At 40.3% G+C, this 72,089-nt stretch overlaps 1 protein-coding gene across 1 annotated transcript; it reads left to right on the plus strand.

Moving 5' to 3' along the window:
- Nucleotides 1-1,984: 1,984 nt before the first annotated feature.
- Nucleotides 1,985-30,641, plus strand: LOC148041956 (paired amphipathic helix Sin3-like protein). The gene is made up of 7 exons (XM_087699531.1): nucleotides 1,985-2,454; nucleotides 2,652-2,744; nucleotides 2,904-3,025; nucleotides 26,878-26,941; nucleotides 27,430-27,584; nucleotides 27,689-27,746; nucleotides 30,303-30,641. Exons 1-7 carry the CDS (start codon nucleotides 2,044-2,046, stop codon nucleotides 30,639-30,641), a joined length of 1,242 nt encoding a protein of 413 aa, XP_087555657.1. The 5' UTR covers nucleotides 1,985-2,043.
- The last annotated feature ends 41,448 nt before the right edge of the window (nucleotides 30,642-72,089 follow it).

A 72,089-nucleotide genomic window follows, 5' to 3' on the forward strand; every position in this document is an offset into this window, starting at 1 on the left:
CATTACACATAACTACTAAAGTTTGTAGGACAAATCCAACTCAATAAGATTTTGAAAGAAAATATCTAACAAGTGCTATTATATGGTGTTATTATTGTATTCAAGATATGGATTGGCTTTTGAAAAGAGATCAGATTTTACACAACAAATAGGAGACCAACTTTTATTATCTCAAAAGTAATATTGAAAAAAACACAAGTATCACCTTTGAAGGCCTAACACAAGTTAAGTGTTAAAAGCATGTATCTTATTATGCAATTAAATACCTCTTAAAATGGACCTAAGATTGGGTTACTTTGATATGAGCATGAACGAGTAAGTTGTTCCTAATACAATACTTAGCACTTGCTATGGTCATTATGAGTTTTAGGTCATGACATATGGTTTAACCAACATCCTAGCAATGTTAATAAATTAATGTATGATATATATATCATGACTACTTGGTGGACTTGATACTAACTTTATTCTCAAGCAGTTCATTGTACATATTCTACCCATCACATGCATTCAAGGTCTAGTTTTGAAAACTCCCTATCTATAAATCTTTTATGAATAGAAGACACCCTCTTTCTATTCAATATGTGCATAGAAATTCCTTCTTTTGAACCCATGTGATGGACTTATGTATTTTTCATGGGACCACTTGATGTATTCTTTGATAATGTCCTTAAGAATCACAAGGTCTATTTGAAGGTTACATTTTAAAGTCTTTGCCAAAAATAGTTCTATAGTAGAAAAAGTAAGTGCATTTGTTAAATGAATTTAAAACTTAGGCTATATGATTTCTATTAAAGAAAACTTTGTTTCTCTCTAAAGGCCAAAAATACTCTACATTGGTTGATCTTCAAGAGAGTTGAGGATGTCTATGGATTTCTAGTACTAGCAAGATGTCATTGAATTCTTAGCAAGGAGTACTCTCTCATAATAGTGCCTTTAATCAATTTTTAGAAGAAGCAAGCCTAGCTTATATGGACACTAAAATTCTCTGATTTCACCCAAAGTATTTGATGTGGTAAAAAAATGTGTTTTTTACACGAATTAAATACTTAGGTTATATCATTTCTGTTAAAAAAACTTTGTTTCTCTATAAAGGCCAAAATTACTTTACCTTGGTTTATCTTCAAGAGAGTTGAGGATGCCTATGGATTTCTAGCACTAGCAAGATGTCATTGAATTCTTAGCAAGGAGTACTCTCTCATAATAGTGCCTCTGATCAATTTTTAGAAGAAGCAAGCCTAGCTTATATGGACACTAAAATTCTCTGATTTCACCCAAAGTATTTGATGTGGAAAAAAAACGTGTTTTTTACATGAATTAAATACTTAGATTATATAATTTCTGTTAAAAAAACCTTGTTTCTCTATAAAGGCCAAAAATACTCTACATTGGTTTATCTCCAAGAGATTTCTAGCACTAGTAGGATGCCATTGAATTCTTAGATTACTCTCTTATGATACGGAGCTAAACCAATAGTTTGAAGAAGCAAACCTAGCTTATATAGATCATAGAGCTTTAACAGACCGAAGGAATGTTAGCATTATTGTGACATTAAAATTCTCTGACTTCACCCAAGAATTTGATGTGGTTACGGATATAAGCGGTCTTTCCTTTTGAGGAGTCTTAACTGCAAGACGGAAGAACTATGGGTGACACTTCCTAAGAGTTGAAGCCATACGAAGCTAATTATGCCACACACAACCTAGTTATGGCAAACAGGCCACATTACGCGAGTGATCTGGACATCGTGTGTTCCTTCGTTCGCCTAAATTATTTTGCTAACGCCGCCTTGGCCTAGATGACTCCGGAATGTGAAACGATGTTCCCAACGTGTTGTGAACGCGAGCTCGGGTATGATGGACAACGAGGATAAGCAGCAGATAAGGCTCGTGATGGGCAATCGGCTCTATTGTAGATTAAAAACAGGTTGCTGTCCAGGTGAAGTGGCTCAAAAGAGAGAGAGAGAGAGAGAGAGAGAGAGAGGAAGAAGAAGAAGTTAGTCTTCTCATTTTGCAATACTCTCTAACTTACCTGTCTTAGCCTATGGCGATATCGATGAGTGGCTGCAGGCTGCCGATTAACGCTCCATGTATTGCCGGACTGGCATGCGCTTATGTTGCGATTGTGATACTTATATCAAGCTGTGACTTTATTGAGGGTGTAAGCACCACCGGCACAGTACAGATAGAGATCAAAGGGCTGAGCAAGGAGGAAGCGCAGGGCGTCATGAGTGACAACACAGACATGGCTATCATGGCAGCATCTCTGTTGGGAGCCAGTACTACTAGTGTTAGCAATTCGAGTTCGTCCGACAAGAGCCGCGCAGTGTCCGCGTGGGGTAGCACCACTGCGGCCTCTGTTTCCTCTCTGTGCAACCAACTCCTCGAGACCGGCCTCTTCACTTTCAACGCCACCATCACCTTCAATGGCAAATCCAAGTCCACAGGCATGGAGGTATTATTATTTACTTGCCTGTTTATTGTTATCACTATCAGCAGTACGTACCACTACATCCCGCCACAGGTTATGTGCCTGCATTGATGATATCCAATGATCCATACTCATCTGTGTTATAGGTTCTACAAACTGTGTCAGTCGTCATTCTAACCTGCTGGCAAGCACAGTTGATATTCATATTGGATTGCCTGCAGATCGCAAGCATGGGTGGTTGCTTCGCTGCAGGACCGGCCTCTGTGGATGGCGTCCAGGCCACTTTGCAGGATAACGACGCACGCCGCATTGCCGTAAGTGTTCCTCGTCCACTGCTCGTAATTCATCATCAGACTCATTAATTGACATTCCAATGTCAATGGTCATCTCTTTCAATCGGTTTACCCGCTCCAATGTCATTAATTGCTCCACCGATAATCCAGTTGCCTGGCTAATTACCTGTGACTGTACAGCTTATTTGCCCTACTGAAAGCTCCGACACGCAAGGCTGTGACCTATTCTCTGTGGGCGATTACACGAGCAATCGTACCTCTCAAAGGCCCGCAGCAGCCTCTACACTCAGCTTGCTATCACGGTAATGCTAATGCTATCATTTACATGGCATATCCCATGCACGTATGCACGTGTGCATATACATACGTGCGGGATGCATGCAAGCATGCATACGTGCCAGATACCTTAAAGTATTACACTTGTGGACGTTCCTTACGTTTAGTGCGTTTCGAAGATTGTGTATGGATATTGGACGGACAATCCTTGAAAACCATCATGAGCCCATAAAACTAATAAATTTCTTAACCTTGGATGTTCCTGTGCAGGAAATACATGCGTGATTAGATCTACGCATTTGCTTAGATCTACTAGTGATGATACTTTATAACTTGTTGATGAAAACAATAAACTCGGAGAGATGATGCCACATTTGGATCTCTTACAACCAATCATTGGGAGTGTACTTCACATTGTTGCCTATGATTGGAACATTATTAATCCATATTCAGACTTTGATATTGGTTCGGACTAAACTATGTCTAAGTAATATAAATAGTGACATTATACAATTAAATTTGTGCATATAAGTGTTGTGACATAATTTCTTCTAAACTTTGGACAAGAGATAGGATCATGGTTACTAAATTGGAAATGCAAGATTTCCATCATGTAAGTGCATCACCATAAATGAAGGCTATGCCATCGAACACTCTCATAAATGTGAGGGCCCACTATTGATATGTACATCAAAAGAGGAGCATCGGTATGAGCATTGAGAAAAGTATTGAAATATTTGTCGATATGCCACTTATGGATACATGGGTGTTCACCTTAACCACCCCAGTCGTAGTTCAAAGAAGCATCTAAATCTCGAGATAATGGTCCCCCCTTAAGGTAAAATATGAAAAGGCTCCAAGCCCTACTTGAATAGAAAAAGATACACTTTATTGAATGCTAAAGTTTGGTGCCTAAGTTATGTATAAACATGCTCATTTATGAGTTTGCAAATTGAATTCCATGCCTGGCAATGCATATGCAAGTAAAAAATTCAACAACCTATTAATAGAGAAAGACATCAAAGCAATCTCTAACATCATTAAGGCTCAACTTTAAACCTATCTCTATGCGAATAGCAATATGTTTGTCATCTTCGAGACTAAATCTCTACAATAATAACTTAAAATACTTTGGCGGACTTGTTACATTGCTTGAACTAAATACCCAACACTACAATGATTTAAGCTTATAGCGACGGTGGGTAGCGGCGTCACTATTTGCGTCACTATTTGCATCGCTATAGCGACGCTCCACATGGAAAAAAAACAGGCCGAAACCGAGTGCGGCTTTATTTCGCATTTTTGCGTTTTGTGTTTTCAGAGCGAGAGCGAGGGAGAGAGCGACCGTCGTGAGAGAAGGAGAGGAAGAAGACTTGCCCCCGCCGCCGCCGCCACTGCCGTTGTTTGCGAAGGAGAGGAGGAGCCTTCATCATGAAGAGGAGTCGCCCCACAGTCGCCATATCTCATCGGTGAGTCTCCCTCTCTCCTTCTTTTGCTTGTTTAAGGTTTAAATCACTTTTTCTTTTGCTTGTTTAGGAGAAGAAATGAGAGAGAAAGAGAGGGAGAGGGAGAGAGAGAGAGAGAGAGAGAGAGAGAGAGAGAGAGAGAGAGAGAGAGAGAAAGAGAAAGAGAAAGAGAAAGAGAGGGAGAGGGAGAGGGAGGGGGAGGGGGAGGAAATGAGAGAGGGAGAGAAAGAGAAAGAGAGGGAGAGGGAGAGGGAGAGGGAGGGAGAGTGCATTCTCTCTCTCTCTCTCCCTCTTCCTTTTGCTTTTGGAGTGTTAGGATATATTGTGAGAGGGAGAGGAAATGAGAGAGAAAGAGAGGGAGAAGAAGAGAAAGGGGGAGGAAATGAGAGAGGGAGAGAAAGAGAAAGAGATGTATACTCAAATGGATAGCTTTATGGAGATGTATGTCTACTCAAATGGATAGCTTTTGTCTACTCAAGATGTAGTCCACCTGTGTGTGTATATATTGGAACGATAACATATCCATGATTATGGTAATGGTATGCACTTTGCTTTTTTTATGGGTACCATTACATCGACTCCTTAAGAGGGCTAAAAATTGGTCACACACTTGATAAAGTCTAATTAGGAGATTTAAGATGTACGATAATAGACTTATCGATAATGGTATGCAATGTGCTTTACCATGGGCCACGTACATTGGTGACTCTTTAAGATGGCTTAAAATTGGTCATATCCTTCATAATGTCCAAGTAGGGGATCTAATTGTGATATGCATAATTCCTTGTTTTGGTATTAACTTTATAGCCATAACAAATTAGTAATCATGCCAACTAGTCAACGGAAGGACTAAAAGAAAATGATCCCCTAGCTAATGGTCATTATGGTACTTCATCAAAATGAACCCAAAAGTATTTCCATAGAAGAAGAATCCCTTAAATTGAGCATAGGATATTTTCTTCAAATGTTATGACTATGAGTATAAGTGATTGGAACAAATTTTATAACTATGGTACACACACACACACACACACCCACACAGGCACAAACATTTTTACTATTTGATATTGACTTTGATATGGTAACCTTGTATTACATTGTTGCATTTGATGTCTTCCAATCATTACAATAAAAGTTGATAAATTTCATAGATGACATTAATTTTTATACATGGACCTAGGATAAAAAAACCACATTACTAAGATGCTTTTTGTTGAGACTGATTTATTATTAGACTAAGAGATCCTCAATGATACTCATAAGCTTTGTTGACTAGGATTAGTTATACTCAAAGCCCTCTAGTGCAGTTGTATAAGTAATCCTAGTAGAGCCCCTCTAAAATACTCAAAGTACATAACTTAGAGACCGTAGCTAGGTATATAAGGTATAATGGCCATACAAGAAGACACCTCAATAATTGACTGATCACCACTAAATCCCAAAGAAGAATCGTGTTCCATCCCCTTCAACTCTGTATTCACCTCGTAAAGAACTTCATTAATCATAGCATCCTTGTCACCAATCTTTTTGTTGCAATGATGAAGTAACATATTCATCACTTTTCCTTTTAGCATCTAAGGCATTATCCAATCTTTTAGTCAAGTCCAAACATTTAGTCTTCAACTCATGAACCTTATGAACCAATGCTTTTTTTTTCTACAAAAATGAATAATTATCTACCGGGACAAACAGATCCTTGAGCATGGTATATGGCCGAGATATAACATCAATAAATCTCTCAACTACTATGTCCCATGCATTTTTTACATCAATCAGTAAATCATTTCTTATATCTTGAAGTTTAGATTTCAACACCATGGATACATCAATATCAACCTCAATGTTTTTCAAAATTTTCTTCTCAACCTCTTGTAGAGGCTAAAACCTCTCAAGTAAAAGCTTATGGTCAACTTGCAACTTGACATACATCTCCATAAAGCTATCCATTTGAGCCTTGTTTTCCCAAATTGTATTACAAGTCATTAAATTGTTTGTTGTAACGTAGACAAGATGGAAAACAAAGAAGGTTTTGTTGTTCAAGATCGCGAGGCATATCTTAATCAGCGTGTCCCATGTCCTTGCTCTCAATGCAAGTTGGCAATTAGACGAAAACACCGATTGTCTACAGAACACGTACGACAATTTGGCGAGTTTCAATATGAGATCATTGATCAGGCGATTGCGGATTTTCAGCAAATGGTAATTTGAAGTTAATATCAATCACGCATTGTACTCGCAAGCTAATTGAATACCATATACAATAAGATTGGGTCTTGCTAGCAAATTTTCTATCCAGGGAGGTGATGTCTCGTCCCAAGGGGGAGTGCACCCTTTGTGGCCAATTAGAAGAGTTCGTGGGCCTGCGATAGATGGAGTGCAGGAGCCAATCCACCACTCGCAAGGCCAATCTATACCATCAATGGCAGAGGAGACAGACAATCTTCCAGACATACCTACAATCTTGGAGCCTGAGATGGAGGCAATGATCGATGCATTGATTCTCATGGATGTCGAGACTTCGGATCCGCTTAGAGAGGAAGCATCCATACCATTATATGATGAGTGCCAAGTATCTCGATTGAAGACACTGCTTGCACTCTTAAGTGTGCAAGCAAAATACGGGTGGAGCGATACGAGAGTGACCGAGTTGTTCAGGTACCTTGCACATAGACTTCATTGATTTTTTTTTTTTGACACTATTATTACAAACATTTGTGCTTTTTCAAGATATTTTATGATTTTTTTCAGGTTATTGAAATATCATATATTACCACCTACAAATACCATGCCTGAGTCTCATGATGATGCACGACATGTTTTACGGAAGCTTGGCATGGACTACAATAACATCCATGCATGTATCAACGATTGCATACTGTTTCGAGGAGAATATGAGACTATGGAGACATGTCCAAAGTGTGATGCTCATAGGTATCGACAGGACTTGCAAGGGCAAACCATCCCTCAAAAAGTTCTCAGACACTTTCCACTCATCCCCAACCTAAACCACATGTTTCGTACGTCCAGCATGGCGAGCTTGATAACGTGGCATGCATAGAATAGATCCATGGATGGAGTTCAATGAATATCAGCAGATTCCCGCGCATGGAGCCACATTGACTCTACTTCCCAGGCTTTGCACGAGAGCCAAGGAATCTTCGGCTTGGTCTCGCAATGGATGGCGTGAACCCATTCAGTCTGTACTCAACTTCTTATAGTGTGTGGTCTATAGTCCTTGTCAACTACAACATCCCTCCATGGCTTTCTACGAAGAAATGACATCTCATCCTTAGCTTGCTCGTCCCAGGCCGCTGCAAGGTAAAAAATATGGACGTGTATGTTCGTCCATTAGTCGATGAGCTTAAGATTTTGTGGGAGGAGGGGGTCACTGTGCAAGATATGAGCATGCACGACGATCGGCGGTCAGCCAATATTCGAGCCATTCTCATGTGGACGATGCATGACTTTTGGGGATTGGGAGAGTGCTCACGTGAGTAGGCCTCCGTTCTCGCTGATAATATCTATATTTTATCTCATTCAATCAAGTATTCACTAGGTCGTGGTGTTGGAACAGGTCTGGTTACCTCAGGTTATCATGCATATCCATTGTGCACGCCACAGTTAGACTCCCAAAGGTCACGAACCATGAAGAAGATGGTATATCAAGGACATGCTGCTTTCTTGCCAGAGGATCATGAACTCAGGGAAGGTTTCCTTGGACGATCTCCAACATGTATGAACGCCACAAGCTGGTATGAGCTGAAAATGGTCCACGCTAAAAATGGGCCATTTACAAGTTGTCGACTTTTGTGCAATGGATCTCACAGAAAGAGATTAAGACGTCCTCTATTGAATCCGTGAGACGGGGAGCAGTGGAGACGGTCTATCTCTTTGAGAAATACCTGCCCACCAGCATGCTTACGATACAAATTCACCTTCTTGTGCATCTTGTGAACGAAGTGGAGATTGCTGGACCTGTCCATATGCGATGGATGTTCTTCCTGGAGCGCTTCATGAAAACCCTGAAAGGCTTTGTGTGACAACGAGCTCGGCCAGAAGGTAGCATGGCTGAAGGTTGGTTGGTGTCTGAGGCGCTAGTGCATATTTCACAATGGCTACCAACGCTGGAACCAGACAATGAAATGCTATGGTCCTCGCTGAAGGACGATGATAGAATGACTGGAGATGCGGTGGTTAGAAATGGGGTAGAAAAAAGAATGGATACCTCAATGGAAGAGAAGGTGAATCGCTTTTGTATGTTGCACCATGCCTCCATGGAGATATGGCTCGCCAAGTACCAGATTGCAAGGCAAGATCGAGAGGAAGCGCGAGCTGAATTCCGACGTAGTACGCATCATCGACCGATTCGATATCCCGAAGGCATGGAGGAGATGCCACGGTTTATGTCAACGCGATGGTTGCATGGAGCCTTGACCGCAGCATCTAGTGGTTCAAAGTAGTACTTGGAGGAGCTGGAGCAACAACTCGATGAGGTCCATCTGGATTTCTTGAAATAGATTCCGAAAAAAAATGGACGGATTTGCGCGACACCTTTGTGTTGTTGGCCCATTGTGAACATGTGCATGGAGTCATTTGCTTGCTAATTGTATTATGACATGGTTTATGTCACAATGGTTTGAACTCTCTTGTATGTGTTTGTGAACAGGTAATCTTCTATCCAAACCCTCGACAACCTCGATGGTGGTATGTTATACCTTCAACTCCCCGAAGTGTGAGAGTATATGATCAAAGCGATGTTCCGAGCATAGATGAAGATAATATGCAAATAGAGGGGTTGATATTGCAAGGGGTGGAGGCCATCGAAAGCTTGGAGCCAGCATCGGTTAACAATGATAGAAATACAGGAGTCCAAGAATTTTTTGAGAACGAGGCAGACTCATTCTTTTGTGGTGACATGTCTATCGACCTTCCAGTGTATGCGGAGTTGTATCAGGAGATTAACATGGGACTATAGGGTACTTTATACTTGGAGCATCCACTTAATCAATTCGTTGACCAATCTCTTATAAAGGTACATAAGATATGCATTTTAAGTGAGATTTTTTTAAAATGATTATATTACTGTGATTGATTATTCTAACATCATTTTTCGTCTATGAAGGTGACATTTTCAAGATGAGTCGAGGGATGAGCGATGATGAGTTACAGGACATCTTCGCACGCATGTCTCCAGACCAGATTGCCAGATTCAGAGAGATGGCAGACCAGGAGCTGTCTCATTCTTTGTTAGGGCGCTATACTAGTTCTGCTTCAGCGCGATCAGATGCTTCAACTTCGAGCAGATGATCTCGACGCTCATGACTTGGGCCAGAGGGAGGGAGTGCATCGGGATCAGGGGGATGCTGCTATGGAGACATGGATGTGGTGTCTCCATCTCATCGTTCAGTTGGAGCTGCGTCACCTCCAGGATTTGTCACACTTGTGGGGACATCTACTCCAGTTACTCCGGCTTTTGCGCAGCCGTCAGCAAGTGGCACCCCTTTGGGTGCCACTCCAAGAGAGATTAACCCCTTCGGTACACCGGATGCAGAGGGGTCTCCTGGATATGCCCAGGAGCGTGGATGTAGATGTGAGAGGACCCATCTTAGGCAGACTCCTAGGGGTTATGGATATCTGGTCGATAGTAGGTCAGGAGCCATCATCATGAATGATGAGGGGAGGAGGGTGATGGCTCGTATGAGAGAGTTGTGCCAACAAGTTTTTCAGCACAACGTCTTGGATCATTGGAAGAACATACCGGAGGGGTGCAAGGACTACATAGTAGCATCCTTGCACGAGGAGTTTCCGGTGCCAGCCGTAGTAGATAGATTCTCTACAGGCTGGATGATGGATTGAATGCATGCATACATGTTACATAGACGATTCGACACATGCAAGGCAATGAAGAGTGGGGCTACAAAGCCTGAGTGGTTAGATGCACACGACTGGCGCCGACTGAGGGAGGAGGCTACAGATTCTCTATAGCGTTGGAGTCAGTAGCGCGAGGCGGCGAGGGCACGACTCGAGGCCGTGGTGGTCCATCATCTTAGGAGTGGCGGCCACAGGACATATTTGGAGGACTTTGTTTTTCTTTTGTTTGGCTTGTTTGTTTTTTTGAAATATTCTTTGTACTGTCAATCATATTTCTAACAGTTAGCATTTTGTTTTCTTTGCAGCACTCAATTACAAATCGTGATCCGACTGGCCTTGAGACTCGATATGCAGAGAGGTACGGTCTCATTGCATTGATCAACCGATTGTATAGACGCGGCGGCCCTGTAAGTTGCTCATCTTTCTTGTCTGTAGTTACCATGAGATATTTGAATGCATTATTGTATGGTGGATTGATCTGTTGTTTCTTTTTCTATAGAGTCCGTTCAATGCTCCTTTGCGGCAGAATGAGCTTTCAGGGGATGAGGATTTGTAGCTCGCCCTTGGATCCCTGGAGCTCACACACCTTTATTTTTGAGTCCCCTGATCTATGTAGACATTTTCTATGTATTAGTGATATCATGTCATGATTGTACCAATTGCTTTTTATGCGATAATGTATTTATTTCATGTATCAATTTTATGATTTCAGTATACATTCTTTTTGTTTGCAAGCGCTTTGTACACAGTAGTGCAGAAACTATTTTGTATGGCTCTCATAAAACACAGTGCTATATGTGCTGCCCTACCACAAAAAATTTTTAATCCCTGTTATTGTCGCTATTAGCATTGCAAATTTTACTGCTCGAGTCGCTATTGTCATCGCTATGGGCGTCGCAAAACATCGATATTAGCATCGCTATCGGCGTCGCAAATGCGACGCTGATACCGATGCCAATACCGACGTTTCTTTGGCGTCGTTAATAACAACACTTTTTGCGACGACGGGAGTAAATTTTGTTGTTTGTATTTTCGTCGCTTGAAATATCGGTATAAGGCCTATATCTTGTAATGCAACTAGTGATCAATATACCCAAATATAACATGTCCAAATTGGAATTCAAGCCAACCTTGAAATCCATGATATGTGTCTTGTTAGAACCAATTATTAGAAGCACATTAATTAATTATTCTCCCCTTTGATATATAAGATGATTTTACTTGGACTTTTATAAAAATCATATGTAGTTAATTATCCAAAAATTTCCTCATATCAAGCCAGAGGTCATCACCTTAAACATGTCATCACCTTTGGACTACATCCCCTCCAGAATTTTCACTCCTCAGTTGAGACTTCTGCCTCTTCGCGAGACGCTGCGGTCAAAGCTCCATTCAACCTTCACGTTGACATAAACCGCGGCATCTCCTCCATGCCCTTGGGATATTGAATTGGTCGATGGCGCGTACTATGTCCAAATTTAGATCGCGGTTCCTCTCGATCTTGCCTAGCTTGCTGGTACCTAGTGAGCCACGTCTCTATAGAGGCATGGTGCAACATACAAAAGCAATTCACTTTCTCCTCCATTGTAGCATCTATTTTTTTTTCTACCCCATTTCCAACCACCACATCTCCGGTCAGTCTATCATCATCCTTTAGCGACCATAGCATACTGTTGTCTGGATCCACCGTTGGTAGCCATTGTGAAATATGCACTTATAGCGCCTCAGACACCAACCAACCTTGAGCCATGCTACCTTCTGGCCGAGCTCATTGTCGCACAAATCCTTTCAGGGTTTTCATGAAGCGCTCCAAGAAGAACATCCATCATGCATAGACATGTCCAACAATCTCCACTTCATCTACAAGATGCATAAGAAGGTGGATTTGTATCGTGAGCATGCTGGTAGGCAGGTATTTCTCAAAGAGACAGACCGTCTCCACTACTCCCCGCCCCGCGGATTCAATAGAGGACATCTTAATCTCCTTTTGTGAGATCTATTGCACTAAGGTCGACAACCTGTAAATGGCCCCACATATTTCTAGAGTAAGGCATCTTGCGATCACAATCGGTAGTACAAATTGCCACAAATAAGAAAGCATTATGAACAATGACTACACTCCAAAAGGCAAAATGCACAGGCCACTTACAATCCATTTATAGTACAAACCTGATATATCTTATGCCAATCATGGGATTTTAGCCTTGATAATTGATCTCGTCTTTAGAAAACCCAGACCTGAGAGGACGCATCATACCCATCGAAGTGCGGATAGACTTGACTATTTGCTTCACAATGCGCTCTTCTTTAGTGGACAAAACCCAAGGAGCACGAGGTAGCTACATGCGACCATCAGCACTTGACTGCGGCCAAAGCACCTCCATCTTACCTACCTCCTTCAAATCCATTCGTGCCCCTATAGTGTCTCTCTTTCCTGTGATGTGGTCCCATAGCAAGCTACCCATGTTCTTGAAAATATGCATGGGATCCAACAAGTGGTTGATCTCTAAGTGGGTCCAATATGGAAACTCGTAGAAAACTAAGAACTGTCGCATTCCGTTTGGATGTGACTCCACTTGGACCATTTTTAGCTTGTACCAGCTTTGGCCATTCATATGTGTTAGAGGTCGTCCAAGAAAACCTTTCCTAAGTTCATGACTCTCTGGCAAGAAAGCGACGTGTCCTTTTTATACCATCTTCTTCATGGTTCAAGATTTTCCGGAGTTTAACTATGGCCCGCACAATGGACATGCATGATAACCTGAGGTAACTAGACCTGTCCCAACACCTCTATCCAGTGAATACAAACTTGAACGAGCTATGATAGATATGACCAACGATAACAAAAGCCTATTTACATGAGCATTTTTCGAATCCCGAAAAGTCATGCATGGTCCACATGAGAATGGCTCGAATATTGGCAGGCTGTCGACCATGGCGCTTACTCATATCTTGCACGGTGACCCCATCCTCCCATAAAATCTTAAGCTTATCGACTAAGGGACGAAGATACACGTCCATATTTTTTACTTTGTAGCGGTCGGGGCCGAGTAAGCTAAGGATGAGATGTCCTTTCTTCGTAGAAAGCCATGGAGGGATATTGTAGTTGACAAAGACTATAGGCCACACACTGTAAGAAGTTGAGCACAAACCGAATGAACACAATATTAGTGAGTTTGGGAATTTCCAATTCCCATTTTTTGAATACTAAAAAGGTGGCACCCGGATAACATGCCCATAAGTTTCTCAAAACCATATGATGTGACCTATCATTGGAAAGCGCTTGAAAAATGGAATCTATTGAGCTATAGAGAGCTCCATTTGGAGTTATAGTGTTCAAGTTATGAAAAATCCAAAGATTTGACCACTGTCCCAAACTTATGGGAAATTTCCATATTCCCCAATATGGTGTTAATGGGTTCATGTCATCCATTGCAAGACTGAGCCAAAGATTCGTTGGCTCTCGGGCAAAACCTGGGAAGGTAGAGTCAATGTGGATCCATGTGCGTGAATCCACTCATATTCGGTGAACTCCATTTGTGAACCTATTCTGCGCATGCCATGTTGTTAAGCTCGCCATGCCGGACGTACAAAACATGTGGTTCATGCGGGGGATAAGTGGAAAGTGTCTAAGAACTTTTTGAGGGATGGTTTGCTCTCGCAAGTCCTGTCCATACCTGTGAGAACCACACTTTGGACATGTCTCCATAGTCTCCTATTCTCCTCAAAACAATATGCAATCGTTGATACATGCATGGATGCTATTGTAGTCCATGCCAAGCTTTCGTAAAACATGTCGTGCATCATCATGAGATTCAGGTATGGTATTTGTAAGTGGTAATATATGATACTTCAGTAATTAAAAAAAATCATAAAACACCTTAAAAAAGCACAAATGTTTTTAATGATAGTGCCGAAAAGAAATCAACGAAGCGTATGTACAAGGTACTTGAACAACTCGGTCACACTCGCATCGCTTCACCCGTATTTTTCTTACACACTAATTAGAAGTACAAGCAGTGTCTTCAGCCGAGATACTTGGCATCCATCATATAATGGTATGGATGCTTCCTCTCTAAGCGGATCAGAAGTCTCGACATCCATGGGAATCAATGCATCGATCATTGCCTCCATCTGAGGCTCCAAGATTGTAGGTAAGTCTCGAAGGCTGTATGTCTTATCTGGTATTGATGGTATAGATTGCATCAAACCTTCCAAGTGGTAGATTGGCTCAGATACTCCATCCATTGCACACCCACGAACTCTTCTAATTGGCCGCAAAGGGTGCACTCCTTCTTGGGATGAGACGTCACCTCCCTGGATAGAAAATTTGCCAGCCACACCTAATCTTTTTGTATATGGTATTCAATTAGCTTGCGTTAACAATGAATGATTGATATTAACTTTTCTTAGCATTTACTAAAAATCCAAGATCACCTGATCAATGATCTTAGATTGAAACTGGTCGAAGAGTCGTACATGTTGTATAGACAATCGACTCTTTCGTCTAATTGCCAGCTTACATTGAGAGCAAGTATATGGGACACGCTGATAAAGATACGCCTCGCGATCTTGAGCATCAAGACCTTCATTGTTTTCCATTTTGTTTATGTTACAACAAACAATTTGTTTTTGTTATCGTTCTTTTTTTCTTTCTTAAATTGTTTGAGAAGGGATTTTTCTCTTATAACTCATAAAAAATTAACATATGTAAAGTCTCCATCCACCCACCTACTAATTAACGTATGTCGGAGTGTTTCCCGTCTCGTGGTGTTGCACCGGACCTTACTAGACCTCGCCACCACTCTCTCTTTGTTTTTGATCCATTCATTATCTCCTCTCCTTCCATCTCTCTCTCTTTTTCTCTTTCTTTATTATGTTGTATGCAGCAAGAAGGAACAATGCACCCACTGTAAAGGCTCGAAGAAGGGTTTAGCGACTCCTCTTCGGGACGGCGGCTCCTGTTCACCCTCCGTATGCTTCCTCCTCTTTTTTGCGAACGGCAGCAGCGGTGGTGAGAAGCTTTCCTTCTCCCTCTTTCTCTCTTTCAGTCTCCCTCTCCCTCTCAAATGTAAGATGTTCGCTCTCTCTTTCGCTCTTTCTTTCAGTCTCTCTTTCGTGTATGGGCGCAAAATAACATGCTCGAGTTTTGGCCCACGTTTTTTTCGTCTGAGTTTCGTTGCTATTTGTGTCACTATTAGCATCGCATTTGCGACGCAAATAGCGACGCCGATATTTTGCGTCGCAAAGCGCCGTTGCTATACCTCCATATCCTTATAATGTCTCTCTTTTTGTGTTGTGCAAACAACTCTCTCTCTCTCTCTCTCTCATGTGTGCAATTAGTCCGCATTGATAGATAATGAATTGTAAGAGGCCAGTGGACCTAAGTGTGATGTCCTTGTTCTATTGGCATGAAACACATTTGGTCATACAATCCTTGATATCCCTCCATAAGCCTTTCTAATGAAAGCTCTTGCCAATCATGTCATATGTTTTGAAAACACCGAAGGGACCAAGTAAGGCCATGCTTGAGCTGATACTGGAAGTTTTGAGCCATTACCCCATGTTGTAATTTCTAGAAGATGTGGCTGAATTCATCATCCAACAAATAAGCTTCTTGAAGATTTTCAATCTAGTCATTATGAAACTTTCAAATGAAGGACACTATAACAAAAAGGCTCCATAGACGCCCTTGTAGATGCAATATTTGAATTGTGTTTAAAAATGTCAAGCGCGTTTATTACTACGTCTACTGGCGCATCTAAAATTTCGTGTCTACAAGCGCGCTTATAATGAAAACTACACGCGCACATAGACATGCCTATTGACGTGCCTATTGACACGCTCTGTAAATATATAATCATATTTATAAAAAAGTACATATATTCATACTCTGCGTCTATACATGTGTGTAACTGCGTATCTAAAAAGGCATGTACTCTACAATTTTTTGACGATAATAGACACACATTTTTTGTGAAATTTAGACATGCGGATAGACGCACAAAACGGAGGTATGAAAAAAAATACCAGAGAGCATGTGGTGCTCTCTGGTTTTTTTCCTCCCATCAATATCAAATTGTATGCTTAGGAAAAACAGAGAAAGATTATTATACTGAAGGCAAAACAATGTGGAGAGTCAAAGTCCATATATTGATAATAACACATGATGAGCGTACTGTGCAAAAATATTTGTACATATTTCGAAGATTTTTGTATTGAAAACAAAACAATGTATGTAGAATACGAAATTTCATATATATAGATGAAGCGTTTTTACATGACGAGTTCTAGTGCTTGTGACCTCAAGCCTGGTCATGGTCGTAAGTACTAGCTGAAAGTAATACATATAAAAAATGAAAACTACAAGCCAAGGGGAGACATGCATGTATGGGGCTCCTCTATATCTCCTCAGAAGAGGCATCATCGTTACTACCACCACCGCTACCGGTGCCGGTGCATGTATGGGGCTCCTCTATATCTCCTCAGAAGAGGCATCATCGTTACTACCACCACCGCTACCGGTGCCGGTGCTGCCACTGCTATTGCTAGTCCCCCCTTGTCTATCCTCAACTGCATCAGGGTTTGCCTACACAAAGGATTAAGGTATATAAATACCATTACAAACAATAAATTAGAGTTACCTATACTTTTTATGTAAAAAATAAAACGTACATCTTCTGGCTATGGAATCCTCATGGCACGATTATATTGCTTCTCCGTGATCAGTCCCTCCTCGTAGAAATGCTGCCAAGTGGATGCCCGGTTATGACCTCGATGGTAGCCTACCTCTCTAGGAGTAGGCATTCGAACAATGATATGATACTACAAAACAATTTTAACATACAACGTATTATAATACACTACATAATAAATTGAAATAAATTACAAAATTTAATTTAGAAAAATAAATCCAATAATACTTACAAACTTAGCCTCCCATTACTCCCTGCCATCCGATCCATAATGCGATGATTTCATGGTTGCCATTTGGATACGTCGTGCCTCTGCATGCTGGCGACTTGTCCTTTTCTCAATTGCTTTCTTCTTGGCCTCTTTCCACTCCCTGCGGTGGCAATTGGGTGGTTGGCCATATCTAGGGCGTCCGTACTCTTGTCTGCGCAGTCACTCCTTAGCGCGCGTCATAAGCTGAGACCTCTTCTTATGAAGCGTGTCTCTCACCTTTGACCATCCCCAATCATCTGAGAATCGTCAAGTCTCGGGATTAGGGTACCTTCTATGTACTGCCCATAGCACCTCTTGCCACAAACCATTTTTTTGGTTCTTGAAGGGAATCATACAATCTTTGTATGTGGCATACACAACACTCCTCAAGTACGCTATCACTTCCCTCCCTTGAGGGTTATGCAAGATACCACCAACATCTGTGACATAGTAGTACATTTGTGGAGGCTCACCTCCCTCATTTTCCAGTGAGGGTGATCAAGAGCCACCTCCCAGGGAACCCCCACAAAGCCCTCGACCTCCTTGTCCTCTCGCACGACTCTCCCTCCTCCCTCGACTGGCACTATCCTCTATCTCACTTGATGCACATGCTTCTGTAGATGCACGTGCTTCGGCCAATCCATGTACTTCAGCTGATTCCTGTGCATCAGCTGATCTGTGTGTATGCATAGTATGTGGAGTACGTGTTAGTAGAGATGTACCAAGGTTGGTGTTTGTGCGGCAGTGCTAGGCAAAGATGTGATAGGTGTCCCAGACATGACACTAAAAACCTCCTTTACAGTGGGAGGGCGACCAAGATAACTTGTCATCTTCCCCATGAATTGCTTCTTGTTGGAAAAACCTCCAAAAAAACTACTAACACCTCTAGAAAACTCCGCTAAGGTGTTGTTCATGCGTTCCAACTCAGAATCAGTGCTCGAAGATTTAAGATTCCATATTTACACAAGCAAAAATCCATTACTACCCTATGCAGATAAAACATATTACATGCTACGTCTATACACACTTCTATCAGCATCTATACATGCGTCTATACCCATGTCTAAACATGCCTCTAGATTGTCATCTAGACGCGCCTACAGACGCACAAAGTCGGACCATATTTTGCAAATTGTTATAAAAAACGCGCAAAAACCCTCCATAGATGACAGTATAAAGCATGTAAAGAGAGAGAGAGAAAGAGAGACAAACAGACAAAGAGAAAGCAAACAAGATTGAGAGAGAGAAGAAGAACTCACCTTCTTTGCTTGTTCCGATGGATGGCAGCTAGGTTGCAAGCTCATTGTCCTCCTTCTCCCTTCCCTTGGTAGATTACTTGATTCTTCTTCTCTTCCTTACTGTTTGGCTCCTGTTATTTACTCTCTGTCTCTTCCTTCCTCTTGTCCTCTTTTTACTCTTATTTCCTTCCCTCATTGTCTTCATGAAGTGATAGATAGACATGATTAGTGATGTCGAGCTCGAACTGCAGAAAACACACAAAAAACGTAGGAAAACAGTGGTTTGAAAAGAAAGCCACAAATTTTTTTAATTTTTTTAAATATTCACGTGGCACATCTATAAGCGCGTGTAATTGGTTGTCTTTATGCGCAAATAAAACATATTACACGCGCTAATAGATGCCAAGTACAATTAAACTTATTAAATGCTAGCTTATGGTTGTTTTTGGATCAACATGACTTTCCTAGTCTTTCAATATCAAAATGTTTGTCTCCATGTTGTAAGTATCAAAATATTTAGGGAATATGACATATATACCAAATGAAATCATATATGTCCTTATAATTCAGGTGTATTTATGTCATCATCTTCTACTAGTATGGGACATGCTGAGTCAACAAATAGTACATCCTCCAGTGAGGACGAGACATTGCGTCTTCACAATCGAGACACTTGGCTACGACAGAAAATCAAATGTATGTGTGATCATTGTCAAGGATTTTTTTTTTCGAGCACGTCGAATCACAATGTCACACCTCAGCATGTACAAAGAGTGAGACCAAGAAAAAGACCCATTAATTTTTACTGCTTTATTTGCACAAATATTATTAATTGGTCTATGTTGCATCTTCACCATTAAACAAAACCTCCTTTTTTTAATTGAGTAGGATGTGGTACCACATCCTCAAATGGTCCCTCCAGGGCATCGAGAGGCTATGAAGCGTCAACGTGAGGAGGTAGAGTCCTCAAGAAGAGTAGAGACTGATGATGACGATAGCAGCCCTCTTCAAATTCCCTATCAAGTTTTGGAGGAAGAGATTTTGGACAACATGGTGCACGATTTATTTTTCCATGAGGTTCGGGGGGAGGGCACCACTAGAGAGACAGATGACCTGCTATACATAGCATCGAAAACTCCATTGTACGAAGGTTGCACATACTCCGTTCTACGTGCATCTCTCGAGATACTGAACTTACAAACCATTTATGGATGGAGTAATGCTAGCTTGGATACATTATTGAAGTATGTATCATTTGATATTAATTCATAAATGCTTCTAGACAATATTCATGGTTTGTTAACTCTGTTTGCACAATATGTAGGTTACTGTCACAAATGCTTTCAAATGGAAATAAATTACCAACTAGAAGGGAGCAAGCAAGGTGTTTTTTGACATCTCTTAGAGGTCTGGATTACGCTAAAATCCATGCATGTGTCAATGATTACATCTTGTTTCGTGGGGATCATGCATTTGCACGACAATGTTCTATTTGTGGTGAACCAAGTTTCAAACAAGAGATGAAATCAATGGATGTGCCTCGTAAGGTTTTGCAACATTTTTCTATTATTCCACGTATTCAATTTATGTTTAAGTGTGAATCTATTGCGAGACTCATGTCATGGCATGCTAGTCACCATTCAAGTGATGAAAAGTGGAGAATTCCTTCAGACACACCAGCTTGGCAACACATAGACAATTTGTGGCCTACTTTCAAAGAAGAGCCTAGAAATTTGAGATTTGGTCTAGGATTAGATGGAATAAATCTATTTAGTATCAAAAGCACCTCATATAGTGTATGGCTAGTGGTATTGGTGAACTATAATATCCCTCTGTCCATGACAATAATAAAAGGACATGTAATGTTGTCCCTTTTGATTCCTAAAAAACACAAAGTAAAAAACATGGATGTTTACTTTAAAGTCTTTGATCGAGGAGCTAGAAATGCTATGGAGAGGTATTAATGTGCAAGATGTGAGTGCATCATTGTGCTCTAGATATTTCACTTTAAAGAGCATGTTGTTGTGGACCATGCATGACTTTCCAGGTTATGAAGAGTGTTCAGATAGTTGCGTACTCTATTTTATTCATTAGGCTATGGTATTCTATTGAATAATGGAAGATGAATGGATTATCTTTTACTATCATCAAAGAGAACAAAGAGATAGACAACAAGGAATGTTCCCAGTGTGGGGAAAGTGGACACCTAATGATGGATTTCCCTCGCCTATAAAACTCAAAATACATTATAAGGCAACCATATAAAGATAAGCTTACGTTAGAAGAATAGATCAAAGAAAATATAAATTCACACATCCATTCAAAATAATAGAGCTAACTAGAAGATTCACTCATTTAGATACCAACAACTTGCCTAGGTAAGTCCTCAAAGTTTTGATTGACTATGGAAGCAATTATTCTTTTCTATCTCAAAAATAGTAAACAAGTTGCATGTAAATACTAGAATGAGAAGGAAAATGATTGTTGAGTTGAGTAGTGGAAAGGGAGTCACAATGTAATGAATGAAGCTGAGAGACAAGAGGAGAATGAGTAGAAGAGAGAGAAAGAGAGGAAGAAGGAGAAAAACCTAAAAAAGGAGAGAGAAAGATAGAAAAAAGGGGAGGCTAAAGGAAGCCATGGAAGTTGAAAGGAAGGTGAAGAAACAGTTTATAATTATACTCAGATGCCCTAAATTGGATCTCTTATGCCTTATATACCCCAGTCAATGTGACTAGATATCTAACTCCTAGTTTATGTGTATCCTACTCGCTACATTCTGTCCCTGTCTGAGAGTTTCTCTCCCCAAAACCCCGAGGAGGTCAGTCATATATATATATATGTATCATGTGGCCTCAACATAAGGGATTTTAGAAATATGATTTTTACATATTTTTACATATAGATGGGTTACATATAAAGGGGTTACTTATAGATTGAAGAGAAAAGGGTTACATTTTATTAAGGCAAAATTCACAGATAAGGATGTTTATAAGTAGACCTTGAATGCACATGATATAGAAGGTATACATATAGAGAATTACTCGGGTCAAAAACAAAAGATAACTCGAGGGACATGATAGAGTGGCTAAGGAGTGGGAATGTAGAGTACTACTTTGATCCACATTACAAATCGAAGGGTGGGTGAAGACTATGGACAGCATGCTACCCTCTACATGTGTGCTGTGATAAATCTGCCATAACTTTTGATAGGTTACTTCAAATGGGACATGCCACATGTCAAAACACATCTTATGATGCGTTGTCGTGATGTTGCACGACCACCTTTGGGAACCTGAGGGCGGAGTTTTCCACTAGGAATTTGAACTCATTAGTCAACGTCATTATACTTTTTTTTTCATTGTGTGTGTCTTTTTGTTTGCTGTTCAGTTTGAACTATGAACGGAATGCGATTTAGAGAACAATACTTTTGCTGATTGGTCTTGGATTTTGAGAATCACAAACAGAGTTTCGAGATAGATTATGCAATGATTATTATGAGGCCTACATGAATTGGTTAGTAGCAGTGTGTTGAGAGTTTGGCATGCTTCGTCAAAGTTGACATGTGATGTTATTGAGATGAACACAACATTGATAACATTGTATCTAGAATGGCTATACATGCAATAAATTTAGCCAAGTTATATTTATCAGAAAGTCATGGGTTTGTTGATAATGTGAAGTTTGAGGATGATTGTCATTGGAACTCAATCATATGTCCTTCTTACTTGGGATAAGCTTATCTTTAAGCTAGTTAAGCAGCTCCAAACTATAACATCTAATGAGATGGCAAAAAAGCTACTTGCACTATATGCTTATGAAAATTTACGTCCTCTTGGAAGTTTTATAGATGTGGTATATCATGCAAATGCATGTGTGATACTGCATGAGGAGAACATCTACAGATTTGAGCATAGGTCAAATTCCAATCAGCTTTCTATCCAGTTTATGGAAGGCGGTTCTGAAAAACTGGAAGTAGTTGCAGATGCTATGGATTCAAAGTTTTCAAAGTATCTCAATGAGTTTCGACTACCTATTTTAGACTTACGAGAGCGACATCCTGTCTTCTTCTTGTCAAGGAATAAAGATCATTTTGATGAAGATAATCAACATGCAATAATGCTCAAAATTATGAAAAATTTATGTATTGCCAATGGGCTTGAGTACAAGATTTCTTGCAATAATTCAAAGGTCTCCTTCCCCATGGGCACCCTCACAGAAACCTCCATGGCCGTAGCCATGGCCACCGTCAGAGGCATCAGCATCATTCACTACAGCATGCCTGCCCTTGATCAAGCCTCCTTTGTCCGTCACGCTAAGAGCCTTAGAGTAGGGTTTGTCTAGAAACCTCCCTGCCTTGCCCCATATTATGCGGTCAAAGATGTCAATGCGCCAAAGAAGAACATAGGCTTCTCATCTGTTCTTGCCACAAAGGACGGAACCCTGGCATCGCGACTTGTTGGCATCAAGTTCTATGAGGTTGAGAAAACTATACAAGGAGATGTAAGCTAGGTTTTATGAGGGGGGTCATCAAGTTCTATGAGGGTGGCTTGAGTTTGAGCTTTTTGGTCCTCGCCCTCCTCAAAGATATCTCCATTAAGTCACATGGGGGTGGCTTGAGTTCAAGCTTTGAGCTCCTCGCCCTCCTTGAGGATCTCGAGCTCTTCGCCCTCTTCGAAGTTATCGCCATCAAATTTTATGAGAGTGGCTCTTGAGATTGATTAGCTTTGAGCTCATCGTCCTCTTCGAAGATCTCTTCATCAAATCCTTACATTCCACCTTCTCTTCTCTCTCAAAATGAGACTACGACCTTGACTTTTGATTGGCCATCAATCATTTGCTTGCTTAAAAGAGACATGGAAAATTTCTCTACAACGACCTTATTGTCTTTGCTACTCGGCATCATATCAATGAACAATTTTTTGTCACAAATTTCATCTCAAGCTCTTCATATGCCTTTTGATCATATCCTTTAACTTCCCTTGATCAAGAGGCTTTTCAACATGTATCTTGTCTATACCCTTAATCAATGAGTATGTTTTCACATTTTCCTTCTATCTAAACTTCTTCTTTTGGGTAACTATATTGAGTTGAGTACTCTTCATCATTTTTTGCTCCCATCTCACAAAGCATCCCTGTAGCAAGCAAATTTCAAGAACTCCCGCATGTATTTCATGCGACATCTGGTGAACCCTACGTGAAAGCGTCGCTTCTGATCATCAAGATGGGAGACTCTTTGAATAATCCATCTTCTTCATTGACTACTTCTTCCTTTTCGAGTGATGAGATGAAGAAATTATTACAAACTCTTTCTTCAACCATTATGATGCAAAATCACTAGATGTAGTTATCCATGCAGCAACAACATTAGTTATATCAACAGCAATTGGATCAAATATAGGTATTGCATCAAGAACATGAGTATATGCATGGTGTGACCAAAGCGATCAAGGCTATCGTTAGTCAATGAAAATTATGTGATGACTAGAATGTTTCAGCCTACATTAAAGCCTTTGAAAGCCATATGCGCTTCTTCGAAGTTTTGACCAATTGGAGTATTTATTTGTTATGGCTTGTCATGTGTACTTTGTAGGTTAGAGTGACAGATTTCTTTGTGACTCTAGCTGGGATGCTTTCAAGAAAGCACTCAAAAATGAATATTTTCTAAAAGATTATATTATTGCTATGTGAAAGAAATTTAGAAACTGGGCTTATCAGCCCAACAAAGGACTTATTGCTTCTGAGTTGCGGGAATTTGAAGAGTGATACAACCAGTTGGATGCAGTAGAGAAAAGAGCTCTAAACTCAAAGAAAGTGGAGTTATTCTTGTACGTGGATGATTGTGCACTTTAGGATGAGTTGGGAGAGTTTTTTGAAGACCATACGTAGCTATGGGATTGAAGAGGGATTGGCAAGATGTTGTTGATGCAATTTCTACATTGACAGAGAGGTGGAGATGGAAGGCTTGCTTGCAGAATGGGATGTAATCACCATCAATGATGTTTTCTCCTACCTCCATCTCTCCTACTTCTCATGTTGCACCATCCACTACTTCTCCTATTTCTCATCCTCTGTCTATGCCTATGCCTATTTCTGTTGTGATTGTCAGACCATCTACAAAACCGATTGTTGAAGATATGGTGGAGGAGATATCAAAAAACTTAAAAGACCTACAAATCAAGATGACTAGAATGGAGTAGCAGTCACTTGGTCCAGCTTCAATTTTAGCCCCAACTTCTTCTACTTCTAAAAATTCCTCCAAGAATGATTGTGTCCATTGTTGCATGTGGTGTGATAGTCCAGATCATGAGTGGAAGGACTGCCAAGATTTTGAAGAGGCAAGAAGACTAAAGTTGGTAATCTAGAAAGACAAGTTGATATGTTTTGGAGATATAGAACACTCAATCAAACCAAATTTTGGTAAGGATGGTATGAAAAAATTGTTGGAGGAGTCTCTTTTACACTTTTCTTATGTGATATGAGAGGTGGCAAGAGAAGCTGCTACCTATGGTCTTCAGTTGGAAAAATTGTCGAAGGACAAATCTCCTTTATGGTCCTATGCACTGCACGTAGAGAAAAATGGGAAATCTTCATAATTTAAACATTCACCCACCATAGGTGATGTGATCAGAAAAGAGACTAGATGGGATGATCAGCATGAAGGATTTGAAGTGCTTGTTGAGGAGAAGTGAAAAAGAGATCATGATCAGCATGAAGGTTCGAAGAGGGTGACTAGGAGGAGTAATCCATTTTCTTAGCCTTCTTCTACAGGACCAAAGCAGAGTATGGCTGATGTTCAAAAGGCAAAAGTACAGGAAGATTAAAAACCCCCAAAGACAAAGGTTCTGAAGTAGAAAAAGCAACCTGGATTCAAGCTACTTTTTGACATTGAGATGACTACGGACTTGAAAAAGGTCCGTGAGAATTGGATTCTTAATTGCAAAATTGAATTCACTCTTGGATAAGTCTTGGGAATCACCAAAAGGGGATTTCATGATGTTATCCTCGATATCATTAAAAGAAAATGACATATTATTGAAGAATTGACACATGATATGATCCATTGAGAGGCTTTAGCACTTGTTGAGGCTATTCTCTATGGCTTGTAGATTGAGAAAATTGATTCTGATGAGGAGATTACTAAGGAGTCTATAGATGGAACTTTATGTACGTAGTCCAAGAAGACTCTTTAGCCTTTACTTCAGCCCACATAGTATGCTAACAGTGATGATTTGTCTAGATTGATGCCTCATAGCCATTTTTCTCATAGTCACTAGGCTTGTGCAACTATAGAGACTGTAGTCAAGCTTGGTGAGACAAAGCTCCCTTTGTGTTGCTCTTTGGATCATGGCTTTGAGATTAATGTCATAGTGTTTGGATTGTATGATAGTGGTTGATGACCAGTTGATGTGGATCATGGTTGGTGCATGTGTGCGGCCAACAATACTGTAGGAGATTTGTATGTTGCTTGTTATATTGAAGATGTGGATGAGACCTATCATTTCTTTGTGTAGAACTCTTGTTCGTATCCTATTATTTTGGAGCAACCATTTATTACTGACTCTAGGATGGAGACTAAGGTTTTGGATGATGGGTCTGTCTATGCACAGATCCGAAGCAAGGATGGAAAGAGGGTTTTTTAGTTCATGACAGTTTGTATAAACCATCAATAGAATAAGGATTCTTTGAGGGATTCCCTCTTCTAGCAGGAGAGCCGGATTTTTGTTAGGTACCACTGTCTTGCGAGACAATGGTGGTACGAGACAGGGAAAGCTCTCACCTCTTGACAGTAGCAGTTTTTCCTCAGGTGTTTATGGTGTGACTATTGAAAGTCCTTTGTGTTTTCAACATATTTCGGACATGCCTAGAGTTGCCAGGCAGCCTTTGAAGAGAAAAGAGAAAGAATTGAAGTTTGCAAGTGTTTTAGAGGATGAAGATAGGGTAGATGTTCTCTATGATGGGATGTCATGCTCGGATACTATGGAGGAGCTTTCACCATTGCTAAAAACTAAAAATCTAGAATTGTCATATATCTTACAGGTCCATTCTCTGGAGATGTATTGCGAAATTGATGATTTCATGTTTCAAGAAAATTTTGGTGCTAAGAATTCATAGTAAAAAGTACTCTAAAAAAGAGTTGGGTGCTATTTATATATATAAAAATTTCTATTTAGCAGGGTATTTACAACGAGGGATGAAATTTGCATGTTGTAGCAAAGAAGCTAGAGTACAGACAAAATATAAGATAGTTGACAAGAAGGTTAGACCAGTTGCATGACCGCTACCTTTGGATAGTGATGAGATGATTAGAAGAGTAGCTATGCAGCCTCCTTTACAAGATCCTGTATGTGTTGGACACAGGTTTTCAACCGAGACACTAAAAGAGATAAAGATTGGGACTAAAGATTTTTTGCTTCTAGCAGAGGTGAGATGTTTTGAAGGGTGACATGGGAGAGCTTTTACTTATTTTTGCGTGAATTTGGATGTGTTGATCTTAGGGTTGTGATGCCTATGGTTATTTTTACCATTCTGCATGTCTCTTGGAATCTACGCCCTATTCCTGTGCCAAGGGCTCACTTGCCTAAATTGGTGGAGCATTTGAATGAGCGGATCAAGATGGAAATTCTAGAACCATCTTGAGCTTCATATTCTAATTGATGGTTCATAGTTCCCAAGAAGAATGGGACAATTAGATTCATATATGACTTACATCCGGTGAATAAGGTCACTATATGGGATGTTGGTGCACGACCTGTTGTGGATGAGTTTGCAGAGGCTTTTTCTAGACATGCTATCTATTCACTTGGCGATCTTTATTCTGACTATTACCAATTCCAACTTGCCCTTGAGAGCAGAGATTTGACTACAATGAAGACACATTTAGGCCTTGTATGGATGTGTACACTTCCATAGGGAGCTACTAATTTGGCTGTTCATAATGATGAATGGGATGAGCCCGTCTTACAAGATTTTATTTTAGATCTTACTATGCCTTTTGTTGATGATCATCCTATTAAGGGTTGTTTGGAGAAAGAGACAAATGAGACTTTAGATGATCATGGATGCAAGTACTTTGTGGCCACGCATATCAGAGATGTTGAGAAGATTCTTTGTAGGCTAGAGGAAGTGAATTTGACTTTATTGTGGCTGACGTCTATTTCTGGTGCCACAGAGGTTTTGATTGTTGGACAATGTGTGGTTATTCTGGGAAGAGACCTTCTCCTGTGAAGGTTGATGCCATAGAGAAGATTGCAAAGACTTGCTCTTCTACTTCGAAGGAGTCCTTCTCCCATGAAGGCTGATGCCATAGAGAAGATTGCAGAGACTTACTCTTCTACTTCAAAGGTTCGTATGTTTCTTGGAGCTTGTGCATTTTATCTTATTTGGATTTGTCATTTTTCTTATATTGTAGATGATCTCTACTAGCTCTTAAGAAAAGAGCATCATTTTTCTTGAAATATAAGACACACTAGAGTTATGCACAAGCTCAAGAAATTGTTAAGAGCTGCTTTAACTCTTCGGAAAGTAGATTATGAGTGTTTATACTACTCCTATCCGCATTGGATGGGCTGTTGACTAAGATGATGCAAATGGGAATAGGTATGCTATTCAGTTTGGGGCGAAAGTCCTAAACAAATAGTAGCGTAGATATCCACAGATTAAGAGGAAGCCATTGGGAGTTGTCATGGCGCTCAAGAATGATAAAGTGTACTTCATTGGTGATGTTGTGATGGTCGAGACTGATTGTTTGCCTCTTCTAGGTATGATCACAAGTTGTTTAACTCTAGACATTGCCATGCTTAGGTGGATTGGGTACATAAAATCCATGAATCGTGAGTTCAGGCACATAGCAGGTACAGTCAACCTAGTAGCCAATATGCTTTCATGAGAAAGGTATGATTATATGGATTTATCTTGGATTGATGAAGTTGATGATGGGGCTAATGTTTTAGCCATGCATGCTAATCATGCTTGTCATATATTTGCTTTGGAGAGCTTTGATGATTCTTTGTATATAGGAGAGTATTTGCTGATTGGTTGTTTTCTGAGTACCATGTCTAGACAAGATGGAAGGACTGATGCGAACTTCATCTGAAGAAAAGCTTATTGTTTCTTCTTGCGGAATAGGCTGCTTTGGAAGCATCCACATAAGCGAGGAGGATAGCCATTGAGAGTTGTATGTGACAGAGCTTCACATGTGCAAATAATGAAAGAGTTTCATGAAAGTCTTTGGGCAGGACATAGAGCTATTTGGGTGACCTATGAGAAGATTAGTGAGCATTACTAGTGGAAAGGCATGTATAGAGATATCTCACTGTTTGTTGAGACATGCACTAATTGTCAATTGTTTTCTTTAGTGAGGCATAAGGATGAGCTTCACCCTACTTACCTACTATGTATTCACTACAAAGGGTTCTTGATTTGATTACTATGCATGTTGGATTGTGGCAAATGCATTATATTGTTTTGGCATGAGAGTATCTCACAAATCAAGTGGAAGGAAGAGCATGGAGGACAAAGACTACTTTAGTAGTCTGTATGTCTCTTTTGGAGGATATTATATGTAGCATTGGGAAAATTACAACAGATAGAGGTGAGTTGGATGCTCATGAGGCTAGGGAGTTTTTCTCTCACCTTGGCATTAAACGTGCTTTAACTTTAGCATATAATCCAAAAGGTAACGAGAAGAGTGAAAGAGGCCATCCGCCAATTGTGAAAGCCTTGGCCAAAGAATGCAATGGATAGGTCCAGAAGTAGCCTAGGTTGTTGCTTTACTCCTTCTGGACTAATCGCACTACCCATAGTGTGACTACAAGATATATGCCAGCTGAGTTTATGTATGGGCAGAAACCAGTGATGTCTACGGAGAATTGCACACTCACTTGGAGTGTTTTATTGTGGTAGAAAAATAAGATGACTAGAGAGGATCTTCTGGCTCTTTGTATTTGTCATTTGGAGAGGAGATCTGAAGATATTGAGAGAGCTATTCTGAAACTCAAAGAGGCTATAATTTGTAGTAAAGACCAATTTGATAGTAGACATAGATTGAGACCTAGAGAGATTAAGGAGGGAGAGTGGGTATTGGTCTATGACAACAGTCTAGACAACCAGAACAATGCTATCCGCAAGGTTTCAAGATGATGGTTTGGGCCTTATTTGATGCAACATGTCCATGACAATGCTACGTATTCCTTACCAAACCTTGATGGTATGACATTGCAGATTTCAATTGCAGGATGAGAGATGGATTTGCGGCAGGAGATGATGTAGAAGATGAGGAGATTGTGTTGACCATCGATCTTCGTGGTAATGAGGATGGGTAGCTATGACCCATTCGGAGGATGTGCAGGTTTAGAGAGGGTAGATGTTGTGATGATGCCCCTCCACCTCTATGAACCTAAGGGCAGAGTTTTTCGCTTGGAATTTGAACTCATTAGTCAACACCATTAGAAATTATTTTTTGTTGTATGTCTCTTTTTGTTTTTCATTCAGTTTGAACTGTGAATGGAATTTGATTTAGAGAACAATACTTTTACTAATTGGTCTTAGATTCTGAGAATCACAAACAAAGTTTCGAGATATATTATGCGATGATTATTATGAGGCCTACATGAATTGATTAATGGAAGTGTGTTGAAAGCTTGGTATGCTTCGTCAAAGTTGACATCTCATGTCATCAGGATGAACACAACATTGATAACATTGTATCTAGAATGGCTATACATGCAATAAATTTAGTCAAGTTATATTTATGATAAAGTCATGGGTTTGCTAATAATGCAAAGTTTGAGGATGATTCTCAAGCAATCATTGGAACTCAATCATATGTCCTTCTTACTTTGGATAAGCTTATCTTTAAGCTAGTTAAGAAGCTCCAAGCTGTAGCATGTGATGAGATGGCAAATAAGCTGCTTGCACTATATACTTATGAAAATTTATGTCCTCCTAGAAGTTTTATAGAAGTGGTATATCATGCAAATGCATGTGTGATACTATATGAGGAGAACATCTACAAATTTGAGCAGAGTTCAAATCCCAATAAGCTTTCTATTCAGCTTATGGAAGGTGGTTCTGAAAGTTTGGAAGTAGCTGCAAAGTCACCAACTCTCTTGAAGATTTGGTAGGGGATATAGAAATGGTGGGCCAGCTTTTTATTGTTGTCTTCCTTGAGAGTGCACTACAACAAAAAGACTCCATAGACGCGCTTCTAGACGAAATATTTAAACTGTGTTTAAAAATGTCGGGTGGGTTTATTACCCCGTCTACTGGCACGTCTAAAATTTCGCGTCGACAAGCGCACTTATAGGGAAAACCACACGCGCATATAGACGCGCCTATTGATGCACTCCGTAAACATATAATCATATTTATAAAAAAGTAGATATATTCATATTCTGCATCTATACACGCATGTAACTGCATGTCTAAAAAGGTGCTCTGCAATTTTTTGACGATAATAGACGCGCATTTTTCCTGCAATTTAGACGTGCCGATGGATGCGCAAAACAGAGGTATGAAAAAAAAAACCAGAGAGCATGTGGCTTGCACATACTCTCTGGTTTCCCCCCCCCCCCCCCCCATCAACATCAAATTGTATGCCTAGGGAAAACAGAGAAAGATTATTATACTGAAAGCAAAACAATGTGGAGAGCCAAAGTCTATATATTGATAATAACACATGATGAGCGTACTGTGCTGAAATATTCGTACATATTTCGAAGATTTTTGTATTGAAAACAAAACAATGTATGTAGAACACGAAATTTCATATATATAGATGAAACGTTTTTACATGACGAGTTCTAGTGCTTGTGATCTCAAGCATGGTCATGGTCGCAAGCACTAGCTGAAAGTAATACATATAAAAAATGAAAACTACAAGCCAAGGGGAGGCATGCATGCATGGGGCTCCTCTACAACTCCTTAGAAGAGGCATCATCGTCGCTACCACCACCACTACCGATGTTGCCGCTGCTACTCCTAGTCCCCCCTTCGCTATTCTCAACTGCATCAGGGTTCGCCTATACAAAGGATTAAGGTATATAAATACCATTACAAACTATAAATTAGAGCTACCTATACTTTTCATGTAAAAAATAAAACATACCTCTTCTGGTTGTGGAATCCTCATGGCACGATTATATTGGTCCTCCATGATGAGTCCCTTCTCTAGAAATGCTGCCAAGTGGATGCCCGGTTATGACCTCGATGGTAGCCTACCTCTCTAGGAGAAGGAATCCTACCAACGATATGATACTATAAAACAATTTTAACATACAACGTATTAGAACACACTACATAATGAATTGAAAAAAATTACAAAATTTAATTTTTTAAAAATCAAATAATACTTATAAACTCAACCTCCCATGACTCCCTGCCACCTGATTCATATTGCGACAATCCCATGGCTGCCATCTGGATACGTCGCGCCTTTGCATGCTGGAGACTTGTCCTTTTCTCAGCTGCTCTCTTCTTGGCCTCTTTCCACTCCTTGCGGTGGCAATTGGATGGTTGGTCATATCCAGGGCACCCCTGGTCTTGTCTCCGCAGTGACCCCTAGGCGTGCGTAGGTGAGACCTCTTGTTATGAAGCGTGTCTCTCACATTTGACCGTCCCCAATCATCTAAGAATCGTGAACTCTCGGGATTAGGGTACCTTCTATGTACTCTCTGCAGCACCTCTTGCCACAAACCATTTTTTTGGTGCTTGAAGGGAATCATACAATCTTTGTATGTGGCATGCACAACACTCCTCAAGTAGGCTATCACTTTCCTCCCCTCAGGGTTATGCAAGATAACACCAACATCTGTGACAGAGTAGTACATTTGTGGAGGCTCACCTCTCTCATTTCCGGATGAGGGTGATCGAGAGCCACCTCCTAGGCAACCCCCACAAAGCCCTCGACCTCCTCGTCCTCCCCACACGACTCTCCCTCCTTCCTCGACACACACTACCCTCTACCTCACTTGATGCACGTGCTTCTGCAGATGCACGTGCTTCGACCGATCCATGTACTTCAATTGATCCCTATGCATCAACTGATCTGTGTGTATGCATAGTGTGTGGAGTACCTGTTAGTAGAGGTGTACCAAGGTTTGGTGTTTGTGTGGCAGTACTAGGCAAAGATGTGATAGGTGTCCCAGACATGATACTAAAAACCTCCTCTGTAGTGGGAGGGCAACCAAGATAACTGGTCATCTCCCCCATGAATTGCTCTTTGTTCAGAAAACCTCCAAAAAAACTTTTAACACCTCAAGGAAACTCTGCTAAGGTATTGTTCATGTGTTTCAACTCAGGATTAGTGCTGGAAGATCCATGATTCCACATCTACACAAGCAAATATCCATTAATACCCTGTGCAAATAAAATATATTACATGCTATGTCTATACCTGCATCTATATCCACATCTGTCAACGCATCTATACCTGCATCTATACATGTGTCCACACTGTCATCTAGACGTGCTGACAAATGCGAAGTCAGACCATACTTTGGAAACTGTTATAAAAAACACGCAAAAAAAACTCCATAGATGACCATCTAAAGCATGTAGAGAGAGAGAGAGAGAGAGAGAGACAAAGAGACAAAGAGAAAGCAAACAAGATTGAGAGAGAGAATAAGAACTCACCTTCTTTGTTTGTTCCGACGGGCGGTGGCTAGGTTGCACGCTCCTTGTCCTCCTTTTCCCTTCCCTTGGTAGGTTGCTTGATTCTTCTTCTCTTCTTTGCTGTTTGGCTCTTGTTATTTACTCTTTGGCTCTTCCTTCCTCCTGTCCTCTTTTTACTCTTATTTCCTTCCCTCATTGTCTTCACGAAGTGATAGATAGACATGATTAGTGATGTCGAGCTCGAACTACAAAAAAACGCGCAAAAAATGCAGGAAAGTACTGGTTTGAAAAGAAAGCCATAAATTTTTTAAAATTTTTTAATATTTATGTGGCGCATCTGTAAGCGCGTATAATTGTGCGTGTATATACACAGATAAGACATATTACACACGCTGATATGCGCAACTACAATTAAACAGATTAAATGCTAGCTTATGGTTGTTTTTGGATCAACATGACTTTCCTAGTCTTTTAATATCAAAATGTTTGCCTCCATGTTGTAAGTATCAAAATATTTAGGGAATATAACATATATACCAAGTGAAATCATATATGTCCTTATGATTAAGGTGTAATTATGTCGTCATCTTCTACTAGTATGGGACATGCTGAGTCAACAAACAGTACATCCTCCAGTGAGGATGAGACATTGTGTCTTCACAATCGAGACTCTTGGCTATGACGGAAAATCAAATGTATGTGTGATCATTGTCGTTGATGTTTTTTTCGAGCACATCGAATCACAATGTCACACCTCAGCATGTACGGAGAGTGGGACCAAGAAAAAGACCCAATATTTTTTATTGCTTTATTTGCACAAATATTATTGGTCTACGTTGCGTCTTCACCATTAAACAAAACCTCATTTTTTAAATTGAGCACGATGCGGTGCCACATCCTCAAATGGTCCCTCCAAGGCGTCGAGAGGCTATGAAGCGTCGACGTGAGGAGGCAGAGTCCTCAAGAAGAGTAGAGACTGATGACGACGATAGAAGCCCTCTTCAAATGCCCCATCAAGTTTTGGAGGAAGAGATTTTGGACAACATGGTGCATGATTTATTTTCCCATGAGGTTCGGGGGGAGGGCACCACTAGAGAGACAGATGACCCACTACACATAGCATCGAAAACTCCATTGTACAAAGATTGCACATACTCCGTTTTACGTGCATCTCTTGAGACACTTGGACACATGCCAATAATCATCATCCACTCGGTATGAGTCGGTAACTAGTTTACTTCTTTTCTTTGTCTTTAAAGTACACTCCATTATGAGAACGAGAAATAATATATTGTTTGTGCCTTAGATTCTCTATATTTTTTTGTCTCCCATATTGTACTGAACTCAAGATCAATCACTTGTCGGACCCCATGCATATATTCAAGAATGTTGCCTCTACATTATTGGATCAATTAATCGAGGGTCGTGATTCTGTCAATGTAAGGGAGGATTTAGGTAGCATTGGACATATGAGACAAGCTTGGCCACTCATCGGACCCAGAGGAAAGATCGACTTACCGCGTGCACCTTGGATGTTGTCGAAGACCGAAGAAAAGATGGTGAAGTAGCAGATATGTAGCTTTCAAACTCTCACAAGATATATGAGATGCCTCAAGGGAGACTTCATAAAGAAAAAGAAAATAGGTCTGGAGAAACTATCTGGTTTGAAGTCTCACGATTGGCAAAAAATAATTCAGGTAAGGATTTTCATAGCAATAAACATATTAATTAGTGGAGTAACTATGTAGACTAATTAACAATGTATGAATATTTACATACAGTTCATCCTTCCTACTAGCATATCCCATTGTATTTCAAAAGATGTGCATGATATCATTTACAAGATAGGTAAGCTCGTGAGGTATGTATACATTATACTTATTTTTTAGTTTACATATTACGTACATCACGTAGTAAACCCGCTTGAATTTATGGACAAAACTAATCATCGTTCTCAATTGCATGTTGGTAGATTTGTGTGTTTGAAGGAATTCAATCCAAATACATTGCAAGAGGCTCGAGTATTGTCCATTGAGGTGGTTTGTTTGGTGGAGGAAACTTTTCCTCGCTCCATTTTGACTACTCAAGTACACTTACTCGTACATCTAATTGATGAGATCGCAATTTTTGGGGTAGTTTATGCAAGGTGGATGTTTTTTCTAGAGCGCTTTATGAAAACCCTAAAAGATTTTGCAAGGCAAAATGTACGGCCCGAGGGAAGCATGGCTGAGGGTTGGTTAGTGCAATCATCCCTTGTATAAATCTCTGAATATCTTACTAAAGTGGACCCCTCTTTACCACAACTATGGAAAGATAATGAAGATTTGAGGATGACCTCTATAATACCTCAAGGAAAATGAAGGAGCAAAGTGCTAATGAAAGAGGAACTTTGTAAGTTAAATGTATTTTGTGTCCTTAACAGCGAAGTAATGAGCAAATGGGTGACACTATATAAAGAAGCAAGAGCAAGCAAAAGGCAAGCATTTCGTGCTAGACATGGACATAATGTCCCATATCCAGAACATTTAAGTGTGCTTCCACATCATATTGATATAGATTGGCTACATGAAAAAATGGAGAAGATGGAAAAAGAGGAGGCGGTGGATATATCGCAAGAGGAGTGGGAATACGCACGAGGTTGCTTATCAAAGGTGAGACATACTTATAATTAAATTATCTTTAGTTATATATGATATAATAATTTTACATGTTTCATCTTTAACTAAATCATTAATATGATCTCAACAATGTACTACTAGTGCACATTGTTCAATGCTATTTGGTATGAAGGCAAATATTTTCAAACTCAACGTATAGATGATAAGAGAAATACCCAGGATTGTGATATCCTTGCAAACTTCCAGGATACCAATGGCACCATGGAAGGTTATTGTGGCTTGATCCAAGATATTTTGAAGCTTAACTTTAGGCGATTTTTTATATATGTACTAGATGTGAAGTGGTTTAAAGAAGTAGTAACAACGGGTGAGCATTGCACAATTAGACGTCATCCAAGTGGTTTTGTAGTGATTGACTCTACAAAATTTCATCAAGGCAAGAATGACACATTCATACTACCTCAACAATGTGAGCAGGTATATTAGAAGCTATTTATTTTCATATATATTACTTCTTGATACATTCTCAAAATACAATAAATATCTAAGTTGCTTGCTTTTTTTAAAAAAAATGCAGGATGTGTATCACCCAATGGTAAACAATAACCGATGGTGGCACGTCATCCCCATATCTAATCGTTCAAAACCAATATATGGCAATGCTACCAACATAGAGATAGTTGATGACAATCCAACAATCAATGATGATGCACATGATGATGCCATGATCGATGATATACATGATGTAGTGCAAGATGATCCCTGCGAGGATGTTCAAGGAAGTGCAGAAGAGGATAACAATATGGTTGCAGATGATGATGAAGAAATTGAGCATAGCAATACATCTAACATTGGGATAGATTTATTTGTTTCATTGCCTATTGGTAACATAGACCTAGAGGTAGATAGTCTAGCAAGGGCCGATCTCATTGAAGATGAGATTGATCATTTATTGTAGCATATATAATTAGCTTTGAATGATTGGATGTATATTTGTAATACTTAGAAAGAAGTAAAGTTGGTAATGTATTCAAAAAAATACTAGTTGTTAAGATGTTTGGTCATATTTAGGGACTTTATGAGAAATAAAAAATATGTGTGTTTATTTTCGCATCTATAAGCGCGTTTAAAAATGCGGGTATATAGACGTAGATACACTGATAAAGGTGCCCACTATTTTGTGTGTACAGTGCACGTCTATAGGGCCTTTCTCTTGTAGTGGTGGAGTAAGGGGACTTAAGCACTTTCAAGAGAATCAACTCTCCCGCTTGGAATTCCAAATACCCTTTTTCCTTATTGGGAAAAAAGGTTCATATGGTATTGTGTCTTTTGAAAACTCACTTTGTATTAGCGAAGTAGGTCCTAGCTCAACTTTACTCTACTGGTTGATCTTATCATCAAACAAGACTATAGGAAGGGGAACCTTATACTTGTATAATTCCTCATAAGGAGAAACCTCGATGTTAGAGTGGATGGAGTTGTTATATGAAAATTTAGCCAACTGCAACCACATATCCCTAATATCTTATACATCATCGAAAAAGTGTTGTAGATACATCTTAAGTCATTTATTTACCCTTTTGATTTGGCTATCTTTCTATGGGTGGTATAAAATGGATGAAGCAAACATGTGTCCATGGGTGTGAAAACTAACCATTAGACGTTGCTCATAAACTTGGCATCCCAATCATACATTATGACTTGTGGTAATCCATGGAACTTGAATACGTTGTCGTGATGTTATGAGGACATAGTGTGAAAAAGTATGGAATGCATCATCATTCGACTTCTTTATTGATCTAGAGAGTCAATGTGATCTGGCAGTGATTTTGGGACAGCCCTATATTATAGGTATGCTTATGGAAACAAAGGTGCTTGATGATGGTTCTGCTTATGCAAGAGTCAGAAGCAAGGATGGGAGAAAAGCAGTCCAATTTCTTACTGTTTGTGTTAATCATCCTAGAAATTGGGATACACTTCGAGAGTCTCCTTTGGTTCCAAATGCAAGGGAATTCAAAGACCTAGATTTTCAGTAAGCACACTGATGTAATGCGAGGCTACAGTAGTGCTGTTCAGAGGGTGTACTCGCCTCTTGATGGAATGAAGAATGTATTTACTAGTGGTCATTCTCATTTACACCAAACAAGTCGTGTTGGTTTAAGCCTATGGAAGCTATGTGTAGGGCTGAATGCATATCTATGAAATGGGCTATTAAGAAATTGAGAGCATTGGGACTGTTAGCTGAAAATGATGGCATTTCAGGCATCTTTTATGGGTTGAATATTACTGACACTATGGCTGAAATTTTAGTTACTATACATGCAGAAAATGAGGTTGAAAACAGAGTGTTGTGAGTATGTTCTTTGGATATGTATGATGTTATAGCATTGTTTTCTCAGCAGGAAGGATTACAATGGGCTAAAGCACTTGTGGAGACAAAGTATAAGACAGTTGACAAAAAGGTGAAACCAATTGCTTTTCCACTTCCACCAAAGAGTGAGGGTATGTACGAAAAAGCGTCAAGGCAGCCAAGCTTACGGATCCTAAAGATATAGGTCATCAGTTTACATCTGAAACATTACAAGAACTGAAATTTAGAGCAGAAGGGTTTCTTTTTCCTGTTGAGAGAGACTGTTTTATGTGGATGTTTGTAACGTGTCCCCTAGTATCATCCAGGACACGTCTTAGCAGTCCATCGGAAAGGATGTCTAGAAAGCTCCGCCCGGCACTCCCATGGAATGTTACGGGTTTTGCAATATAGTTATTCCCGCGTCTGCCACGTAGCGGAAGTATCCTGGCCGTTCCTACTTAGAATCGATCGGAATTAGGGTTTTCCTAATGGGTCATTGGCTAACAGCAACTAGCGTCAGACCCGAGCGAACTACTTTACGCAGAAACGCCAGGTCTGAAGCGGATTCACGCTGCACTTGGTTCAAGGAGAATGGGAGACAAGAGGGATGCAAAGCTCAACCTCTCTGCCATAAGGCATAGTCCCATTCCGTTCCCCTAAAACAGCGTAGATCGGGTAAGACGTAACTCGAGGTCATCGTTCTCGTTATTCCTTTTTGATGATGATGATCATTCCGCTGTTCTTCGTGATTTTTGAGAAAAGTTCTCGGCTAACCGGGACCACCCAACCATAGGACGGATCCATGGCCCATCCTCCGCACTTTCCTCGGTTTGTTTTAGTTATGTAATTATCTAACACATTAATTTGACATATAACAATCTGCTTCTTTAATTAACCTTGTTAAGCATTGGTTCCTTCACGTAATCTTATCACGTGACATAGAAAAACAACATCAAGCAAGCTCTTTTAACATTTCATCATTTTATCTTTGAAATACAAGGAGTTCCGCCCGTAGGATTTTCCATAATCTGCCCAAAGGCTAACAAGTAATCTCCAGGGATCACTATTCCAAGCTTTCGCCCATCAACTAGTATGCGGGCCTCGAGATCCAATCCCGAGTCACGTTAGCCTCTTGTGCATGACCCGGAAGGTGAGGGATTTACGGCCAGAGCCCCCCTGGCACCCAAGCGTCCTCCTGCTCCAAGTAGAACTCAACAGAGAGACCTCTCGCAGCAGGTTCGGTCCACATTCCCGGCGCGGTCAAACAACCCCCTTGGTTAGGGTCAGGCATGCAGTCGGGGGTAACTGAAGCTGCCTCTCCCTTCAGGCTTTTAACCTGAAGTATAGGTACTTATTTAATTTGTAATTCATAATTCAAACAGAGCCCTAAAATCTCTAGCAAGCACAAACATTTCCATTAACCAACCCAGTTGTATGGCAAACTGCTAAGGAAGTGTTCTTTCCTTTTTGAGTGTATCAGCAGTCGTTCTCAAGATGTCTTGTAACTTGGCAAGATCCCTTATATTCGGGTGTAGGGTATACCCAACTTGGTTAACCCTAAGGTACCTTAGATATGCTAGTTTCTATTTTACAACTTTCCTTATTGAGAAGGGTATCCAAAAACTACGTCTTTTTGCAAGATAACTTGCGTAAGGATCTGCCGTCCTTGAAGAGGGTTTTTCCCTTTTCTCCTTGTGAATTGATCACAAAATGATTTCATACATGTTGCGCAAGTCCGACGATGGAATAATCTGTTTAGATTCCTTAAGCTGACGTATGTCAGGCCTAGGGTTTCTTCATTTAAGAACCTTAGGGACGAACCCTAGTTTCTTATCTTTATGAATTTATTGTCCCTACGGTAAGGAAAGTAGTCCAGTGTTTAGGGTATGAATGTTTCTATGTTTAGATTGGTCTGGTTATCTTTTGGAAAGATTGGTTTGGTTAGCTTTTGGAAGGTAATCTTACTCATCTTGTCATGGTTTTACTATCTTTGTGACAATTAACTTTCCCAATCAATACAGTTTAATTTGGCATATAGCATAATGCCATGATGATACAAAGAACGACGATACTCCTTGGGACAAAGGCCTAGTTGAGAAATTGGTGTATACACACTTTATTAGTTCCAAGTCCTCAATTAGCAGGGGAAAAGTGTTAATAGAGTGTCATCCAGCAATTCCCCATTACATTTTCTTTCCAAATGAGTTCGTATATCTAATTTTTATACTTGTTAATTTCTAACATTTAACTTCCGTTTTCTTTAAAGATGAACTCATGCCAAATAACAACAGTTGCCTTGCTAAGAAGTGCAACTAGCAAAGATAACTCTCTAGTAATTTGAGCATCGAAAGAAACCTTTCATGAATTTAGCCATTTTGCCATGATTCGTTGCAAAGGAATAAAACTAATGGTGCAAGATATAATTTCTTCATTTTAGGACTATATTACTATAGTAAATGGATAGTTTTGCCTATTATTTTGTAATGCTTGATGCAATTTGAAGAAAGCTAATTTATATACATTGTCATTCATAAGCTAACTCCTTCGTTAAAAATAACTCGAACAAATATATTATATTTCCTTAACAATTTTTTTCTTTGCATGATTGACTTAAAATCGAATTAACACCAAGAAGAAAAACCTAGCTTTGAGGTGAGATATCCACATGGATACCGGGAGATGACCCTCCCGTAGCTACACCTCGGACTTTCTTTGGCGGCATCGTAGTTCGAATGTGAGATCGCCTTTTCCTTTTTCTTCTTGGAATTCCATCGTCTTCTCCTTCCTTATCTTTTACCTTTTTCCCACTATTCCTCCTTCACTCCCTCTTTTCACTCCCTCTACTTACCTCCCTATCTTTTATCTCACAGCTATTTCTTCCTTACGGGATACCATACGAGGCCATGATGTTGATTTGGATTTTTAGGACATGGGAGTGTGTGGACACCGTCTTGTTTGATAAGACTAAGAACACAAAGCTCAACTATGAGAGTGCTTGCACAAAAAGATTTAAAAAGTGAGTGAAGGAATTTATGCAAGAAAAATGGAACTCTGCAAGGTAGCCTAAGGACAATGTAGGCTTAATAGTTTAAAGAAAAATCCGGAGGGGGAAAGGGCAAGGGCTTAGGGGGGGGATTTAAAACCCCGGGAGGGGGGGAGAACAAGGGGCTTAGGGGGGAATTTTAAAACCCCGGGGGGGGGGGGGGAGAACAAGGGCTTAGGGGGGAGAAATTTTAAAACCCCGGGAGGGGGGGGGGGAAGAATAAGGGCTTAGGGGGAAGAAATTTTAAAACCCCGGGAGGGGGGGGAAGAATAAGGGCTTAGGGGGGGGAAATTTTAAAACCTCGGGGGGGGGGGGGGGGGGGGGGGGAGAACAAGGGCTTAGGGGGGGGGGGGAATTTTAAAACCCCGGGAGGGGGGGGGAAGAATAAGGGCTTAGGAAGCCCACCTTGGAACCTTCCAAGGGCTTTCTGGAAGGCCCACGTGGGGGAAAAAAAAGCTTCTGTCGGCATGCTGGGAGGCGGCTGCTGCACCACGGCTCCCCAAGAGGGACTGGCGGTTGTAGATGGCGATGTGGTGGAGACAGATGGCGACTCGTCTCCCTCCTCAACTCGGATTTATGGCGGCTCGGCCCAGCCTCCCTCAGTTTGGCATGCAGCACGGCAGCCTTCCCCCTCCTCATGCTTTATATAGTGGAGGGAGGGGGATTTTCTCCTCCTGCATGTCGACACGCATGTCCTCCCTCCCTCCACAGGCTCCACCAAGGAGCTTACAACTCCTTCTATTTCCCTCCCCCCTCTAGCTCGTCCGTCTGCTGGAGGGATAAGGGGGGGGGAATACAAAAATTTCAAAATGATTTATATTTTTCCCCACGCGGAATTTTACATTCTCTCCCCCTTGGAGGAATCGAGATGTCCTCATCTCGAGATAAACTGGGGATATTGATGGTTGAGAGTGCCTTCATCTATCCAAGTGGCATCTTCTTCGGGATAATCTTTCCACTGGACAAGGCATTCTTTCAAGGTTCTAGATCTTAACTGTCTTTCCCTAACATCTAAGATCCTTTCTGGCCTTAGTTCAAGGACTCCTTGACTAGGCATTACAATTTGTTGGTCATCAAGTACATGATTAGGATTGGGTACATATTTTTTTTAATAGGCTGATATGGAATACATTGTGAACCTTTAGGTTCTCAGGGAGTTGCAATCTATAAGCATTGGGTCCTAGGCATTTGAGGATTTTATACGGCCCACAATACCTTGGACTTAGCTTCTTGCATTCTCCTAGGGATAGAGAACTCTTTTTAGGGCGTACCCGAATGAAGACCATGTCTCCTTCATCGAAGACTCTTTCTTGACGTTTCAAATCTGCATATGCCTTTTGTCTATCCTTGGCTGCTTGTATGTCTTGTCTTATTGACCTTATTTGATGATCCATGTCCTCCAACATTTGTCTTGAAGCTTCAACTCTTAGGGTTGGATCAGAAAAGTTTAGGGGACTTCGACAATCATGACCATACAATGTCTGGAAAGGGGTCATTTAAATGCTCTGCTGGTAAGAAGCATTGTAGGCAAATTCAACTAATGGCAAGTATTGAATCCACCTTTTCGGCTCTCGACAGCAGTATGCCCTAAGCATATCCTCAATGATTTGATTCACTCGCTCTGTTTGTCCATCCGTTTGGGGATGGTAGGCGTTGCTAAAACAGAGTTGAGTCCCAATAGCTTCAAAGATAGCTCTCCAGAAGTGTGATGTGAAGAGAGAATCTCGATCACTAATGATTCTTTTAGGTAACCCATGTAGCTTGAATATCTCCTTGATAAACAATCTTGCAATGTCGGAGGCTTTATAGTTTGTCTTTAATGGAATCAGGTGTGCAACCTTGGTAAGCATGTCAACCACAACCATCATGGAATTGTATCCTCCTTGGACTTGGGGTAAGCCCACAACAAAATCCATACTGATGAATTTCCATTTCATTTGGGGAATGTCAAGCGGTTGCTGTTTCCCTGGCATCATGACATGTTCGGCCTTGATACATTGGCAAGACAAACATTCAGTGACATACTTGAGAACGTCACCTTTGAGCCTCTCCTAATGGTAGCTCTTCCTAACTGCATTAAGAGTTTTTTCATAGCCTGGATGTCCTGCGAAAGGGGAATCATGAGCTTCCCATAATATCTTCTGCTTAAGTGACTGGCTTGTTGGTATACACAGCCTTGTTCTGTAGTAGACAAGTCCATTATCAATGGAAAATTCCTGATACTTAGCTTGTAACTTCAGATTCTGCTCCTTGGTAGATATTTCTTTTATCATTGTTTGATAGGCCAAATCATGGCATGCTTCCTCTCTAGCTAGTTCCAGTATAGGTTTTCTTGGCATAGATACCTTTGTAGCCAGAGATCTGGCCGTTGATGGATTCTGCAAGATTAGGGAATTTAGGAATGCCTTGCGACTGAGTGCATCGGCAACTACATTCTCTTTCTCTGGTCGATACTTGATTTCAAAATCATATTCCTCCAATACTTCGATCCACCGACGTTGCCTCATGTTGAGCTCGTTCTGGGTAAAAATCCATTTGAGACTCTTATGATCGGTTACTAGAGTAAACTTGTTACCCAATAGGTAGTGTCTCCAAAGCTTTAGAGCATGGATGACAGCTAATAATTCCAGATCATGCGTGGCATAATTCTTTTCATGACTCTTCAATTTCCTTGAAGAGTATGCTACTGGATGACTTTCCTGCATAAGTACACACCCCAAGGCAAGAATGCTGACATCAGTTACTACCTCGAACTCTTTATTGAGGTCAGGAAGTTTTAGAATAGATGCTAATACCAAACTTTGCTTCAATTTGTCGAAGCTATTTTGTTCGGGAGTTGACCATATAATAGAAGTCTGCTTCTTTAGTAAGTCTGTAAGAGGTGCTGCAATCAAAGCATAGTTTTTGATAAAGACCCTATACCATCCTGTCAAGCCAAGAAAGCTACGTATTTCTTTGATGGATACTGGTATTGGCCATTCAAGCACATCTCTGACTTTGGCTGGGTCTACTGATATTCCCTCTGATGATACTATGAATCCTAGATACTCGATCTGACGCTTGAAGAATGCACACTTCTTCATTTTTGCATACAGCTTGTGAGACCTCATTGTCTCAAGGACAATCCGTAGTTGAGGTTCATGATCTTCTTCCTGTTTAGAATAGACTAAAGTGTCATCGAAGAAGACAAGCACGAAATCATCAAGATATGGTCTAAAAATATCCTACATTAATCTATTGAAGGTGGCAGGTGCATCTGTAAGCCCGAATGACATAACCAAGAACTCAAAGTGCCCATATCTTGTATTGAAGGCCGTTTTTGGAATATCTTCTTCCTTGATCCTTATTTGATAGTAACCTGACCTGAGATCAATCTTGGAGAAGATCTTTGCACCTTGAAGACGATCAAGAAGCTCATCTATTCTAGGAATAGGATACTTGTTCTTGACTGTTGATTGATTCAACCCTCGGTAATCAATACATAGTCGAAGTGTCCCATCTTTCTTTTTCTGGAATAGTACTGGAGCTCCCCATGGTGAGTTGCTAGGCCCGATGTAACCCTGATCCAACAGTTTCTTGAGTTGTTCCTTCAACTCAATTGCTTCAGGTATGGACATTCTATAAGGCCTCTTCGCAATTGGTGCAGCTCCATGCACTAGCCTAATTTCATGATCAACTTCTCTTGGAGGCGGAAGTTCAATCAATTCCTCAGGGAATACGTCAGCGTATTCCTTTAGCCAAGAAGGTCCTTCATGAGACTCTTGCTTTTGATCTAACTTGTTGAGTTTGATCAGGTAAACGGGTAATCCTTTTCTGACTCCTTTTATGATCCGCGATACTTTGGCTAATTGGATTCTTGGCACTCCTGCCTCACCTTGAGTTGTGACAAACTCCCTTTCAGAGTTTCGAAAGGAAACTTGACCCTTTCCACAGTGGATGTGGGCGTCATTAGGCTTAAGCCAATCCATCCCAAGTAGACACTCATGGATACCTAAATTCATGACTCTGAATTTGACTGAGGTTTTCTTTCCTCCCAGAAAGAATTCTTCCTTAGCAGTTTGCCTGGTACAAGTTACCTCACGACCGTTTGACAATTCCACAAGCAGGGTAGGTGCTTCTACTATGGCTATTCCTAATCTTTTTGCACATGCTGGTGAGATAAAGGAATGTGTACTACCACAATCAATCAAGGTTTTGAAACCTTTACCTTGATAGTCCGACGGTGTTTGAATCACCGAGAACTGGCGATTCGGCCCTTTCTTGTGTAAAGCGGCATGGACTGTCGCTCTTTCGAATTCTGCTTCCATAGTTGGATCTTCCTCTTCTTCTGCTTCGCATCTTTGCCTATTGGTAATGCAGGCAGTTCTTCCTCTTCCACGGGTGGCGGCTCCTTGACGGCGGCCTGCACCTTGGAAAGGCATTTGACGATGTCCCCCGCTGAACTTGGGACATTGCCTCTAGAAGTGACCGGGTTCATTGCAGTGGAAACATCGGAGGTTTCGGCCATTACTGTGAGTAGGAACAAAGTTGTTGACGTTATTTGTCCTTGCTTTCTTCCTTTGTCCCTGATTGTGACCTTGAACTCTCTTCACTTGAGGTCTGAATGCTCCTCTATTCGGGTCACTATAGGACCAAGTTTTGTTACCCCTTGGTCTAGCTTGCACCTCCTGAATTATAGGCGCCGCTCGAATGAGTGCATCCTGAAGATCTGATGGACGCATAGATTCGATACGCGTATTTACGGGTGGATTTAAGCCCGCACAAAATTTGGACACCTGCTGCGTCATGTCCATTTGTGGCGCATACTTTAAGAGTGAGACAAATTTAGAGTAGTATGCGTCAAGGGTGAGTCCTAGCTGTTTTAGCTCGTAGAACTCATTCATTTTCTGTGTATGATATGCAGGTGGCAAATATCTCCCCTGCACGGCTTTCTTTAACTTCTCCCAGGTAACAGACCCCTCTGAAGTCCCTTGATCCCTGCACCATTGTTTCCACCATAGTCTAGCTTCGCCGGTGAGTTTTAACTTGGCGAGCATGGCCTGATTGGTAGGTGCAGTACCAGCTGCTTCAAAGTAATCTTCCATAGATTCAATCCAAATTTCAGCATCAGACTGGACAAATCTACCTCTCCCGTCAAACTCGGGTGGCTTTATCTGCTTAAGGAGGAACTTCTTCTCCTGGGTCACAGTAGTACTTGATGTAGGGGGCGAATTTGGAACCTGTACCTGGGGTTGTGACTGGATAAAAGTTTTCTTAACGTGATTATATGATAATTGACGTTAGCTTATCTTTAGTTCAGCTATCTCGTAAATCATGAAGCTACTTAACTTTTTAACAACTCTGATGCACAGCCAGATATTGATAAAAGAAACCTTTATTTATATTTACATGGGCATAACCTTATACAATGTCTCGTGTGATGATAATTCAATCATTACATTCAGTTTGGGGAGAACAACGTTGTATTGCATTTGTCTACAGGAACTGTGTAATAGTAGGGTTTTGGGTTATGGATCTTTAGGAATCGATAATTCATTGGAAGTTCAGGATACCCTTTTCGTTGGAATCCATACTTCTCATGGTGGCCCAACACTTTAATCTTGTCGGCTGGGATTACACGGGTTACTTCCTCATATACATATGAGTTCATTTCAACCCTCCGACCTTGAATATGTAAAGTCGAATTTACGTGAGCTTCCACAAAAATGAACAGCTTCACGACTTTCAAGTCTTCCAACCACTTGATCCTCTTTAGGTTGGTCTGTAGATAAGCGAACCGGTGGGCAGCTATGTAGTAGATTCATGAAGACCCCGTCCATCTTCGTTCTATGTATAAAGGTGATGGATTATAAATCTGCTCCAGGATGTTCATCATCCCAATTCTTTGTCCATAAAGCGAAGAATGCATTGCAGTCATAAACATGACCCGAAACACCAAAAACTTGTTCCACGCTTCATAGTTCTGCAAGACAGCATTGAAGATGAGGAAATGTTTTGACAGCAATAATTTCTTTATTTCATTTTATTGAGATCTCATAAAAACAATTCCTTTGTTGGTCGGCTCTGATACCAACTGTAACGTGTCCCCTAGTATCATCCAGGACACGTCTTAGCAGTCCATCGGAAAGGATGTCTAGAAAGCTCCGCCCGGCACTCCCATGGAATGTTACGGGTTTTGCGATCTAGTTCTTCCCGCGTCTGCCACGTAGCGGAAGTATCCTGGCCATTCCATTTCCCTCCCCCCTCCAGCTCGTCCGTCGGCTGGAGGGATAAGGGGGGGGAATAAAAAAATTTCAAAAGTCCGATTTATATTTTTCCCCACGCGGAATTTTACAATGTTGGCTAAACATGGGAAGGCATTTGCATTTCAGCCAAGTGAAATAGGTTGTGTGGATCCAAATGTTGTCTCTCCTATGGTCATATTTACTATGCCACATGTACCTTGGAACTTGAGGCCTATTATAGTGCCTAAAGCTTACTTGCCAAAGCTGATGGATTTGCTAAATGAAAAGATTCGCATGAAGATCTAGGTTACAAGAGAATTATGGGAAATTGTGATAGCCCTTAATAGTGATAAGGAGCATTTTATGGGTGCTCATGTAGTCATTGAGACTAATTGTTTGCAGGTATTAGGTATGATTACTAGTTGTGCTACCCCGGACATTGCGATGCTCTAGTAGCTTGCATACATCAAATCTTTGAATCCTAAATTTCAGCATATTGCAAGAAGAGATAAACCAGTGGCATGTTATCTCGAGCACGCTATGAGAATGGAGATGGGATAATGGATGAGGATGAAGAAGATGACTTTCTTATGGCTAAAAATGATGTTGCAAGAGTGAATTTAGCAATGCAAGGTGTTGTTACAGCATTAACAAAATCTTGGACAACAAAGAGAAGACACTTTAGATGTTTTTCATCTTGTGTAGAAGTGTTTTTGGAAGAAAAATATGCATGAGAGTGGCTGAGAATTGGTCAATATCTTAGTACATTAACAAAGAGAGATGAATGGTCAAATGAGGAGTTTAAGAAGATCAAGAGGAAAGCCTATGGATTTTTAAAAAAAGATGGATACTTATGGAAACATGCTAAAAAGAAATAGAGTATGCCATTGCGAGTTTTGGGTGATAGAGCTTCACAAGTAAAAGTAATGCAAGAATTTCATGAAAGCTTGTGGGCTGGTCATAGAGGTGTTTGGGGTACTTTTACAAAGATCAAAGAAAGATATTATTGGCAGGGCATGTATAAGGATGTTGCTCACTTTGTGGAAACATGTACGACATGTCAAATGTATTCAACTGTGAGACATCAGGATGGATTGCAACCCACATATCCATTGTCTCTTCATTTTAAGTGGGTGGTGGATTTGGTCACAATGCCTACAGGTCTTTGGCAAATGAGGCATCTTGTGCTTGCTCATGAAGACTTGACTAATCAAGTGGAAGGGAGAGCTCTACATACTAAGATGACAAATTCCGTATGTACTTTTCTCTTAGAAGAGATCTTTTGTCGATATGGCTATGTGGAAAAAATTACAGTAGATAGGGGTGAGTTGGATGTAGATGAAGCTCATGATTTCTTTACAGGGTTGGGGATAAAGCTTTCTTTAACTTCAGTCTATAACCCTGAAGGAAATGGAAAAAGTGAAAGAGGTCATCCACTTATTGTGAAGGCATTGGCAAAAGCATGTGGAGAGAAGATAAAAGAGTGGCCACAATTGCTCCCTTATGCTTTGTGGGCCAACAGAACAACTCATAGTGCTGTTACAGGATATATGCCTGCATAGTTGATGTATGGTCAAAAACCTATCATGCCGATAGAATAGATGATAGTCATATGGAGTGTGTTACCTTGGGAAGAGGAGTTGAATCGAGAGGAGTTGTTGGCCTTACGCAGTAGACAGTTGGAAAGAAAGTCAGAAGACATAGAGGCAACAACTGCAAAGTTAAGGGTAGCAAGGATACACAACAAGAAATGGTTTGATAGAAGACATAGACTAAGACCAAGAACCATACAAGACGGGGATTGGGTATTGGTTTGTGATAGCGGTTTAGATAACCAGCATAGTGCCATGCGTATAGTTTCCAAAATATGGTTTGGACCCTATGTTGTAAGACAGGTGTTTGATAATGCTACTTATGCATTAAATGAGCTGGATGAGACATCCACAAACTTTCGATAGCAGGAAAAAGAATCAAATTATTCAACAGGTGGGAATCTACTACCTATGAGTTGCCAGAATTGGAAGAAAATAGTGGTCATGATATAGGGGCTAGCCAAGAAGATATGGAAGATGAAGAAGTAAAGGATATGGTTGTAGAGGATGAGGAGGACTCAGAATCCAGCGACAACTAGGATTTTGACACATACTGGAGGATGTGCAGGTTCAGAGGGGGTGGATGTCGTGATGTTATGAGGACATAGTGTGAAAAAGTATGGAATGCATCATCATCCTACTTCTTTATTGACCTAGAGAGTCAATGTGATCTGAGCCATTACTATTAGTGTGAGTTGCATGGATTATCAAAAAATACTAGATTTTTGGATAATTTTAGCCTATATTTGATATTATTTATTGTAGAAATTCAAAAAAAGTTAGAAAATCTTCTAGATTAGGATGGCATGCAAAAAGCAAGTTGCTTTTTCAGCCAATTAGGAGATTTTTCATAAAGAAGACAGATTGACAAAATCAACACATCGTGATCGCTATAAACAGGCTGAAAACTGCAAATTGAATGAAAAGAAGAAGGAGTGATCTGGGAGATCCGTGAGCAGGTGTCTTGCAGTTTTACCCCCCTTTCGGAGCCAACGAAGCCATTAGATTTGGGTTCCGAGTAGAAAAGAAGGAGCTGTAAATTTTATGCATGTTTTGTTCTACGAAGAAGCTCCAAGAGATCTAATGCCTGGAGATTGCTTCTTAGTAGTGTGAAGATTCCAGGTTCTTTCAATACATATTGATTCAATTTATTGTGATTTTTTTTTGTGGTGTTTACCACTTGGGTATTCTCTATCTTCTCTTGACCTTTCAACAAAAACCCCTGTGACAACGTACTCCATAAACCAAGTAGCCACCATAGAGGTAGTGAATTGGGTCTTAGTTGGGATAAAGTGGGCAGCTTTGATGAGAGAGTCAACTATCACATATATGTTGTTTTATTCTTTCTTGGTAATGAGAAGACCAGTAATTTAGTCCATGGTGATATGCATCCATTTCCCTTCAAGAATAGGTAAGGGCTACAAGACATAGTGAGTCCAAGCATATTGTCCTTGTTTTGTTGGTATGGAACACAATTGATCACATAAGCTTTCATGTCTCTCCATAATTCTTTTTAGCAAAAGATCTTGGCGATTGTATTCTAGGTCTTGAAAATATCCAAATAACTAGTAGTGGGGCAAGAATGCATCTCTTCCACGATTTTCTATGTGAAGAGAGAAGTGTGAGGAATGATAATCTTGCCATGGGACCAAATAATGTCAAGAATCGCATGGTGGGGGGACTTGCTTGAGCTGTGGCACCAAACACACACTGTATATACAAGAGGAAGCTCACTCAAGAACACAAGAAGATAGATAGAGGCCAAAACATTTTCTTGCTGGTTTTTTCTTCTTCTTTCACAAACTATACAATGTACACAAGGTATAGATAAGATACAACATAAAGGAAAGTGGCCTACTAAGTCAAACAGTACATAACCGACTACACTAATCGACTGGCGCTATGTCTTTGCCAGCTATAGGTAGGTGTAACAAACTAAATATAATAAGTGATAAGTTAGTGGCCATGCAAGTATCATAATGACCACCAACGTGCTGTGTAGACATGCGGACCCATCTAGCTAGGTGGTCCATCATCAATGTCCGCACGTGTTGAGCTTTCCATCTCAACACTCCCCCTCAAGCTCAACTCTATCTTTGCAACTCCAAGTAAGCTTCGAAACTTTCGAAGATTCTCTACACCCAATGCCTTTGTTAAAATGTTAGCTATCTGATCTTGTGTGCTGACATATACCGAGTCGATCTCTCCTATAAGTACCTTCTCTCTCACAAAGTGGTAGTGCACCTCAATGTGTTTTTTCCTAGCATGGAACACTGGATTCGTAGCTAGCTGTATGCTGCTCATGTTGTCTCAATGAATGGCAAGTGGACCATCTCCCTGCACATCCAAATCACCTAATAACTTTTACATCCATACTACCTCACATGCTGCCATAGCAGCACCTCTATACTTAGCCTATGTACTTGATAAATCAATTGTAGGTTGCTTTTTGCTGCTCCATGTAACTGTTGCACTAGCAAGGGAAAACATGAATCCACTTGTAGATCTTCTATTTGATATGCTACCAGCCTAATCCGCACCTGTGTATCCAAAGACCTGTACATCCTTACCTATCTCATAAAAAAGTCCATAATGTAAAGTGGACTTCACATACCTCAATATACTTTTAACTGCATCCAAATGAGGCTTTCTAGGCATCTGCATAAACTGACTAACAAGGCCAACAACATAGCTCAAGTCTGTCCTTGTGATAGTCATGTAAATCAAACTCCCTACTATCCTCCTGAACATAGTAGGGTCTTCTATCTCATCCCCAACATCAACACTTAAATTCACATTTTGCTCCAATGGTACTGAAAGAGGCTTACATGCTGTTATACCATACTTGGATAACATATCCAAGTCATACTGCCTTTGGGATAGCCATATACCATCATCATATGTGATCACCTTAATACCAAGAAAGTATCTTAGCTCACCCAAATCTTTCATCTCAAACTTCTTCTTCAAGAAGTCCTTAACTTCAGCAATCCCATTGTCACTGTCACCTGTAATAATCAAGTCATCCATATAGATGACCATGATGACCAACCCTGCATCTCTCTTTCTCACATAAAGTGAGTGATTAGCATCAGAAATACAAAATCCAATATTGACAAGATACTCTCCAATCTTGTCATCTTGCCTGCTTACCAAACTGGCATGCTTCACAGACTTTATGCAATTCTGCAACTCTAAAAGAAGGCAACCCTGTAACCAATCCTCTAGATTGCGTTAATTTCATCCTTTGCACATTTGCATGTCCAATACATTTATGCCATATTTCAATATCTGCAACTACTCCTTTTCCTTTAGCATACATAATAGCATCCATTGCAAGAATTCCAGGATCCAAAGTGAAATTCGGCCAACTGTACTTCCTTTTGCGACCAACCTGCACTTATCATTAAAGTCTTCTACAAAACAACTTTTTGCATTGAATTGGACCTGCAACCCCTACTCTACCATTTGGTCAACAGATACTAGATTCTTTGTGATTGATGGCACATGTAATACATTTGTCAGACTCTTTGTTTGGCCACCATACAAGGACAAGGGAACCTTTCCAATGTGTGAAATTGGGTGGCATGAATCATCACCCATCAGTACATAACCTGGGTTTTGTAAGTCCTGCATCTCTCCAAACCATTCAACATGACTGGTCATATGATTAGATGCACCTGAATCGGCATACCATACATCATCATGTGCCCCCTTTCCTGTAACTGCATTCATCATATGCTGCATAACAAACAAACACTCATTTTTGTCTTCATTTTGTCATGAAGACGATGCATAGTTTCCTTGTTGCAATTTACCACTGCGAATATCATCCTTCTTTGCATAGCAATGGGCTACAATATGGCCTGTTTTGCCACAATAATGGCAAACAATAGCAGAATTGCCAGAACCTCTATTCTGCCATCCACCTCTTCCTCTAGAGCTCCCCTTGCCTCTAAAGTTTCCTCTGCCTCCAAAAACTTGCATTTCACCAAACTGTTGATTGAACCTGTTTTGCTGGTTATCACCAGTACGTCCCATGCCACAGCCTCTTAAAGAGGATCTACCACGTCCCCTTCCTGAACACGAGTAAAATGCTTGGACCTGTTCACCATTTCTTTCAGACGAATCACCCTACATATTGATCTCTTCAGTAATCATGAGAGAGATCATCTCATCAAAATCTAGAAATGGCTTTGGTACATATATCGAAGTAACAAATGATTTCCATGCCTTCTCATTGTTAAGGCCACTTAGAGTGGATGAAACCAAATCATCGTCATCCGGCATCTTATCAATTGCTGCTAAAGCATCTGCAATGCTTCTCACCTTCAACACATACTCATTGACAAACATTTTTCCTTTCTTCAAGGCATTCAACTCTTGCTTGAGTTGAATCTTTTGTGCCTTTGTATTTACTGAAAACATGCTCTAAAAAATTGTCCAAGTTGCATGTGAAGTTTCTGCATTCCTGATATGTCCCAGCATAGTATTATCAATGACTGCAGATAGCCAGTACATTACCTTTTTATCTTTTGCATTCCACTCTTTCCATGCTTTTAATTCATCTACAGTCAGAGGGATACCCAGCTCTGGCTCCTTTTCTTCACCTAAAACAAACTCATAAAGGCCCTTTCCGATGAGGAAGTTCGTCACACAGAACTTCCATGAAGGATAGTTGTTCTTGTCGAGCTTCTCAATAATGGGATTTCCACTGTTCTCTGCCATTATCACAAGCAAGGATACAACACAGCAAGCTAGTCTTCTGCAATCTTTCACAACATGTGCACAGTACTACACCAAGCAACCTTTTTCATTGATTGCTCAATAGTAGATGTAATCTGCAACCTGTTTGCAGATTACCCTTATGTTTGCTACCTACAAACACCTCAAAAATTAGAGATTTGCAATCTGTAACCTGTGCACCCACTTTTGGTTAATACAGCTGAAATCACAGTGTACCCTGAAAATGTTGTTCGCAACCTTGCGACTCTAAAACAGGGCTTGAAACGGCCTCAGACGCCCAAAATAACTGCGAAAAAAGCCCTAAGGGGCATATTTACAAAATATACATTGATTTTCTCGCACACCAAATCTCACACCAATTTGAGATTTTCGCTCGACCCTGCTTCCGATGCCTCCACAGGCACTATCCAAGAGAGAGAGTGGAAGAATGGGAGAGCTTCTTACCCATTGCTTGCTTGCTCGAACCTTGCTTCTTCTTCTTCACTTCAACCTTCGAAATCAACCTCTCTCAATGGCGCGGATCTGATACCATGTCAAGAATCGCGTGGTGGGGAGACTTGCTTGAGTTGTGACGCGAAACACACACTGTATACACAAGAGGAAGCTCACTCAAGAACACAAGAAGAGAGATGGAGGCCAAAACGTTTTCTTGTTGGTTTTTTCTTCTTCTTCCACGTACTATAAAATATACACAAAGTATAGATAAGATACAACATAAAGGAAAGTAGCCTACTAAGGCAAACAGTGCATAACCGACTATACTAATCGACTGGCGCTATGTCTTTGCTAGCTGTAGGTAGGTGTAACAAACTAAATATAATAAGTAATAAGTCAGTGGCCCTGTGAGTATCATAATGACCACCAATGTGCTAAGTGTAGCATAACAATGTTATCAAACATTTTTTATGCTAAAACACATACACACATTAATTAATCACGTAATACACCTTAACAATGTAATGACACACATAACACATTAATTAATAACACACATAAACACATTAAGAAATAATATTAACACACTTTCATATCAAAAGACTTTAATGTAGCACAAATCCTTAGTTATGAAAGATGCATTGGCTATTTTGAACTTTGACCTATTTAAGAAAGTTATAGAAATGGCTACCATTACACAAAAGGACTCACCTAGAAACCTAGAGCTATACTTTATAGTTTGTAAGCTATCAAATATAGCTTTTAGAAGGAACCTAAAGAATGTGACCTAGAGCCATGCATTGCATATGTGAGAAATCCTATGTGGACTTTTTAGAATAGCTTCAAATTGTGAGACTCTTCTTTCCAAAAATATTTTATTGAGCCTACTGAACTTTGAAATCCTAAGTTCAATTTGAAAAAAAAAGTCATAGCACTTGATCAATATTAACCACTAAAATCATCCTTATGATGTAAAGATAAGATAGAGAATTTGAAACCACGCAAGCATTTTTTCACATGGGGGTTTGGGTCTTGCACATGGGCTAAAAGGCCTATTATACATTCCATTCAACTTTAATGTAGCACAAATCTTTAGTTATGAAAGATGCATTTGCTATTTTGAACTTTGACCTATTTAAGAAAGTTATAGAAATCTTTAGTTATGAAAGATGCATTTGCTATTTTGAACTTTGACCTATTTAAGAAAGTTATAGAAATGGCTACCATTACACAAAAGGACTCACCTAGAAAATGAGACCTAGAGCTATACTTTATAGTTTGTAAGCTATCAAATATAGCTTTTAGAAGGAACCTAAAGAATGTGACCTAGAGCCATGCATTGAATGTGTGAGAAATCCTATGTGGACATTCTAGAATAGCTTCAAATTGTGGGACTCTTCTTTCCAAAGATATTTTATTGAGCCTACTAAACTTTGACTTCCTAAGTTCAATTTGGAAAAAAAAGTCATAGCACTTGATCAATATTAACCACTAAAATCATCCTTATGATGTAAAGATAAGATAGAGAATTTGAAACCACACAAGCATTTTTTCACATGGGGGTTTGGGTCTTGCACATGGGCTAACAGGCCTATTATACATTCCATTCAACTTTAATGTAGCACAAATCTTGAGTTATGAAAGATGCATTTGCTATTTTGAACTTTGACCTATTTAAGAAAGTTATAGAAATCTTTAGTTATGAAAGATGCATTTGCTATTTTGAGCTTTGACCTATTTAAGAAAGTTATAGAAATGGCTATACTTTATAGTTTGTAAGCTATCAAATATAGCTTTTAGAAGGAACCTAAAGAATGTGACCTAGAGCCATGCATTGAATATGTGAGAAATCCTATGTGGACATTCTAGAATAGCTTCAAATTGTGGGACTCTTCTTTCCAAAGATATTTTATTGAGCCTACTAAACTTTGAATTCCTAAGTTCAATTTGGAAAAAAAAGTCATACCACTTGATCAATATTAACCACTAAAATCATCCTGATGATGTAAAGATAAGATAGAGAATTTGAAACCACGCAAGCATTTTTCACATGGGGGTTTGGGTCTTGCACATGGGCTAAAAGGCCTATTATACATTCCATTCAACTTTAATGTAGCACAAATCTTTAGTTATGAAAGATGCATTTGCTATTTTGAACTTTGACCTATTTCTCATTTGACTACCAAAGCAAAAAGGAACCCTTGCTACATTGATCTATGTTAATGAAGGAAATTTGGGCCTTATATGTGCTGAAAAAACAGTTGTTGAACTCTTCTTCATTTGACACCCTATCCATAAAATAAAAGTGTATGCATGATACCACTACACAACCATGACCACGACTACCACAGCTACCACTACCACTACCACTACCACTACCACTACCACTACCACTACCACTACCACTACCACTACACGACCACGATCACGACCACGACTACCACTACCACTACCACTACCACTATAATAAACAAGAAAATAAGAAAAAACTACTACTACTACCACTACTAAAACAACAACACCAAATAAGAAAACTAGACAATAATAAACAATAAAATAAAAAAAACTATTACAACAACAATAACAACAACAACAAACAAGAAAACGACCACTACTACTCTGTAATTTTTCCAAGCAATAAAAGTTAGTTGGTTAGTTCGAAAGTTAGTCAATTAATAAGTTAGTAAGATTACTAACTAAAGACTAACTAAGGTAAAAACTAACTAGCATTAATAGCTAATAATTTTTATTCAATTAGAAATATATTTAAAAAAATCGAGAGTCATAAATCTGACATTTTTCTCAAATTGATAAGGACCATAGCTACCCTTCACGAAAAGTACAATGTGAACAGGACTTATGAGTCATATTAATCACTAGTATTAATGTGTATAGTTTGAATGGTCCAAAAATAATAGATTCTTGGCGGAAAAAAAAACTATTATATTTTAGGATATTATCCTAAAAAGATAGAACTAAAAGTCATTTAAAAGAAAAGACAAATGCTATTTTAGTTAGTTTTGCATATTTTATAAAAAGAGAAATAAAGAAAAGTGACTGGCAAAATTGGGCACGCCGCAATCGCTGTCTACAGGCAGTAGATAGCACTTCAAGCAGAGAAAAGAAGAAGGAGTGAACTAAGAGCTTTCTAATCAGGTGTCTTGGGGTTTTAACCCCCCTTTTGGAGCCAATGCAACCATCAAATTTATGATCTGAGCATTAGATCACTGAGTCTTCTAAGAGCCCTTCCACTTTTGTTCTCAAACTTATCCCCTCCTTTGTAATTCATTATAAATATGAGGCATGGGGAGGCACAAGGAGGCATAAGGAGACCCCGAAAGGCTGCAAGAGAGAGGGAGAGAGAGAGTATACCCCTCCAAGAGATTGTGAGAGAGAGCTTGAGAGAGAGGGAGAGAGAGAAGAGTTACCTCGAGAGGTTGCACAAATTTCCTCTATCTTGATCCTCGATTTAACCATCTTCTCGCTCTCCCATCTCGAATCTATTCCACCTTCTTAATCTCTTGAATCTACTTGCGGATGATGGCCTCCAAGTGAAGAATGTCGTGTGCGGATAACAATCCTACAACCAACAACACAGCTTCGGCAAAGGCATCACTATCAATCCAATTGCGGTACTAGTCATAAGTAATGTATTTTTCAAATTGATAGATGCTTGTTTTAATGCTCACAAGAGATGCATCAGGCTCTGTACCTTGTGGTGTTAGAATAGGTCATTGAAAAGGATAAATCACATCTCAAATATTCAAAGATGATGTTTGTGAAGTGCTTGTATAAAAGGGAGTTAAATTGCACCTAGTTGTTATGTGATGAATCCATGCATAGTATAAGTAACATATGGGACACTAAAGTATTGAGCATTGATGAGTCTTTGATTAATCTTGCCGAGGATAATATTGTTTAAAGTTCGCAAATGCATATACACGGTACATACATGGGAGAGATTATGTAAACTTTACATCGATGACATGCGACTCCTTGCCTTAGGAGAAAGGAAGATAAAGCCAAGAGAAAAATGTTGCATAGTAGGAAAATGCTAAAAGATAATTGTCACTTGGAGAAGAGGCATAAATGCTCTTGCTAGATTCATTAATTTGCATTGGAATGATAGGACTTACGTAATGTATAGTATTGGAATCTTTTGCATATGCCTTAGGCTAAAGGAGGGAATATTAAGTAAATTCTACTCTTTGGCCCCAAGGGGAAGAGCGAATATGCGATGGAATTATTGTTGCATCTATTATTGTATTGTTTGGAAAAAATACAATTAGTTTGTTGGTTGATTGAACAACACCCTAAATGTTTTTCTTTCAATCAAGGGATTGTTGCATTGCGATTTGGAAAAATATTCCAAGGCTTGTGTTGATGGCAAATGCATGGTAGGGTTCTGTAATAACAAGTTGCCATGGGAATAAATGAATGTTTTTCTAGAATATGATATTAGGGCTGATTGCTTTGATTGTGCTTGAATTTTAATTGGATTAATTAAGGAATTATATTTTGCACGCGTGGATCATCTCCAAGATCACATCACGGATTATCCCGAGAGGGCACTGCTCGATTCACAGGCTGATGGTCGAGTGGTGAAAAGGAAAACCACGGAAATTGTATCTCCCTCTCTCTTTCCCTATTATGTTTAATATTTCCCTCTCTTTCCTCTCCCTCCCTCTCCCTCTTCCTCTCCCTCTCTCATTTTCTCTCCCTCCCTTACTCTCTTTCTCTCTTTCTCTCTTTCCCTATTATGTTTAATGTTTTTTCCCTCTCTCTCTCTCTTTCCTCTCCCTCTCTCATTTCCTCTCCCTCCCTCCCTCACCCTCTCCCTCTCTTTCTCTCTTTCCCTATTATGTTTAATGTTTTTTCTCTTATCTCCTCTCCCTCTCTCATTTCCTTTTCTCTCTTCCTCTCCCACTACAATATATACATGCTACAACGACGTTTTCTTTATATATAAAAAATATCCCCGTCGTCCGTATTAGTGTTGCTACAAAACCGTCGCTATTTGCCTCGCTATTTAGCGACGCTAATACCGATGCTAATACCGACGAAAATAGTGACACTTACAGAGGAATTTTCGACGCTAATACCGACCATTGCAGAATTATTTTCCAACGCTGATACCGACGATTGCAGAAAATAAAATTTTTTTGTGGCAGAGCTGTAGATGCAGCCCTGCCACAGATAGAGCCACACAGGGCTAAGAAACAATTCATGCTGTCAAAGAAGTTAGACAATCGATCCCAAAAAATGACAAGACTTTGCAAACAAGTACTTTCATAACATTAATTAACAAAAATGTACATTGCATTGATAAAGAAAATAACAGAACTTAAATTGAGAAGTGCTACAGCGACAAAGCAAATATGGAGTCATGCTACAACATAGAAGTCCGAATCATATATACTTTGCTATTACATATGGAGGATAGAGGCCATAATGCCTTACATAATACAAGATGGGGAGTAATTCTATGTAGCCTAATCTGCTCTCTACGACTCATCCGCATCAAAAAACTCCTCTCGTTGTAGTGGCATATCAAAGGAAGTCTGCAACAGCAAATACATATATAATTGTGAGTACCAAATACAAACTGACATATAATGACAGATTTCTCAAATTAGGAATGATATTTATTACTACTTACCGGTCCTCCGCGAGCATAGAGCTTCTCGATCAGGGCACTCAAGCCATGCTTCTCCCCGTATGTCACCTCTAGTGCAGTCGGGTCGCGATTCTTAAAAATTTGATGTGACACATAAACATTGAAAAACAAAGTACTTGAGATTCATGTTTGAAATACATACATCAACATGGATGTCATTAAATTAGAGTACTCTACCCTATTAATACTTACGAAATCTACCACGAATGTTGCGTGGCCGCCGCTACCAAGGTGATGCACCAATCCTGCGTCCAAGCGCATCTTTGCTGCGTCCTTCTGCTGCTTCCACTTGTCTGGAGTGGATGTCGCCTCATCTTGGAGATTACTCCAATCCTCTATATCCAGCCACTCCGGCTTCAATTTTCCCTGCTTGACTACTTCGCATGCATTAGACCGCCTATGCGACTAATAGTCATGCATACGCATCATCATCCACCCTCTCGAAAATCTATCATTGCTAGAGGGCCGAGGAAAATCTCGATACAATGTAACGATTATATACTCCTTGCTCTGGCATCTGGGATCTCCTTCCACTTGTTTGTAATGTTGTGCCGAAATACTTATTGGCACAACTCATGCATCCTAGAGATGACAACTTTTCCATCATCATTCATGTATAAATGGCTAGAGGCCTTATCTATGAGATACGAGTAACCTAAAAGATTTTGTAAACGGGTACTTTCATGACATTAATACAAATGTGTCAAACACAATTTGAATTGATAAGTGCTACTGCGAAAATCTTCATGCGAAAATACATACCTAGAGGAGTGGGTTTCGTGTGCTTCTTGTCGGCCCTGAGAGTGATCGGTGGGGTGCATGAAGGAATGGGAGCAGTAGACGTCTGCCCGCCACCGCCAGTGAAAGACGGTGTCGACTCCCTAGTCGCAGTGCGAGTGGGAGAGACTGTATCCGCGTCTCCACAACAGAAGCTACCTCCTCCTCGACCACGTGACTCCGAAGCAAAGCAAGACCTACGACTGCTTCTACTGGAGACCGAAGCATTCGACAGTCTAGAGTCTGCCGATCATGCTGAGGTGGAATGGGAAAGCTGTGCATCGGCTCTATCTCTGACCCGGTGTAGCTGCTCCGGTGAGAAACGCGCTAGCATCGCATCAATGTCATCATCTGTAAAATCCCGACTCATCCTGCCGTCCATGCCCAAATCCTAAACTTGCACATACAAGGAAAAATAAGTCAATTAGATAATGAATTGCAAGACATAATAAAACTAAGACTTAATTTGCAAGACTTCATTTTAAAATTAAAAAAAAAATAGATAATACGAAACACCATACTCCAAAAACATACAAACTGTCCTAACCGATTTGCAAAAAGTGGCATTGCTGTAGTGGGAGGAACATTTTGATCGAGTCACTTTTGTTTAGGGTTTCACAATCTCATCTTGACATAGCTCAGTATACACCGGGAGATCTATACAAAATTCTCCACAAAATGAGGACTCTGCTTCATTTTTAAAGAACCCATCCTCTATCTCCATAGGTGATATGTCTTGGTGCTCCAGGCATTTCATCCTAGTTTCTTGTATGCCTTCTGTCATTGCCGCTATTAAAGGTGTCTCTTCTACGATCAGTATGGGGGTTTTGGCAAAGATGGGGATACTCTAGATGTCATGGGAATGACATACCACCATTGAGGTTGTTGCGGATTGGGGAAAAATACGACCTGATCCATATTACGATTAGTATAAAAGTCCACTTTGAGATTGCTAAAGCGCATCAAGTATTAAGGATGCTTACCTGCTCACAGTGATTTGGCAAAACAAATGTATCACTCAAATCAGTCCACTTCTTCGTTGAGTCAATCTCAACAAAGCCACTCGGCCCTCGCCAAACAGTTGCACCTGCTCCTTCGAGAGTAACCTTGAACCATTGCACATCAAATATGGTCACGGAGAAACTTCGATAGTCCACTGCAAGGATACTCTGTAAACATCCAAAATACTCCATCTCTGCAACTACACGGTTTGGATCTGTGGCACATCGCGGCTTTCTTACTCAAACATTGCCATCACTGCACAGTCCACTGTCGATCGTAACTTGTTGATGTGCTCTACTCTGCAATGTCGTCCACGTGACCATGTTGCACTATGGACCTTATACTAGGAGAAGAACAAGTATATAGTTGCAATTTGTAGTATAGATTGTAATTTCTTGGGATTGCATACCTTGGTATTGCATGCTACCCTCAGGACGAGCCTGTTGTCGCACAAAAGCCCAATGTCCCTCAAATACCATCTTCTTCATAGATTTTGACGTACAAGAATCCAACCTTGGTCCACACAGAGGACATGCATGGTAACTTGACGTGACTAGCCCTGCAGAACACACATGTACAATGAGGCATGTCATAACACCAACATCGCTCAAAGAAAACTAGCAAAATAAGAAAACACTCTTTACCAGAGCATTCTCCATAACTTGGAAAGTCATGCATGGTCCACATAAGAATTGCCCTTATAGTTGCGGATCACCTACCAATATGTTTGCTCATGTCCTCCACTACAATTCCCTCCCACAACTCCTTTAGCTCATCAATCAGTGAAGAGAGGTAGACATCCATATTCTTGACTTTGTATCATCCAGGCACAAGAAAGCTGAGCAAAAGGTGTCCTTTCTTGGTGGAAAGCCATGGCAGTATATTGTAGTTAACAAGGACCATGGGCCATACACTATAGGAGGTGGAACGTAAACCAAAAGGATTTACCCCATCCATGGCAAGACCGAATCGTAGATTCCTCCCCTCCTTTACAAAGTCAGGGAAAGTCTCATCAATGTGATGCCATGCTTCTGAGTCACCTGGTGTACGTTGTACACCATCAGTGGATCGATTTTCTGCATGCCATGTAGTCAAATTTGCAAAACTCTTGGTCCGAAAAATGTGACGAACACGCGGTATCAGCGGAAAGTGCCTCAAAACCTTCTGCGAAATAGTCTGTCCTTGCAAGTCATTTTGATACCTGTCCGCACCGCACTTGGGACATGTGGCCAACAATTCAAACTCTCCCTAGAAGAGAACACAATCATTGGGGCAAGCATGAATGCAATGATAATCCATGCCTAGCTTTCGCAGCACTTGTCTTACATCGTCATGAGACTCAGGCATCGTGTTTTGGGTAGACAGAATGTAAGATTTCAACGTTCTACAAATTGCAATGAAGAACATTATTAGAGTACTGCATAGCATATTTATGTTCAACAATGCAAGAAGTGTCTTCAAACGGGATACCCGACTCCCATCATACAATGAAATGGCAGCCTCCGCAATTAAAGGATCTTGGGATTCCGAGTCCGTCGGAAGCAATGATTCGATCATGTCCTCTAACTTGGGCTCCAAAAAAGCAGGAGGATTGTCCATGTCTCCAGCATTCTCCTCCATAGAAGGGGGTTGAGAGTTATCACCTTCTATGAGACAGTTAGTTATCTCGGATAGCATTTGTATAGAGCGCGGACAAACCCGTCTTACTGGATACAAGAGATCTGCGGACTGCAATGTATCGACATGGCCGTGACCCTGTAAAGGACGTTAAGGAGCTAACTTCTAAGATAACCCCAAACTGTTATACTTAAATCAATTAGATGTCATATAGTATGTAATGAGAGAGAACTTACCACAATCTCGTAAAACAAGACTGCTTGGTCGATTATCTCAACTCGAAACTCTCCATACCGTTGCATATGCTCTATGGACAAACGATGTTTCCGACGAATGGCCAATTTGCATTGCGTGCATGGACAAGGGACACGTTGATTGAGCCAAGCCTCACGATCACCACCATGTTGGTCGTGAGTGCTAGATATCTTGACTGCAATGTAATGGAATGATAATTTAATAACGATTCTATATTGTATATTGGGACCACTCCACTATATATATTTCAGGTCTTTTTTTTTTAATTTTCATACCTATCTCTTTGAGTTCGGCTCTAAACTTATCTATCTTTGAGGTTGGCTCTAAACTATGCTCACACACATACATTTTCGTACCTACATTGCAAAGAATAAAAACCAACACAAGAAAAATTTTGAAAACACTCGCTTCCATTTCTCTCTCTTTCAATACTTCCTAACCTACATTGCAAAGCAACACAAAGCAACACAAATATTGAAGACAAACCAACACTTTCTAACCTACATTGCAAAGCAAAACAAAGATTGTAAAGAAACCAAAACAGGGCAAACCGTCGTGCTCTCTTCTTCTTCCACGACCTCTTCGTGCGGGCGACGCTCCTCTCCTCGCGTGCGGCTTGCAGCTTGCTTCCTTGCTGACCTCCCTTGCTCATCTCCCTCTCTTGCTTACCTCCCTTTCTCTTTCGCGCGCTCATATGAAAGAAACATTCGGGTTTCGGCGAAATGTTACCGCAGTAAGTCGTCGCTATTAGCGTCAGTATCTGCGTCTCTAAAAACATTGGTATTTGCGTCGCTAGTATCTACGTCTCTAAAAACGTCGGTATTTGCATCGCTAATTTTAGCGACGCAAATACCGACGTTTTTAGAGACGGAGATACCGACGCTAATAGCGAGGCTAATACCGACGCCGAAAAAAAGCGTTGCTATATGTGTGTACCCTTGTAGTGTCCCTCTCTCATTTCCTCTCCCTCCCTCACCCTCTCCCTCTCTTTCTCTCTTTTTCTATTATGTTTAATGTTTTCACCCTCTCCCTCTCTTTCTCTCTTTTCCTATTATGTTTAATGTTTTTTCCCTCTTTCTCTCATTCCTTCTTTCATTTTCTCTCTTCCTCTCCCTCTCTCATTTCCTCTCCCTCCCTCACCCTCACCCTCTCTTTCTCTCTTTCCCTATTATGTTTAATGTTTTTCTCTCTCTCTCTCTCATTTCCTCTCCCTCCCTCACCCTCTTTCTTTCTTTCTCTCTTTCCCTATTATGTAAAATGTTTTTTCTCTCTTCCTCTCTGTCTCTCATTTGCTCTCCCTCTCTCATTTCCTTTTCTCTCTTCCTCTCTCTCTCTCTCATTTCTTTTTCTCTCTCCCTCTCTCTCTCTCATTTCCTCTCCCTCCCTCTCCCTCTCCCTCTTTCTCTCTTTCTCTCTTTCTCTATTATGTTTAATTTTCCCTCTCTTCCTCTCCCTCTCTTTTCTCTCCCTCTTCGTCTCCCTTTACCTCTCCCTCTCTCATTTCCTCTCCCTCCCTCTCCCTCTCTCTCTCTTTGTCTCTCATTTCCTCTTCCTCTCTCAATACACATGAATTTTAACAAAAACAAGTAAAAGAGACAGAGAAAACACAAAAACAAAGCAAGAAGGAACAATGAACCCATCGTAAAGGCTCGAAGAAGGGTTTAGCAACTCCTCTTCGTAACGGCGGTTCCTCTTCGCCCTCCGTACACTTCCTCCTCTTCTTCGCGAACGGCGGCGGCAGTGGTGAGAAGCTTTCCTTCTCGCTCTTTCTCTCTTTCTCTCCCTCTCCCTCTCAAATGCAAGATGTTCGCTCTCTCTTTCGCTCTTTCTTTCAGTCTCTCTTTCGTGTATGTGCACAAAATAACATGCTCGAGTTTCGGCCCACATTTTTTTCGTATGAGTTCCGTTGCTATTTGTGTCACTATTAGCGTCACATTTGTGACGCAAATAGCGACGCCTATATTTTGTGTCGCAAAGCACCATTGCTATACCTCCATATCCTTGTAGTGTCTCTATTTTTGTGTTGTGCAAACAACTCTCTCGATCTCTCTCTCATGTGTGCAATTAGTCCACATTGATAGATAATGAACTCTAAGAGGCTAGTGGACCTAAGTGTGATGTCCTTGTTCTATTGGCATAAAACACATTTGGTCATAGAATCCTTGATATCGCTCCATAAGCCTTTCTAATGAAAGGTCTTGCCAATCATGTCATATGTTTTGAAAACACCGAAGGGACCAAGTAAGGCCATGCTTGAGCTAATACTGGAAGTTTTGAGCCATTACCCCATGTTTTAATTTCTAGAAGATGTGGCTGAATTCATCATCCAACAAATAAGCTTCTTGAAGATTTTCAATCCAATCATTATGAAACTTTCAAATGGAGGACACTATAACAAAAAGGCTCCATAGATGCCCTTGTAGATGCAATATTTGAATTGTGTTTAAAAATGTCGAGCGCGTTTATTACTACGTCTACTGGCACATCTAAAATTTCACGTCTACAAGCATGCTTATAATGAAAACTACACGCGCATATAGACATGCCTATTGACGCGCCTATTGATACGCTCCATAAATATATAATCATATTTATAAAAAAGTACATATATTCATATTCTGCGTCTATACATGCGTGTTACTGCGCATCTAAAAAGGCATGTACTTTGCAAATTTTTGACGATAATAGACACACATTTTTTCTGCAATTTAGACGCGCTGATAGATGCGCAAAACAGAGGTATGGAAAAAAAATCAGAGAGCATGTGGCTTGCTCTCTGGTTTTTTTCCCCCCATCAACATCAAATTGTATACTTAGGAAAAACAGAGAAAGATTATTATACTGAAAGCAAAAGAATGTGGAGAGCCAAAGTCCATATATTGATAATAACACATGATGAGCATACTGTGCTAAAATATTTGTACATATTTCGAAGATTTTTGTATTGAAAACAAAACAATGCATATAGAATACGAAATTTCATATATATAGATGAAGTGTTTTTACATGACGAGTTCTAGTGCTTGTGACCTCAAGCCTGGTCATGGTCGTAAGCACTAGCTGAAAGTAATATATATCAAAAATGAAAACTACAAGCCAAGGGGAGACATGTATGTATGGGGCTCCTCTATATCTCCTCAGAAGAGGCATCCTCGTTGCTACCACCACCGCTTACCGTGCCGGTGCCGGTGCCAGTGCCGGTGCCACCACCGCTACTGCTAATCCCCCCTTTGCTATCCTCAACTGCATCAGGGTTTGCGTACACAAAGGATTAAGGTATATAAATACCATTACAAACAATAAATTAGAGTTACCTATACTTTTTATGTAAAAAATAAAACATACCTCTTTTGGCTGTGGAATCCTCATTATATTGCTTCTCCGTGATTAGTTCCTCCTCGTAGAAATGCTGCCAAATGGATGCCCGGTTATGACCTCGATGGTAGCCTACCTCTCTAGGAGTAGGTATCCGACCAACAATATGATACTACAAAACAAATTTAACATACAACGTATTAGAACACACTACATAATAAATTGAAATAAATTACAAAATTTAATTTAGAAAAATAAATCAAATAATACTTAAAAACTTAGCCTCCCATGACTCCCTGCCACCCGATCCATAATGCGACGATTCCATGGTTGCCATTTGGATACGTCGCGTCTCTGCATGCTGGCGACTTGTCCTTTTCTCAGTTGCTTTCTTCTTGGCCTCTTTCCACTCCCTACGGTGGCAATTGGGTGGTTGGCCATATCCAGGGCGTCCCTGCTCTTGTCTGCGCAGTGACTCCTTGGTGCGCGCCATAAGCTGAGACCTCTTGTTATGAAGCGCATCTCTCACCTTTGACCATCCCCAATCATCTGAGAATTGTGAATTCTCGGGATTAGGGTGCCTTCTATGTACTGCCCCTAGCACCTTTTGCCACAAACCATTTTTTTGGTGCTTGAAGGTAATCATACAATCTTTGTATGTGACATACACAACACTCCTCAAGTACGCTATCACTTCCCTCCCTTGAGAATTATGCGAGATACCAACTACATCTGTGACAGAGTAGTACATTTGTGGAGGCTCACCTCTCTCATTTCCCAGTGAGGGTGATCGAGACCCACCTCCTAGGGAACCCCCACAAAGCCCTCGACCTCCTCGTCCTCTCGCACGACTCTCCCTCCTCCCTCGACTAGCACTATCCTCTATCTCACTTGATGCACATGCTTCTGCATATGCATATGCTTCAGCCGATCCATGTACTTTAGCTGATTCCTGTGCATCAGCTGATCTGTGTGTATGCATAGTGTGTGGAGTACGTGTTAATAGAGATGTACCAAGGTTTGGTGTGCCAAGGTTTGGTGTTTGTGCGGCAGTGTTAGGCAAAGATGTGATAGGTGTCCCAAACATGACACTAAAAACCTCCATTGGAGTGGGAGGGCGACTAAGTGAACTTGTCATCTTCCCCATGAATTGCTCCTTGTTGGGAAAACCTCTAAAAAAACTACTAACACCTCTAGAAAACTCCGCTAAGGTGTTGTTCATGCGTTCCAACTCAGAATAAGTGCTGGAAGATTTAAGATTTCACATCTACACAAGCAAAAATCCATTACTACCCTGTGCAGATAAAACATATTACACACTGCATCTATACACATGTCTATCAGCATCTATACATGCATCTATACCCATGTCTAAACACGCCTCTAGATTGTCATCTAGACACGCCTACAAACGTGGAAAGTCGGACCATATTTTGCAAACTGTTATAAAAAACGCGCAAAAAACCTCCATAGATGACAGTCTAAAGCATATAAAGAGAGAGAGAGAGAGAGAGAGAGAGAGAGAAACAGAGAAAGAGAAAGCAAACAAGATTGAGAGAGAGAAGAAGAACTCACCTTCTTTGCTTGTTCCGATGGGTGGCGGCTAGGTTGCAAGCTCATTGTCCTCCTTCTCTCTTCCCTTGGTAGATTGCTTGATTCTTCTTCTCTTCCTTACTGTTTGGCTCCCGTTCTTTACTCTCTAGCTCTTCCTTCCTCCTGTCCTCTTTTTACTCTTTTTTCCTTCCCTCATTGTCTTCATGAAGTGATAGATAGACATGATTAGTGATGTCGAGCTCGAACTGCAAAAAACGCACAAAAAATGTAGGAAAGCATTGGTTTGAAAAGAAAGCCACAACTTTTTTTAAATTTTTAAAATATTCACGTGGTGCGTCTATAAGCGCATGTAATTGCGTGTCTATATGCACAAATAAAACATATTACACGTGCTAATAGATGCCAAGTACAATTAAACTTATTAAATGCTAGCTTATGGTTGTTTTTGGATCAACATGACTTTCCTAGTCTTTCAATATCAAAATGTTTGTCTCCATGTTGTTAGTATCAAAATATTTAGGGAATATGACATATATACCAAATGAAATCATATATGTCCTTATGATTCAGGTGTATTTATGTCATCATCTTCTACTAGTATGGGATATGTTGAGTCAACAAACAGTACATCCTCCAGTGAGGATGAGATATTACGTCTTCACAATCGAGAGGCTTGGCTACGACAGAAAATCAAATGTATGTGTGATCATTGTCGAGGATTTTTTTTTCAAGCACGTCGAATCACAATGTCACACCTCAGCATGTATGGAGAGTGGGACCAAGAAAAAGACCCATTGATTTTTACTGCTTTATTTGCACAAATATTATTAATTGGTCTATGTTGCGTTGTCGAAGGATTTGCGAAAGCAAAGTCGTGTCTACAGAAGACCTTGATAAATTTCAAGATGGAAGATCAATCAAGTGAATAATCCAATATTAGAGTCATCATCAAACTGGTTCAGGCCTCCAATTCTCAATCATATAATTTCTAATAGCCACAAAGCAATTTTAGAATACATTCAATAAAGTCACTCTGAGCAAAAACAGTTATAAATTCTGTTATCCAGTATATAAGGTTTAAAATGGCAACTAAGCGAATCTTGAAGATATACAAGGGTTTAGCTCACTCAAAGTGAGTTATAATCAGAAAAGCAGTTCATCTGATTACTAATCATTTCCTCTTGTAATTGCAGAAGGGAAACTGATGACAGTTGAAAGCCTTTCCATCTTCTTCTTTCCTCATCCTTTCGGAATCTTCAAGTTTTCTTCGGCCAAGTGAAACTTATTGAACTTGTCTTGATACCCAAATTGGCAGCCACAAGGAACTGAATCCAGAATTTCAATATGATGTATTACAACAGGGTGAATCAGGGTGAAGACTTGTCAAAGGTCACAGGTGGATTCTCATCATCAATCAGTGTTTTCAAGCAAGGTTCAGTGTGAAAATCCCAGATTCTACAGATGTCATCATAGCTGCTAGAAACTGTCATTGAACCGTCCTTGTTAAAGTTGTCTGTTGTCACTGGTTTCGAATGTGCAGATAATACTCTCAAGCATTTTCCAGTTTTGTTTTTACATTCCAAATCCTTACAGTTTCATCAAAAGAGTTAGATACCATCAAGTTGGACTGAGGATTGAAGTCAACATAGAACAGAAAATTCATATGACTCCTCAAGGTATTTACATACTTTTCTGTCTCAACGTCAACGTCCTAAATACGCAGGGTTTCATTATTAGAAACCATACAAATATGCCGTGAATCAGATGACCAGGCAAAGTCAGAAATGCCTTTGCTTTGACCCTCAAATTTCTTTAGAAAGATTAATCGTTTCAGCAAACGAACATCAATTGCCCTCTCCTCTGTCTGCTCTGATGTCTTCTCTGTCTGTGGTATAACTGAGTCCACTTGATCCTGCAACACAATCTTCAGTATCTCATTGATAATTGAGAGTCTGACCAAGCTTTTGTCTGATATCGCCCCTGAATGTATGGACATCGGGGCAGTTAATCTGCAACCTCTTCCACTTTTTCGCAGGCTTAGACAACACAGACACAACTCTTTCTTTCAAGCGATCCATTTATCCTCAATCGATCTGACAGGACCGATGAGGTGATGAGCTTGTAATTCGGTACCTCCGACAAAAGCTTGTCATATGTCGCCTGATCAAAAAAAAAAGAAAAAAGGACCATGTTGTTCACCTTCTTCTTCCATTTTCCCTTTGCTCCATTTCTTCTTTTTCTGCTTGTCACCTCTTGATTGTTTTAATTCGCCTGAAGAAGCAAAACTGAAGAAGCTTCCCAAGAGGATGGATGTAGCATTCTCCACTATATGCATTGATTACATCATAGGAATATTGTAATTACGCAGGTCTTGTAATGCAGCTCGACATCCAAAACATGTTCGTTAGCTGTGAAGCAATTATGCCGCTCTACCTTTGAATCTCAGTATTGCAGTTGGCCGAAGGAGGGACACAAAAGCTGAGGCGGGATGCTAGAATAACGAAAATAGATGGGATCTTCTGCCATGTCTATCAAATAAATGCGAGAGAAAATATAGTACTCCTGCAACCTTCTGATCTTCTGTTGCAGCTCAGCTGATCACAAACTTATTGGAACTATTCTCTCGATGAATGCAGCTAGTTGCCGCCATGCAATCCCAGACTCAAGATTGGATTTCTTCTCAAAACGATGCTGCCCTCCTCTCCTCTGATTGGCGAAAAAAATCCCATGCTTTTTCTATGCACTCTTCTCCATTAAGCCCCTTCCCCCCCCCAAAAAGGCCCTTTCAAAAATAGTCCTCTTTTGCTTTTTCTTTCTCACGCCCCCTTTGTCCTCGTTCCCAGCATACAATGTGGACCAACCGTTGATTTGTACCCAAATTGAGCTGTAGGATGAACCACATTATTGTGTTTGGACACCTCATAGCTGGTAAGATGTATAGCTCTCTCCCATTCGAGCATTCCATTAAAGAGGGCTTGAGCTTCAACCATACATGAATAGTCACCATACGTGCAGATAAATGCCATCCCAAACTCAGGAAACAGATCATAACCTCTAGATAGAGAGAAAACAAAGCATTCCATAACACAACAGTGTGCTCAGACAACCCATCAAACACTTTCTCTACTTCTACAATGCTCCCACATTTGCTATACATAGACACCAGGGTACTATAAACATAGTCTAATGTGAATCCTTTCTGAAGGGCATCAACATGTAACGCTTGTCCAATGTAAAGCCTTCTCTCCTTAGCCCTGCACAATATAGATTGAAAGCATCCCTTCATGCCCACCACTATGCCTCCAAACTTCTCTCCACTATACTCATACGCAGAAAATAAATGTAAACACAACAACTAAGTATGTACAAAGTAACAAATGTCACACACACAATTTTTGGGTGGATTTCACACCTCGAATGTGCAGCAATATGACATCCACCCCCTCTAATCCTACGCATCCTCCGGATGGGCCAAGTACCCATGATCATTATCATCAAGATCCACAAAGAGATCAATCTCTTCATTATGCATTTCTGGTATATCAACAAGATTATTTGTCATATCATTTGTCTCTTCCATTGGAGTTTCTTCTCGTTGCTCTTCTCTTGAAAATTCTTTCAATGCATAATCTTCATCATCTCTTTTCTTGAAAATCTTGATTCTTTTTCCAGCAATAGGCACTCTAAGCACTGTCCCATCCAATTCTGTCAACTTATATGTTGCATTATCAAAAACATGTCTGACTATGTACGGC

The sequence above is a fragment of the Lygodium microphyllum genome, chromosome 1 (genome assembly GCF_053477565.2).
Source record: "Lygodium microphyllum isolate KBCC chromosome 1, Lygodium_microphyllum_v1.1.10, whole genome shotgun sequence".
Taxonomy (NCBI): domain Eukaryota; kingdom Viridiplantae; phylum Streptophyta; class Polypodiopsida; order Schizaeales; family Lygodiaceae; genus Lygodium; species Lygodium microphyllum.

Bases quoted from the DNA above. Each gene is read 5' to 3' on its own strand.
- LOC148041956 (XM_087699531.1), top strand. From the start codon at position 2,044: ATGGCGATATCGATGAGTGGCTGCAGGCTGCCGATTAACGCTCCATGT. The intron at 2,745-2,903 runs GTAAGTGTTCCT...GTGACTGTACAG, and splicing joins ACGACGCACGCCGCATTGCC to CTTATTTGCCCTACTGAAAG. The intron at 3,026-26,877 runs GTAATGCTAATG...TGTTGGACACAG, and splicing joins ACACTCAGCTTGCTATCACG to GTTTTCAACCGAGACACTAA.